This window comes from Diabrotica virgifera, chromosome 10 (assembly GCF_917563875.1).
Source record: "Diabrotica virgifera virgifera chromosome 10, PGI_DIABVI_V3a".
In the NCBI taxonomy this organism is placed as follows: Eukaryota; Metazoa; Arthropoda; class Insecta; order Coleoptera; family Chrysomelidae; genus Diabrotica; species Diabrotica virgifera.
The window spans coordinates 19,197,680-19,269,768 of record NC_065452.1 but is presented as its reverse complement, the minus strand read 5'-3'; the positions used below and the strand labels follow the sequence as shown (position 1 = coordinate 19,269,768).

Genomic DNA, 72,089 nt, shown 5'->3' with positions numbered 1-72,089 from the left:
TTTGTTAATGGAACTGGCCTTTAATGTCCATGCTTCCATTCCGCACAAGAGTACAGTTCAAACGTAACACTTTTTAGCATATAAATTACTGATAAAATATTTGTATTCATTTTTCTAATAATGACAAAAGTAATGACAAAAAAAATTATCTTCTTAAAATAATTTTGAATTCAATATATTTAGGTAGGTACCTGTAATGTGCTTCGAACTAATGAACGAGATCTCTATCAGCAGCCAGGTAGCAGGTATTATACGCTGTTTGAGGAAGCTTAGATAATAACATAATAAAGAACCAGCTTTCTTAAAATTCTTCCTCGAAAAAGTTACTTGCTCTTGATATTATGACTATATTATGTTCAAATAATAAATTGTAAAATTGGTGTATCAAAATAAATTTGCTTTTAATTAATTTTAGCAATTAATTTGATTTGGTAACTTCATTAGTGTTTCTGGGTTGAAATTTATCCAATAAAAATATTAGGCTTTCAAAAGCAAACCACTTCGAACCCCCTTTTTGTCTTTCTCGTCTAAATGATGCCAGAAGCTAATTCATTTTTTTAGTTCAGAGATATCACAACCCATTCCTATAGAAATATTAAAACAAGCATCAGTTTTTCTGTTTATTATTTTATATAGCTTCGATTTTGGGTTTCATAGGCATTTTCAATATTGCAAAATTATGTTTTCACGACTACACAATAAACAACCCTCTCAAACTAATGTTTGTAAATAAATTAAATCAGTACTTCTAAACGAATTCGTTCGCTACCGTCTATCCACTGTCCACATTGAACAACGATTTCCTTTGATGATTCGCTAACTTACCGACATCGGTTGAAACATGTGCGAATGCAAACGAATTAGTTCGGTCGTGCTCGATTCGCTGTACAAATACAATAAAGTTAACGAACGAATTCGTTCGTTCGTTCGTGTTCGCTTTGATTTAAATGCGCCTTAATACACACTCTTATTTCCTGCTTGTCGGTCCATTCTTCATTTATTTTGGTGCCGAGGTAGTTGTAATGCGTCAATCTTTCTAGATAGACGAAGCAACGAAGCATTAAACCTAGGAATTTTGTGCAGTAAGATGAATCGACATGCAACTTTTTGCATTCGATTAGAGAGTGCTAGGCAACTTTGTGAACTAAATTCATCTAGGGCAAAAAATTTTGTGCATAAGAAAATGCATTTTAAAAGTGCATCTCGAAGAGGTGAAAATGAAAATTTAGAACTCGGGCAATATTGATGAAAATGAGTTGAATTTTTATAATCGGCGGTTTTGGGGATCGCTGAGCACGAATTTCATATCGGCGATGGTCTCCAAGGTACCTGGTGCCCACGGTGGAACTCGTCGCCTAGAGTTTTACGTTATAATCAATAAAAATCAGTTAATTTCCATTACTCGGGGGGTTTTTGGGGTCGCCGGCCACGAATTTAGTGTTGGCGATGGTCTCCAAGATACCTGGTGCCCAGGGTGGAACTCGTCGCCTGGAGTTTTATGTTATAATCATTCAAAATCAGTCAATAACCATTACTCTGAGGGCTTTGGGGGTCGCTGAACAAGAGTTTCATGTGGTCGATGGTCTCCAAGATACCTGATGCCCAGGGTGGAGCTCGTCGTCTGGAGTATTATGTTATAATTATTCCAAATCATTTAATTAAAACTATTTCGCGGGGGTTTTGGAGGTCGCTGAGCACGAATTTCATGACGGCGATGGTCTCCTGTGTACCTGGTGCCCAGGATGGAACTCGTCGCCTGGAGTTTTATGTTATAATCATTCAAAATCAGTCAATAACCATTTCTCTGAGGACTTTGGGGGTCGCTGAACAATAATTTCATGTGTTCGATGGTCTCCAAGGTACCTGGTGCCCAAAGTGGAACTCGTCGTCTGGAGTTTTATGTTATAATTATTACAAATCATTTAAAACCATTACTCGGAGAGTTTTGGGGGACGCTGAACATGAATTTCATGACGGTGATGGTCTCATAGGTACCTGGTGCCCAGGGTGGAAATCGTTGCCTGGAGTTTTATGGTATAATCATACAAAATCAGTCAATAACCATTACTATGAAGGTTTTAGGGGTCGCTGGGCACCAATTTCATGTTGGCGATGGTCTTCAAGGTAGGTATACAATAATCTAAAAAATACGTGGTAAATTAAATGTTAGTGCACGTATTCATAATCAATTTATTTGTATAATATAATGAAAAAATTAATAAAAAAGTAAAAGAAAATAAAAAAATATATTTACTTACTTGAAGTTACACAAATTTCTCTCTTCCGCAATTTCGAAAACCAAAATTATAAAACAGCGCAGCTATAGACTGTAGGTAATGAAAATTCCTTTAATACCAATCTTAAACGGCTTGATATTATAATACATATTATTATTTATTCTGTAATTAACAAAACTAATAAGTATAAAATATATGACTTTTTCAAAACACCAGCATTAAAAACTTACTTTGCTTTAAATACGGTATCACTTTTTAGATGTTTTTTATAATTATTTAAAAATTTTTAAAAGAACAGAACTACATAAAAGTGTAGCTTGGAGGTATTCACATATATACTATGCTTTGTTTTTAAACCAGGAGCAGTAAAATAAAAAGACAGATTCAAACCCAAGAAAGTCAGTACAAAAATCACCATATACATCTTCTTTTTTGGTTGATCATATCGGCCTTCGACGGTAATCCATCAACATTATATTATACTAATAAGTCGCTAAAGAGTTCTAAAAACCACTGTTTTTTTTATATAAAAGCAGACTAGAAATCTAAAAATTAAAATAATACCGCAGAAAACACAAAAAATCGCTGATATAACTTAATTATCCTTGAAATGCTAATTATGTCAAAATTTCATAAATGTCATTTAACGACAACTGCTTTAAAAGCGACAAAATTTTAAAATAATTTTTAAATAGGTAATTTTTTAGGATATAATACAAAAGTGTTTTAAGAAAAATTATTAATGAAAAATATATTTAGCGACCCCCAAAACACCGAAGTAATGGATATTGACTGATTTTGAATGAATATAACATAAAACTGCAGGCGACGAATTCCACCCTAGGCACCAGGTACTTTGGAGACCATCGCCGATATGAAATTCGTATTCAGAGACCACAAAAACCCCCGAGTAATGGTTATTGACTGGTTTTGAATGGTTACAATATAAAACTCTAGGCGACGAGTTTCACCCTGGGCACCAGGTAACTTAGAGACCATCGCCGACATGAAATTCGTACTAAGCGACCCCCCAAAACCCCCAGATTAATGGTTCTTAACTGATTTTGAATAATTATGACATAAAACTCCAGGCGACGAGTTGCACCTTGGGAACAAGGTACCTTGGAGACCACCGCCAACAATAAATTGTGTTTAGCGACTCCAAAAAACCCCCGAGTAATGGTTATTGACTGATTTTGAATGGCTATAGCATAAAACGCTAGGAACGAGTTCCAACCCTTTGCACCAGGTACCTTGGGCACCATCACCGACATGAAATTCGTACTCAGGGACCCTCAAAACCACCATGGTAATAGTTTTTGACTAATTTTGAATAAATATAACTAAAAACTCCTGGCGACGAGTTCCACTTTAGGCGCCAGGTATCTTGGAGACCATCGCCGACATTAAATTCGTTGTCAGCGACCCCAAAAACCGCCGTGTAATGTATTATAACATAAAACTCCAGGCGACGTGTTCCACACTGGGCACCAGGTACCTTGGAGACCATCGCCGACATGAAATTCGTACTCAGCGGCCGCCAAAACCTCCAGCATAATAGTTTTTGGCTGATTTTGGATAATTATAACTAAAAACTCTAGGCGACGAGTTCCACCCTGGGCACCAGGTATCTTGGATGCCATCGCCAACATTAAAATCGTGGCCGGCGACCCCAAAAATCCCCCGACTAATGGATATTGACTGATTTTTAATGATTATAACATAAAACTCTAGGCGACGAGTTCCACCGTGGGCACCAGGTACCTTGGAGACCATCGCCGATACGAAATTCGTGCTCAGCGATCCCCAAAACCCACGAGTATAAAAATTCAACTCATTTCCGTCAATATTTCCCAAGTTCTAAATTTTTCATTTTCACCTCTTCGAGATGCACTTTTAAAATGCATTTTCTGATGCACAAAAATTTTTGCCCTAGATGAATTTAGTTCACAAAGTTGCCTGACACTCTCTCTAATCGAATGCCAAAAGTTCCATGACGATTCATCTTACTGCACAAAATTCCTAGGTTTTGGGCTTTTTAGTGCTTCGTTGCTTCGTCTAAGAGGGGTGGGTGGAGTTGATGTTCTGTTGTGCTTTTCTTGTTAATTATTATGCATTATTTATTATTTATTACAGCTAATTTACAATTACAATCTACTCAGTAGTGCAGGAGTATTGAGTAAATACAGGGCCCGGTTTAAGGGGGGCAGGCTGGGCAGCTGTCCGGGGCCCCCACATTCCGGGGGCCCCCACAAAGCTCCAAACGTAAAAAATCAGCACATTATTCACATAGAATAATTGATGTCAATCAATTAACTGTGATATTTCGTTACATGGAATGCTTCACTCCTGATGTTGAAAGCTTTCTCATATTTTTGTCAAATCACGGTCATAAAGCATAATATGATATATTTAGTTCTCTAATGACAATGACATTCTTGCAAATACATGATATCGATTTGAAAACCTGCAGAGAAGAGTCCTACGACAACACGTCAGTTATGAATGGGAAAATGCAATGGTGTTCAGACTAAAATTAGAGAACATAATATCTAGGTGTTGTGGATTCCGTGTGCCGCACACTTTCTAAATTTAGTTGCAAAAGCTGCAGCTGAGTGTTATCCTGCTGCCATAGCATTCCTTGATTTCTTAGAAGAACTGTACGAACTATATGTATTTTTACTTCTTCTACATGTAGATACAACTTGTTAATCGAATGTTTAAAATCTGCGTCTCTAAGAGAGAGCAACGCAAACCGTGGAAGAAATATTATTGTTCCTAAAAGTAAATACTACTAGATAGTCATCTAGACGTGATGCAGCATAAGCACTAGTTAAAGGTTATAATCAGATTAAATTTCCTTATCCAAAATTTGAGAAGACCATAAGTAACAATTTAAAACTCGTAGCGATGCAAGTGGTTTGTATAATCGAATGCGTTTACTGGAAACAAGAATATTTGCAATATTTTTAAATAAATCCAAGATCCAAATATTGACCTTAATTCAGGAGTGGCGGCAATATCACTTCATCAATTTATATTCCTTAATTGAATATTCGACTGACTTCACTGAATTATGGAACATCTCCAGAGAATGAAATGACAACATCAGAGAAATTTAGGACTCAAAATTTTACTATTCTACATCAGTTCAGTTCTTCTTTAAGTCAGAGACTTTCTGCATATGAATCCATTCATTTCAATTTTGGTTTTTAGATCATTTGGAAAATTTAACTCTCACTGAAGTTGAAACTCACTCACTGAAGCTTACCGACATATTTATAGCAACGATTTAGATGAAAACCTAGGTGTTACACTGGTACAATTTGTACGAATTTTTCAACTCATTTAAAGAGGAAATCGGCTCATCAAAAGTAAAAAACTTCAAATGTACCGACTGCTAAAAGAAAAAAATATGAACGATGCGTTTCCAAACGTTGAGATGACACTTCGTTTATGTTTAGTTGTGATGCTAATTAATTAATTTAATTGCATTGGAGAAATCATTCTCAAAACTTAAGTTAATTAAAAATCGACTTGGGTCTATGATGAGCCAGGAGCGTTTGAATCATCTCCCTATATAATGATCATTGAACATTATGTCTTAAAGCAACTAGAACTAGACATGCCCGACATAATCAAGGAATTTTCAATTAAAAAATCTCGAAAAGTACACGGACTTTAAACATACAAATGTTATTTTTAATATTTTACTGTCACAAGATACAGTTCTTGTATTTTTTATTATTTAAAAATATATTTATAAAAGTAAATCAAATACCATAGTTATAACAATAATGGTAGAAGGTAGGGCCCTACACTAATTCTGCCCAGGGGCCCCCACTGCCTTAAATCCGGCTCTGAATAAATATGATGAGTGACATGTGGCTTGTAGTGGGTTCCGTCCATTAACGGTTCTTCAAATTTTCACCTAATTCCCAAGATCTTCGGGCCAGGAGCTGTTTAGACCTCTAATAGGTAGTGGTGGTTGGTATAATTCTCTTATGATTTGGCAATTATTTGTGGAATTTCTTTCTTTGGCTTTGTTTGCCTAAAGGTCAATGACTTCTTATATGAATGGAATACCAAGATCGTTGTGTATTGTATGGTTGGAAACGTACCATGGAGCATTGGCTACTGTTCGAAGGGTTTTCTACTGAAAAGTTTGTAGAATCTTGGTATTGGAAGGTTTACTGCAACCCCAGAGCTCAATTCCGTAAGGTCAAATAGGCTTGAGGATGATCTTGTAAATCATTATTATTACTGAAGTTATCACATAACTTTAGTACAAAATATCTTTATGAGCAAAGGCTGAATAAATATCTTCAAGAAACAGAGGGTCTTACCGGAAAGGAGGCATACGAAAAAGTACTGCTCAGTATAAGAAAAGCAACTAAAGAAGCCTTGGAAATGAGACAAATAACAAAAAATAATAAATATTGGTGGAACTCTGAAATTGAAGAACTGGTTAGAGAAAAAGGAGCTATATCTAAAATGGATAAACACAAAACAAGATGAAGATCTCAGAAAATCTCAGAAAAACAAAGAAAAGAAAAAAGACACAAGACGAAAGATTATGCATGAAAAAAGAGAAACATGGGATAAAAAGTGCAAAGAAATATATATTTATATCGGAGGTAGAGAATGCAGCATGGAGATTCATTAACACTGTGAAAGTCGATAAAAATCCTACAACGCAATACAGCTAATACCAACAAAAAAATGGATAGATCATTATAAGAATTTATTTACCGAACAAACAACAGTACAAAGAACAAGCACAAAATTAAATAAATATTGAAGGCGAACAAGTACTAATTGATGTAGCAGTAGTGACTAAAGCAGTAAAACAGCTTAAAAATGGAAAATCCCCGGTTGCGGCGGAATATCAGCAGAATTTATAAAAAACGGAACGCAGAAATTGTTTAGATCTCTTGCATACATATTCACCAAGTACGTCAATGAAGAAAGCATCCCAGAGGAATGGAAAAGAGCTTTCATAACCTCGATATATAAAAAAGGTAACAAATTAGAGTACAATAACTACCGAGGGCTATCAGTAACGAGTACGGTGAGTTGGATATATGGAAGAATAATCAGAGATATGATCGAAGAAGAATGCAAAAACCAAAAAGAAGAAGAGCAGTGCGGGTTTCGAGCTGGTAGACTTGCACAGACAACGTGTTCTGCTTAAACCAAATTATAGAGAAGAAACTAGCACGGAATAGATCAACACACCTTACATTCATAGATTTAGAAAAAGCAGATGATAACATCCCTATCTCGAAACTATGGCATCTACTCCAGGAAACCTCAATCAATCATACAGTCATAAAAACAGAATATCGGAACCATTCAGAGTCAACGACAGGGGTGCTGCATATCAGCGACACTTTTTAAAATCTATATTGGTACAGCTCTCCACCAGTGGAAATCGAAATGCAAAGGAATGGGCATACAGGTGGACGATGATACTTGCTTGTATACCCTCCAATTTGCCGATGATCAAGTAAAATATGTGCGAATGACAGAGAATCTCGAGTGCATGACACGAAAATTGCATGAGGAATTTGAAAAATTGAGTCTGATAATGAACATGGAAAAGACGTTGTACCTCTACGTAGGAGACGAAACTACTGACCTACAACTGGAAAACAATAAAACGATCTGAAGAGTGTAGATAACTACCTGAGAATAAATTTTAACAAAGAAGGAACATATGAAGCAGAGATAAACTGTAGAATAAATAAAGCTAGAAAATTAATTAAATCTCTGAATAGAATATTATGGAGTACTTAAATAGGAAAACAAAGAAAATTGAGAATATAATGACACAATGATAAAAGCAGTAAAAACAGCTAGTAAAAGCAGTAATGATAAAAAGCACACTGCTGTACGGATCTGAAACATGTCGTCTTAAAGAATATCAAATAAGGAAAATAGAAGCCACAGAAATGGATGCATTAAGAAGAGCAGCTAGAAACACGAAACTAGATAGGGTTCGAAACAACACAATAAAGGAAGAAATGGGTCTAAAAGAAACTGTGACATTTCATAGAGATAAAACAGCTTACATGGTATGGGCATGTTCAAAGAATGCCAGAAGAAAGACTATATATCAAAGAAAGTAGCAAAATGGATACCACCGGAACACAGGAAACGAGGAAGACCAAAGAAATCGTGGATGGAAGGAGTTAGAAGATCAATGAGCGAACGAGGATTGAGAAAACGATTGTAATGATAGGATGCGGTGGCAATTGGGCATCGGACAACGTCACAGGACGTTCTAATCCGAATCTATATAAAATATATAAATAATTACCGGCCAGACCCGATTTCAGGACAAACTAATTTGGCCTAGGCCAAACTAGTTTGTCCTAAACGCGATAGGATAAACTAGTTTAGTCTAGGCCAGGGATCGGCAACCTTTTGAGTCGGAAGAGCCAGAAATTACAATTTACAAAATTTCAAAGTTTTTAAAGAGCCAAATTTTTTTTGTCAACAATAAATAGTACTCGCATAAATAAAGTTATTTGATAAAAAAAATTAATCTATTTATTCATAATATGTATATAGTGTTTTTCACATAATATGTATATATTTTCTTACATTTCATTTATTAAAGTGAAAAATTAAAACAAAAATATTCACTTACTACACTAACTTGTACTGCAATGACAAACAATTGAGCAAATAATCTCAATGGGAACGTTGGCTTTCAGTGGCGACGCGTGACTTTTTCGAAAGTGTTACCAAAACCAGATGTAAAAAAATCTTATTTAAAAAAATTATTTTGAACCTACCAAATATAAGTTTTTGTTTTAATCCTGTGGGATAAAATTAAACAAATCCCTATTGCCAAATTATATGTATGTAATTATGTATATTTTGTAATAGGTATAACAATAAATAATAAACAAACTAAATAGATTATTCTGCCATAAAATTAACATAAAAAAATTAACAAGTAGGAAATAAGAATATATATTTTGAAAACTATTGTTTATATTTTAAGCCTTCAATTTTCAATAATCCCATTTTTTTCTTCAAAATTATATATAAAAAAATATACAAGTATTTGATCGATTGATACACACTGTAATCTGTAATAGGTACTAAACGAACGTTACCAAACGAAAATATGGTTACAATGCTGATATACACAGCGTGTCAAGGCGCCGTCTCTAGAGCCGTCGCTCCTTCAAAATTTTCAGAAACGAGCTAGTCCCGAGCGACAGCGAGTATTCTCCTGTGTTAGCGAACGGCTCCACGGGCGAGAAATTGACGCTAGCAGTAGCCGTAAAACGAACTTAAGGTTCCACGGAACGGAATAGGAATAGCCGAACTGAACCGACTACGCACAAGTCCTGTAGTCGGTACAGTTCGGCTATTCCTATTCCGTTCCGCGGAACCTTAAGTTCGTTTTACGGCTACTGCTAGCGTCAATTTCTCGCCCGTGGAGCCGTAGGCTTACCATACCCAAATGTGGTAACAGCATATAATAACGTGCAACGGATTCACATAATCTCGCCAATATTTTCGTGCGTCTAGTTGGCTATTTACTGAATTAGGTAATAATAAATATATCTGTTACATAGTAAAAAATATAAATGGAATTATTTCATAGTGGTCATAAAATATTTATTTGCAAGATTTTTAACTGTTACCAATGGTAACAGTGGTTACATGGACGCTTCGCCAGTGTTGGCTTTGCATAGTTTTAAAAAGTTTGGATAAATCTGGCTCATATCTTGTTGTTTTAAGTTTCAAACACGACTCTAAACTTTCATTTGTTGGTTGGTTTTTTTGGTTACTTTTAATTATATTCATGCAACGGAACGCTTTCTCGCAAGAATATGTCGATCCAAAGATAATTAGCACTCCAAATGCCAACTTCTTTACCTCACTGTAACACTAGCAATCTGAAAGACTATTCCATGCGTCGAATATAAGTCCCTCAATCCGCGGCATTTCTTTCAAAGCTGTCCACTTTTATTACGTTACGTACATACATTTCTGGACCTCCTACTCTTCTAACTTGCTTTTCAATTCTGTACATTTTCCACTCCACAGATTTTTACTTTTTAAATCGATCAATTGCATTTCTAAAGATCCAGTATCAATGATTCCAAATGGCTCAACGTGGATTTCGTTACTATTTGTGTTGAGAGGATTTACTATGAATGCTAGAGTGGTTCTGTTGGTTTTGAATTGTTCAAATCTGCCAGCAAATTCATCTTTAATTTTTTTTGTAACTGTGCTGAAGTAATTTGTGTCAACAGTTGCACTGGTTTTATCGCGATATTTTGGTATTTATTTATTTTGATAAAATAAATAATATTTGCGTGTGGAACTAAAGAGCCGCATGCGGCTCGCGAGCCGCAGGTTGCCGACCCCCTGGTCTAGGCCAAACTAGTTTATCCTGATATTAATACGGACACTGCAGGATAAACTAGTACGGCCTGGTATAAACATTATAGTATACTTACAAAGCCAAAATAAATAGATAAACTGAATAAAATACTCTGTAATTGGATGTAAGATAATTATTTTTATAAACGATAATGACTCGTCGTTAAAACTAATGGAAAATTGGTAATACATACAATCATATTATAAAACACATCAATTATAAAAAAATATTATTTATTTTTCTATCGAGTGTTTTGGTGACACTTATAATCGCATAGTATCATTGCCTTCTTGCACTTGCATCTATTTGTGGGTCAGTTTTTGTTGCGAGCGGCAATTGGCAAGACCTTGTCCTGAACCAAGTGAATTTCTCGTAGCTTATTAACACATTCATGGACACGACTGCATATGCAGACACAGTGCCGGATTAACCAATAGGCAAAGTAGGCATTTGCCTAGGGGCCTCGGCCCCAAAGGGGGCCTCGCAGGGCCCAAAATCAAAAAATAATAATTAGATTTAAATAAAAATTATAAATCATATTATGTTAAAAAATTCAAATATCGCGCAGTACTATAAAATTGATGGTGGACGTATAAAATTACACTACAATTCATACTTTTGTTCATATAAAAAGCCTATTTTGAGAGAATAAGTCGCTAATGAATGCCGTTTGGTAGAAGGAACAGTACTGCCTATCAGTCTGCACGGTTTCTTAGAAAAGTAGTAAGAGCAAGAGCAACAAATAAGTTAGTGCTCACTCCCTACCCTCTCCTTCATTACCCATGCCTTTCGCTATATGCCAGGCAAATACAATGGTCTCCAGGTTCATTGATCTAAAATTAACAAACTTCTAATTTAAAAGCAATTTACATTTTTTGTGCCGCACACTCGCTTTAGTCGGTGCTAAAAGTTGCGTTGGACCCGTTGGAGCAATATCGTATTTTGAATTTGTTCAGTCCGTGTACAATGTTTTTTCAGCCTCTACCCATCGTTGGGAAGCTCCGATCAAATGCTTAAATGAAACACAACTACGTGATCCAATTGGTCACGATCTAAACCTTGTCCTTAAAAGAACAAGCAGCACTAAATGGACTGCAAGGGCTAATGCAACCAGAGCTTTGTCTAAAGGTTACAACGTCTTCAAATCTACTCTTCATACTCTTACTGAAAACCCTAATCAGAAAGCTGAAACAGTTCGTCAGGCTAAGTGTTTGTTGAAAGAAATGTCAAAACAGAAACATTTTTAGAACTCATCAACGCTGTCAGTAAATAATTACAGAGAGAAGAGATTGAACTTGAAACTGCAGTCAGCTTCTAAAATTACTTTTGGAGTTCTTAAAATCCCAAAGAGATAATTTTGCTTACTACGAGTAGAAAGTCTGCGATCTACAGTACTCTGAATATACCGACGAGAGTAAACAAACGTGAGCAAGAAAACTACATTTTGATGATGCTAAATTCCAATGAAGTTTTTCTACAGGTTGGAGAAAAGTTAGAGGTTGAAACGAATCTACCAATTTCGGATAAGCTGATTATATTGAGCAGAGTCGTCAGTTGACAGCGTACGAGTCAGTAACTCAGTATTTGGTATTTTGTGTGTTTTTCCAAAACTGAATGATACTCAGACAAAGGAGTGTGCTTCAAAACTACATGAAAGCTATACTGATTATATTGAACCTGAAATTTAAGATGAACTACTGCAGTTCAAATATTTTATAGTCCATCTTCAGGATTTATTCCTGCTTTATAGTTTTTTTGGGTTATTTTTATGAGAACAAATTCGAATCGAAGTTTCGAAATTTGTCAGTAGCTTATAAGATTTATATATATATATATATATATATATATATATATATATATATATATATATATATATATACGGGGTATCATATCGGCTGACGCCGCATCCCCACACCTAACCGCCATCTATTTCTATCCTGGGCGTCTTCCTCTTCCAAATCTCGGTGTTCCATGGCCTTCCTTATCGTGTCATTCCAGGATAGTCTTGGTCTTCCCCTTTTCTTCCTACCTGGGGGTTTCCATTTCAGGAGTTTCTTTGGCCATCGTTGGTCGTCCATTCTAAGTAAGTGACCGAACCATTTTAGGCTTCTCCTCTCGAGCCTGTCTACCGCTGTATCGTGTGCCTGCATCCTTCTTCTTATTTCTTCGTTACGTATTCTGTCCAATCGGGAGATTCCAGCACTTCTACGTATGTAGTCCATTTCCACAGCATTGATCCTTCTTCTGGACTCTGCTGTTAATGTCCAGACTTCGCTTCCATACATGAGTACCGATTCCACAAATGTCTTCCCTATTCTTAATTTTGTATTTCTGGATATATTTTTATCCCACCACACGGAATTCAAGCAACCTACTACCTTCCTACTTTGTTCAACTCGCCTTTGAATTTCTTTGTTGCCTAGGCCTTCTTTGGTTATTACAGCTCCCAGATATTTGAATTCTTCAACCTGTTTAATTGATGTATTCTCTGTTATTAGGATTTCAAATTGGGCGTCAGAATTCACGACTAGATATTCTGTTTTTTCTATATTTATATTTAAGCCCCATTTTTTGTAGGTTGAATACAGGCGAGTTAACATGAATTCCATGTCATACGAATCTTGTGCCAGTACTGCTTGATCGTCAGCAAAGTGGATGTTAAACAGGCAGTCATCTCCGATCATGATCCCCATTAGTCCACAACTTCTTTTCCATTCTTTTAAAGCGACTTCCAAGTATATGTTAAATAGCAACGGTGATAAGCTACACCCTTGCTTCAGTCCTTTTTCTATTTTTATTCCTTCAGATAGTTGTGTGCCAATCTTGACATATCCCACATTATCGCTGTACAATGATTTGATAATATGTATAATAGCCGGACTAACTTTCATTTCAACAAGGGCATGCCACAACTTGTTTCTCGGGACGGAGTCATATGCCTTTTCCAAGTCTATGAAGGCAATGTGGGTTTCTTCATTTACGCTCGTCCTTTTCTCTATAAGTTGTTGGATGACGAAAAGGTTGTCCACACATGATCGTCCCGCAGTAAAACCACTTTGATCTTCACTTATTCTCCCTCTTGTCTCTACGTCTAATCTGTTCTTTATTATTCTGCTAAATAGTCTACTAATAGTACTGTTAACACTAAGGCCTCTGTAATTAGACGGATTACTATGTTTCCCCTTTTTGTAGATGCTCGAAATGTAGGATATTTTCCATTCTCGAGGAAAATAATTAGTTGCAACACATCTATTCATTAACTTAGTTAAGCGTTCTATAAGCATTTTCCCTCCATATTTAATCATCTCTGTCATGATTCCTCCTGGGCCTGGAGCCCTGCCGTTTTTCATCGAATTAAGTGCTTTAACTAGTTCTGCCTCAGTTATTATAAGGCTATCTTCTTCTCTACGTACAACCTGTGTCGCCTGCTTTATAAATTCTTGTCGATCTTCACTAAATAAGGCCTGATAGTATTCTTTCCAGTCTTGAGTTCGGATTGTGGATGGGCGTCTATCTGTTTTATTAGTTTTCATCGTTCGTAATAGTCTCCAGGCTTCTGTCGATTGGGTGCCACCTAATTTGCTTTCTACTTCAGCACACTTCCTAGACCACATTTCATTCTTGCATTTCTTTATTTCATTTCGAACTTGCCTTTGGATGGTTTTGTATTTTATTCGATTTTCTTGTGTACTATTTGATAGCCAAGTATTATAAAGCTTGTTCTTTTCTTTTATTTTATCTTCTATTTCAGGACACATCCAGAGCGGATTGTATTTCGTTTTACTTTTTTGTCCAAAGGCTTCATTGGCGGCTTGATGTAACGCTGTTAACAAACTATTATATTCTTCTTCTACGTCGTCCACCACTTCACGATTCTCCAGCTGCTGTTGAAGTCTATTTTCATATAGCTTTTTAGTAGTCTCGTCTCTAGTGAGGTGAATATTGTATTGTGGGATATTTATATCATTACTTTTTCCTTGAGCATTGCAAGGGTGTTGTTGCCTAAAGAAAGGAAAAACTATTTCTGACCGTACTAAAAGATGATCAGACCCGCAATTAGCCCCTCTTCTTACCACTGTGTCTTTGACCACTTCCTTCGATACTTGTCTCGTAATAACAAAGTCAATTATAGACTTCTGATTAAGTGATGGCCGTGTCCACGTATATTGATGTATACGCTTATGTGGGAAGAATGTATTGCTAACCTTTAAATTGTACTGCTTACATACATTTATTATTCGTTCACCATTATCATTGAATGCTGGGTCTCCATATTGTCCCACAACATCGTCGTTATCTCTTCTACCTACTCTCCCGTTAAAGTCTCCCGCTAGATATAAAGACTGTTCATTTTTTACAGTATCCAATTGGTCGCATAATTCCTGGAAGAAATCGTTTTTTACTTGTATTGAAGCGTCATCGGTAGGCGCGTATATTGAGAAGATTACAATTTGCCTTCCAAATTTCTGTAACACGATTCGTAAAATTCGTTCATTTACATGTTGTATGTCAATAATGTGCCGAAACAAAGTCTTCCTAATCAGAATGGCTACTCCAGCGCTTGCTCTTTCTGACTTGGGAACCCCTGACCAAATATGTACGTAATCTTCAAGATTTTGATTTCCTTGTCCCTTCTTTTTAGTTTCCGTTAGGCAAATGCAGTCCATCTTATATCGTTTCGCTTCAGTCACTACTTCCTTGTATTTTGTGGATATTCCCTGGACATTCCAGGTTCCAATTCTCAATGTCCTTTGTCGTTGCGTGTGTCGATTACCATTAACATCAGATCGATTCCGAGGCTTCTCGTTAGGTTTTTTAGCAATAAAACTTTTTAAGAGTGTTAGAGAGCTAGTCTAACGCCTCAACCTCCATCCTGTAGGAACGGGATTTTCTGTCAGGGTTTTCTCCCTTAGTCCAGCTGCTCCTGCTTTTAGGCGCCGGAGACTCGCCTTTCACCCTCCCCCGTCAGCTACACGACATACATCCATTGCATGCCGTGCATTGCCCAGCGACCACGCGGCTCATGCCTTCTTGGACGTGGGGGTAGGGTTTATCGGTTAGTGTTTGCCACACTGTGGGCATTTCTCAGAGTTTTAGAGGGGTAGAGGCCTGGACATCCTCTACCCGCTCCGAGGCCCTCCCGACCATTTAGTCGCCCTATAAGATTTATCTTATGCTAATTATTACAAATGCAACAGACCAACGGTCATTTCCAAAATGAAAATTATTAAAAACTGTCACTGTTAGACAGTGGCACAAAATATACTAGCATTTCTCTCAATCAGTGGCGTGCTGGAACTTTTCAAGCGGCCCGGTGATTTTATAGAAAAGCGGCCTCCCATTATAATTTTACCTTCTATTATCAGGATGTTTTATTCGTTATTTATTAAATTAAAAAATATATAAATTATTTTTAAATCAAACATAAAACTTTGAATTCAATGATTTTTTTTTAAATTTGCTATTTATTTTTTTATTTAAGAATAAGCAATCTTACAAATAATAAGTAACACGTATGACAATATTGTATGCAGTATGCAGTAAGACAGAAACCATAATTTCCTGAATAAGTATAATATGAATTTGATGTAATTAAGATAAAAGTGCAATAAAATTTTGAGAATTTTTCAATTATGTATAAGTTGAATTTCAGTAAATCATATATACAAGAGAGTACAAATACAAGTACAGTGCAAATACTTTAATGTAACAATAATATTTAAAATTTTAATACCCTTACACCTAAAGGTAGAAAGGCTTAGGAGTAAGTAAGTAAGTAAAATGTTAATATGTACAACGCAATAATCTAAACATTTTTTTGCAATTATTTTATAAAATAATTTTTTTTTATTTAAACACAAAACCACATCAACCGCGCAGGGTTATTAGTGGATATAACAATACAAAGTATTACATTAATAGAGTTATACAATTTGATGTCTTTTAAATATGTTAACACTGATGAAACTTTTTTGATGAGGATTGTCTTGAGGTCATCGTCTGTAATTCTATGGGATCTTCTTTGGCTTAGCTTCTAGGTCTGTTCTTACAAAGATGGCTACTCCGCGACTTGCCTGTTGTGCTATTCTGTTTTTTTGGAAAACATTGGTAGTTTTGAAGATTAATATTGGATTGCTTAAAATGAGTTTCTTGAAGACATAAGATCTTAGGGCATGTTTCATTTATTAGAAGTTTTAATTGTTATAAATGGGTATAGAACCCATTGATATTCCACTGTAATATATAGGGGTTAGACATTTTCGAGTTCTGACTGAGAATGTGTTTCATCGGTCTCTTCTGTGGAAGAGAAATTATTGGGGCTTAGTTTCTTTCTTAATCGAGTTATATTATTTTTTAATTTTGAATTGTGGGTATAGGCGTGAACAAAATGAAGGATCTGAATTAATTCGGTTGTTTCGTTCGAATAGTTTTTTGAGGTTATTTTGGGATGTTTTGCGTTTAATGTGTTTTCGAGAAAGTCACATATTTCGTCGAAGTTAAGGACAAATGGTGGTGATCTGTTTGCGATTTTGTCTTTAATTGTCTCTAGGGAAAGTAAAAGTTCATCTCGAGAATTTCTTTTAGACGTTTTTGTTTTTTTCTTTGATTTCCTTATTACTGGAGAAGTGAAGATATGAGAATCGGTCTGTGTGGTATTTTCGTTGATTTCAGGAGACGATGAGATGAGCCTTTTTAGGTGTTTTGTGACGTTTGGAATAATTTTAGGTTGTGTTATTTCTAATGGAGTAAGATTGCTGATCTTGTTGGAAGTTGATGATGTTGGGATTTTTAAAGTGTTTGTTTCATTTGTATTATTTGTAGGTCTTGACATGTCGTCAGTTTCTATGGTAGATTCTAACTGGTTATTAGAGACCTGTACGTCTGGATCTTGGCCCAAAACTGGTCCTATTTATATTTCTTGGATATTTTATAGGTTATATTATTATTAATATAAATATAATATGATGTGGTTTTTGGTACTCACGTCAGGTTTTCGAGGTTTACATGGTGTTTCCACTATAACAATGTGGAGGAACTAACAAAATAATTTTAAATTTTGTTTTTATCATTTAAAAACTGATAAATTTCGCAGCGGTTTACAACGTGATGTATATTATTACTGTCAGGACCGTACTCCTATAAAATAATTATCTACTTAACTCTCGATCAATAATTTCCTTAGATGAAAGTAGATTTTTGAGCAAATTCGTCGATTATTTCATCATTTTAAGCTCATGCAAAGCTTTTTTCTCTATAGCCATTAGCATAAAAATGTTTCCAAGTGATCTTGTGTTAAAGTACTTCTTAACAAATTTTTTATGTATTTCAATGTTGAAAAGCTTCTTTCGCAAGATACTTGTGTCACTGAAAGAGTTAATAAATGTTTATATGCTATATTCAAATTTGGATAAGCACACTGATATAAGTTGTACTTATGCAAAACAGTGTAACAGCAAGCTATACCATCTTTTCACTTTTTAGTATCACACGGAGGTGAAGTTTTCACGATATCAACAACATTGTCATTTGTTACTTCATGTTCATTAAGACTTAAATCAATAATATCATCTCATCCCTTATATTTTCTGTCGACTGAACATATTCATCATTAACTCGATGTTGTATAATTTCAGTATTTTGCAAAATCCTATCTTTTACTACAATCCATTTATCAGCAAAATCCACGAGTTCTTCTCTAATTGCAGTCGCAGATATGGTAGGATAAAAATTTCTTAATGTTTCAGTAAATGATTTAAATGCCGTTAAAGATATACCATTTCCTATTTTATCAAAATTTGTCTTGATCAAATCGTTTTTCGATATTTCCAATAATTCGGTCAAAAATGTGTAAAACGTTTTTCCATTTTTTATTCTGCAGAGTACCTACATGTTTGAAGGAAATTGGAAAACCGTAAATATACCTGTATGTATGAAAATAAATATGATCTGTATTAATCTATTTATGTATATAGAGTCTTATTCATTTACTTAAATTGTATTTTACAATGATTAAAAAAATATTAGGTGAAAATTTTACTACCTATTTGACCGGCCTCAAGAGGCCGCGGCCTCTCGGTGATTGCACCGATTCATTTATATGGCCAGCACGCCACTGCCTCAATTATGGGTATTGAGAATGATGTGCTCGAAAATTTGGATGTAGAAGATATTTTAATTAGTTTTGTTTCTATGAAATTCAGAAAAATTGCTTTATAATATATAAGGCTTTGAAAACTCAAACTATATTTAATCCAAAATTATTTATAATTACATAGTTATGTAATAAGTAATGGCATATCATTCAACGAGCATGTGATGATAGGTATTACTCACGATGATGAAGTTTGCGACACGAGCCGAAGGCGAGTGTCGTTATTCATCAGAGTGAGTAATAGCCACTACATGTGAGTAGAATACTATGCTTTTTCTACGACCTTCTCTTTTTTTCATTATTAGAAAAATTAATAATTTCTTGACCATGTATTTCTTTTTTTTTTCTTTAAACAACACGTTTTACAAAATGAAACAAAAATTTTAAGTTCAAATCTACAAAATGTCCACTAATATTAATGTATCAAATATTGACGATATAGAACATGTGAATAGATTCACGTACCTAGGAATGGATCTGGTTGCAAGCAATGAAGAAGAACCGGAAATAAATAGAAGGCTTGTGCTGGCAAATAAAGCCTATTTTGCGATGGGCCACATATTCAAATCGCGAGACGTACACCGGAAAACAAAACTCCGGGTATATAAAACAATAATCAGGCCCATAGTAAGTTATGGCTGCGAAACATGGGTGGTGACACAAAAATCTGCCAATGCATTAGATGTGTTTGAAAGAAAAGTATTACGTAGGATACTGGGCCCAATAAGTGAAAATAACAACTGGCGAATTAGGTATAATAGAGAAATATACGAGCAATATAGCGAACCAACTCTAGCACAACACACTAAACTGCAGAGATTACGGTGGGCAGGGCACGTGGTCCGCATGCATGAGAGTAGAATCCCCAGAAAATTGCTGAATGCAAGAATGCAGGGAAGAAGACCTGTTGGAAGACCTAAAAAGAGATGGGAAGACGAAGTCGATGAGGATGCCAGGAACTTTCTGGGAACGCGTTCATGGAAAAGAACAGCGGTAAATCGAAATGATTGGAGAAGCTTATTGAAGGAGGCCAAGGCTCGATTTGGGCTGTAGTGCCATTGGATGGATGGATGGATCAAATAGATGCCGCTTGGAGATGGAGCGGTTATCAGGGGGTTTTGGAGGGAAAAGATAAACGTTTCTTGAGGGGCCCCTAGCTTGGGTTGCCTAGGGGCCTCGGCACTGTGCACACACTTACAAAGGGACGTGACTGTCTGCATATGAAGTCGTATCCGTGAATGTGTTAAATAATAAAAAATAAACCCAGAGTATAGTTTCTGAAGGACACCAAGTTTGGTGCCAACTTTGTAAAATCCTTCGTCATTTGTCTGAAGAATAACTCCAATGATGTTTCTGAGATCACCTTTGCCTGTTAGCGTCACTGTCTTCTTTTAGATTAACATTGCAATTATTGTCTATTATTTTCCTTAAGTTATCTTCATCCTGAATGTCATTTATGATTTTTTTCTGCAAAGATGAAGTCGAAAGTCCTAAGCCAAGGCTCTAAAATATTGTTATTAAATGTTATGCAGCTACCAGTGATTCAGTTGAATCAGAACAACGTTTTTTTCAAATACACCTGCAACAAAAACTGTTCCATAAACAAAAACAATGATACTCCGCAATTCTAAGTGTCACCAAAGCACTCCATGAAAAAACATAAAATTTTTTTAACGTGCTTAAAAAATCTTTAATTTTATTTTATACAGGGTGTTAGTAAATAAGTATGAAAAATTTTAAGGGCTAACTCTACATGAAAAATTAATACCAGTTTGCTCTATAAACATATGTCCGCAAATGCTTAGTTTCGGAGATACGGGGTGTTGAAATTTTTATTTCAAACTGCTAATTTATTTATTGCTCTAAGATCAGTTGAGCTGTGAAAATGAAATTTGGTGAGTTTTAGTAGGTAGTTATTACGAATTTTTTGACATACAATTTAGAATTTTGTATTCATCATTAGCGCGCTTACGGGCAATGGTCTGAATTTTTTTAAAGAAAAAAATAGTACGCCACTGAGATATTTCGAATTAAAAATTATTTTTAAATTCCACGTCTAATTTATGATAAAAAATCTTTCTTTCCTTTTTTTCATATGATGCACCGTTTTTATGCAGAAAAATAAAACATCTTGGCGCGTATTTTTCATTTCTTAATACATCATCAAGAACTATCCAATATAATAATACTAAACTAGAACAATAACAGAAAATATTACTAAGAAGATTTCAACTAGGTGCAAAGCTGCAAGAAATGTTTAAAATGATCTCCTTTACAGATAACAGAAGAATTTTATATTCATCATTGGCGCACGTACGGGTAATGGTCTGAATTATTTGAAGAAAAAAGTAGTACGCCACTGAGATATGTCAAACTAAAAATCATTTTTGAATTCCTCGTTCAATTTGTGACAAAAAATCTTTCTTTCCTTTTTTTCATACGAGGCGCCGTTTTTTACCAAAAAAATAAAACATCTTAACGCTTACCAAGTATTTGAGGTAGTTTCCATATGCATAGAAACTTAATTCAAATACTTTGTAAACGTTAAGATGTTTAATTTTTTGCATAAAAACGGCGCCGCATATGAAAAAAAGGCAAGAAAGATTTTTTGTCGTCAATTGAACGAGGAATTCAAAAATAATTCTTAGTTTGACATATCTCAGTGGCGTACTATTTTCTTCTTCAAAAAATTCAGACCATTACCCGTACGCACGCCAATGATGAATATAAAATTCTTCTGTTACCTGTAAAGGAGATCATTTTAAACATTTCTTGCAGCTTTGCACCTAGTTGAAATCTTCTTAGTAATATTTTCTGTTATTGTTCTAGTTTAGTATTATTATATTGGATAGTTCTTGATGATGTACTAAGAAATGAAAAATATCCGCCAAGATGTTTTATTTTTCTGCATAATAACGGTGCATCATATAAAAAAAGGCAAGAAAGGTTTTTTATCATAAATTAGACGTGGAATTTAAAAATAATTTCTAATTCGAAATATCTCAGTGGCGTACTATTTTTTTCTTTAAAAAAATTCAGACCATTGCCCGTAGCGCGCCAATAATGAATACAAAATTCTAAATTGTATGTCAAAAAATTCTTAATAACTACCTCCTAAAACTCACCAAATTTTATTTTTATAGCTCAACTGGTCTTAGAGCAATAAATAAATTAGCAGTTTGAAATAAAAATTTCAACACCCCGTATCTCCGAAACTAAGCATTTGCGGACATATGTTTATAGAGCAAACTGGTATTAATTTTTCATGTAAAATTAGCGCTTAAAGTATTTACATACTTATTTACTAACACCCTGTATAAAAGTCTCTAGCATTAAAACTCACTTTTAAGCGAGTTACGCTCAAAATAAAGTTGGCTCATTTTTTTGGTAAAAAAAAAATCGTGAAAATCTCCCCCTATTTAGCAACGTAAATAAAATTAATCGTTACTGCTTTACCATTTACTTTATATGTGTATTGTTTATACCATCTGTAAGGTTTACTGGTTGGGAGTGCTTAGTTTAAAAAAAAAATTGGTTTTATAGTAAAAAGAAATTTCCTAAAATATTGGAACATGCCGTTTTTTCAAAATAACTTAAAAGGTATTAGGGATACTAAAAATCTCAAGGAGTAAGAAATATATATAGGTTTTGCTTTTATAAATATGATAGATTCATTTTGCTTTTCTGTTAGACAAAAATTGGTTCAAATATGGCTGTTCATATTTTGCATACACTCGTGATTAGTGACTCGTCCAGGCCCTTTCAATCATGTAAAAAATACATAAGTAAAGTAAATTGTTTTTAAAGCGGTGACGATTAATTTCATTTGGGGTGCTAAGTAGGAGGAGATTTTCACGATTTTTTTTACCAAAAAAAAAGGAGTCAACTTGATTTTGAGCATAACCCTCTTAGTTTTGATGCAAAACTTTTTTAAACATAAAAATAAAGCTTTATGAAGTAAAAAAGTTTGAATTGGTTTTTCCCGAAAAGTGCTTCATTTCTTGGTTATTTCACGTTGAAATATTTGATTTTTAATTTGACAAATAAGATCGTATTTTTCATGAGCTACAACTTTGCATTTGCTGGGTCTATAGACTTTACGAGTTCACATTTTAAAATTTTTTTATATTATGCTACATTTTTGCTAAGAATATTTTTCTCGATCAAATACTTACTTTTTTCATTTGTGAAAATCGCCTGATATCGTGATTTTTTTGTCGAAAAATAAACATTTTAAATCGTAAATAACTCGAAAAGTAGTAACTAAGTTAAAATTCTATAGAACTAAAATTTCTTAGAATTAGTTCATTTATTCAACTCCGGACTTATTTTAAAGGCGCGGTTTTTCACCCCCTGTCACCTCCAGAGTAAAAGCAACCAACGGCACAAGCCGTCCAAATTTTTATGCAATTTGGAGTTGATCCTGAAAATTACACGGTATCGCCGTATTTCCAGTTCATTTACTGGACTACAAGGTGATTCTATAATCTGTATTTAATCCTACATAATAATAATAATCAGACGAAATTACAAAAAAAAATCGTAGATTAAGTCAATTATTTATTTTTTATTAAAATTATATTTTTCAGTGCCTTGTTTTTATAACATAGTTATAAAATTCACTGCAAGTCCTCTTGAAATTCGTTTTCGTGGGTGACAATCGAGTGTCCCGATCAGGTACAAATCGTTACGCGTCCCCAGACCCCTGAAAATCGGGACACCTGGTAACGCTAGCCGTCAGTGTCCGTAGTAATATCAGGATAAACTAGTTTGGCCTAGGCTAAACTAGTTGATCCTATCGCGTTTAGGATAAACTAGTTTGGCCTAGGCAAAACTAGTTTGTCCTGAACGCGTTAGGCTGTCCTGAACGCGTTAGGCCAAACTAGTTTGTCCTGAAATCGGGTTTGACCGGTAACATATTATACATCACATAACTTTTTCTGAAAAAATTTTAATGCCACCTCTCACCTCCAAATTTAGACGTTTTTTCACAGATCAACCCTGGTCTAGATTTTCATCCTATTTCGGGTATAAAACTTTTGTTAATAATAAAATGAAGTAAATATCATAATATGTACAAGCTTTTAAAAATGATAAGAAAGATTGACTAATGCATGTTTATTAGGGCAACGTTTATCTAACTGTTCAAGTGCCTTTAGTGTTGTGGGAACAGTCAAGACATGTGTATGCATGGCGCCAGCTCTTAGCTATGACCATGGGCACTTGGAAAAGGCATAAGAAACTAATTGATGCCACACATTTCGTTTTATTTTTTCAGTAGTTTGATTTATTGCTCCAGGAAATGCTAATAAGTGCACTAAAAAAATCGAGTAAAACGCATTTGAAATGATTAGAAATTTTGATATGAACGAGGATCTCTAATTCAGTTTTAGGACATAAAAAAGAAAAAGTATTCGTTGAAAATTGATGTTTTTCGAAAATCGTGCATACTTTGGCGTGTGTACAGTGTGTCGCATTTAAGATGAAAACATGAAGACAGCCCTATATTTCGGCTATCAAAATAAATACAGATTTGAAGTTTTGCACAGTCATACTTGCAAAAGTTCACATTTTTTAAGATACTCAACTGAAATTTAAATTTAAACGCGGCCTACTCCGAACCCATGAATAACCACAATTCATAAAAAAGGCAGCTTCCATAAATGCGACAATTTCTTATATCACATGCCAGTAAAATAATGCTACATATAATCAACGAGAGACTAAAAACATTCCTTTAAAGAGAAATTCCACAAGAGCAAACTGGATTTACCAAAGGTAGGGGTACTAGAGAACATCTGTTAAATATAAGACAGATAATCGAAAAATCTAGGGAATTCAATAATCCACTGTACATATGCTTTATAGATTATCGTAAGACGTTCGACAGGGTCAAGTGGAGACACTTATGGCAAATACTAAAAGAAGTGGGCGTACCCCAACACCTTATTTCGCTTATAACTGAACTATACGAACACACTACTGGATCAGTTAAAGTGCTTGACACACTTTCAAACGAATTTCATCCAGAACGGGGTGTCAGACAGGGATGTATACTATCGCCACAATTATTCAATATATATGGAGAGCATATTATGAGAAGAGCACTAAAGGATGGGAAAAATGCATCTCAATAAATGGTCATAAAATAAACAACCTACGTTTCGCAGATGACACAGCACTTCTTGCAAATAGTCAAGCAGAGCTGATTGATCTTATACGACTGGTTGAAAACGAAAGTCAAATATTTGGTCTGCAATTAAACATATCAAAGACAAAGATCATGATAGTGGATAGACTACATAACAATCATCCACATATAACCACAATTGATCGGTTTGAGGTTGTGAACTCATACTTATATCTGGGATCATTAATCACAAACACAGGGCCACTACAGGAGGAAATAAAACGTAGATGTGATCTAGCAAAAGATGTGATCTCGTCACAGCAAAAATGACCACAATATGGAAGGACTGTCAAATTTCAAGAGCGTTAAAGATGAGGTTGATCAACTGCTTAATATTCCCAATACTGACTTATGGATGTGAATCTTGGACCCTGAGAAATTCGGAAACAAGAAAGATAGACGCCACTGAAATGTTCTGTTGGAGACGAATGCTACGAATTCCTTGGACCGATCATAGAACAAATAATTCGATTTTAAGAGAGCTAAAAGTTAGCCAACGGCTCTTCAGTAAAGTCCATCTCCAACAATTAAAATACTTTGGACATGTTATGAGAGCCAACACAGAAAACATGGAAAGACTTATTATACAAGGAAAGGTGGAAGGCCGAAGATCACGAGGAAGATCCCCAACAAGATGGATCGATCAGATAACAGGAATATGCAAAAGACCTATGCATGAGTTAAAAGAAATGACCAGAGACAGAGATCTTTGGAGACGGACAATACACGACATCACGTCGACCACTACACTCCCTCGGGGGGTCAGGATTGAAGAGAGAGACTCAATTTTCGATATTTTGCTTCGCGTTAAGACGGGCTCAAACGACTCATGTACTTGGCAAGTACAAAATGATTCACCTACTTGGCAAGTATACGAGTTTGCGATTGCGAAGGCAAGCAGGGCGTTCACACGACGTGTTACATTTATAAGTATTACGCGAGCGTAAACATTTGGCTTGACAAATGTTTTCGCTCGCGTACCTACCTTGACAAATGAATCAGTGGTGTAATTACTAATAAATAGACCAGGGCATTTAGTAAAAAATAAATCGATTTTTAAATACAGCACCTAGAAAGTTACAACTTTTTTCATTGTGTTAATAGACCAGGGCGCATCTGTAAAAATATTAGTACATTTGGACGTTGAGAGATGACTCAAAATTTTTTGCAGAAATTGCTTGAAAATAAATCAAATAATAATATTTGAGTTATCCTCCCTCTCAAAACGGCCCGGAACATTGTTTAAATAATCAAAATGTCAAAAAATTAAGGAAAAATTCGATTTTTTTCTTCGTTTTTTGATTATAACTTTAAAAGTATTCATTTCCCAGAAAAGTTGTACTGACATAAAAGTTGTGTAATTAAATTTTCACTAGTAATACCACTAGAGGTCAAATTATTTCCGGAAATTTTTTTGAGATCATGAATATTTTGAAAATTTCCCGAGTCGCAGACGAGGGAAATTTTCTAAAAATATTCATGATCAAAAAAAAATTTCCGGATATTAATTTGAATTCGCGTGGTATTCGATAAGAAAATTCCACACCAAATTTGCATTTGAAAATCCAAAGCTGCATGAACAGATTAATAGCGCGCCATAGCTTTGTCAGCAATTATTTAGGCTTTCAAATTCGTAATTTCTACTCATTGTAGTTGCATGGGAATACCATTTCAAGATAGAAAATAGTATATTCTTCAATTTTACATAAGTTTTGAGTAACTACAAGTGATAGAAAATGAATCAAAACTAAATTATGTAAACAAATAAAAACCAGTCTGTCAAAAATGTTCTGTTATTGTAAACGTCAAAAAATTTCCACTATAATTCGCTGTTGGGTACCCCACGAGCAAAAAATTTCCGATAAAATACCTCCGTTGCCATGGTGATTTGTCAAAATAACGTATTTTGATTGGTTCAAAATTACAGGTGTGGAATTTTCTACAATATAGAATTGGTTACAAATTTAAAAAATAGTCACTTTTGTTGCAAAATAGCAATAATTGCGAAAAAACCATACAAAAACAAGTATTCGCATTTTACGTTTTTCAACCATTTATGCTACACTTAGGACCTTCATATTTCACCCACAAAAATTTCATGATACAGTTAAACAATACTATAAATTTCATTAAGATCGGTTCAATAAATTTTGCAAAATAAATTTTGCAATCCAGCTTTCGTAAAAAAATTCATTTTTTCAAAATGTTACAGGATTGAAAATAAAGCAGATAGCAAGTTAAACATTTTTTTGCTTATAGAAGTCTACTGTGCCTTTCATTTGGAATTTTGCAAAATTAAAATCGATTAACATCACGGCGTCAGGAAATTTTTAAATAAACATTAATTATTGGTACTACGCGCAGGACAGCGGATAGTTTGCTCTGATTGGGCATTCCAATGACCTTTAATAATGATTGATACATTTTAATTTTTATTAAATTTCGATATAAATAAATAAATTTGTTTATTGCAAAATAAAAACACATACTCTATCGTTTGAAATAGCAAACTCCTCTATACTTTTATTAGCAAAAACTTTCTTTGTTCATATATTTTAACTTAAAATATAAAAGCTTATTATTTTTAAACATATGCAATTGTTTAAACAATATTTCACAAACAATAATAAAATTAGTTTAACTTTTATGGAATTAAAATATTAAAATACAACAAAATATAGAGTAAGACAATAATATATTTTAGATAAAGATTGGAAGAAATTTTTGGTGGAAATCAACTTGTGTGTATCAAACACCGCTGTCCTGCGCGTAGCACCAAAAACTATTGTTTATTTAAAAAATTTCCTAACGCCGTGGTACTTAATCGATTTTAATTTTGCAAATTGCAAATGAAAGGTACAGTACACTTCTATAAGCAAAAAAAATTTCAACTTGCTATCTGCCTTATTTTTAGTTCTGTAACATTTTGAAAAAATGAATTTTTTTTGCGAAAGCTGGATTGCAAAATTTATTTTACAAAATCTATTGAACCGCTCTTAATGAAATTTACAGCGTTGTTTTATTGTATCATAAAGTTTTTCTGGGTGAAATATGAAGGTCCTATGTATAGCATAAATGGTTGAAAAACGTAAAATGCGAATACTTGTTTTTGTATGGTTTTTTTCGCAATTATTGCTATTTTGCAACTAGGGTGACTATTTTTTAAATTTTAACCAATTCTATATTGTAGGAAATTTAATTATACAACTTTTATATCAGTACAACTTTTCTCGGAAATGAATACTTTTAAAGTTATAATCAAAAAACGAAGAAAAAAAATCGAATTTTTCCTTAATTTTTTGACATTTTGATTATTTAAACAATGTTCCGGACTTTTTTGAGAGGGAGGATAACTCAAATATTATTATTTGATTTATTTTCAAGCAATTTCTGCAAAAAAGTTTGAGTCACCTCTCAACGTCCATCTCAAAACAGATGCGCCCTGGACTATAAGGATGATGCCAGGAAAAAAGTAACAATAGAAGAATGGGTGGAAATTCATAGTTACATTTTAAAGTGCATAATATGCATCCGAAAATACATAAACATGTCAAAATAAGTGTATTAAGGCCAGATTTTTTTACTTGGGGGTTTTTAGGGTCGCTGAGGACGAATACGCCATCAGAACCGACCATCGGAGCACCTGGTGTCCAGGTTCACTGCTAAGGCACGTCATCTGAAGTTTCGAGGGTTTTCCGCACGTCCGCACTAACTTGATGCATACAGATTACTCGGGGCTTCTTGGGGTCGCTGAACAAGAACACGCCATCAAAACTGACCACCCGGTGCACCTGGTGCCCAAAACCCTAAAACTCCAGAAGATAACATGCCTTAAGCGCTGGTTTCCTCGAAAGCGGCCCCGACAAACAGCGACCGTAGCACTGCGATGAATTACGTCAGATTACGGTGAAAAATTCAAGGTTCTTCACTGCGGCAATGGAATGTGCAAGCTCAGCAAGCGGTGGCTTCCAACGCATCCTTGGAAACCAACGCCACTATTTTGCATGGTACAGTTTTTTATGATGTCATTCATCGCAGTGTTACGATCGCAGGTTGCCGGCACCGCTTTCGAGGAAACCAGCGCTTTAGCAGTGATCTTGTGCACCAGGTGGTCGGGGGGCGGTTCTGATGGCGTATTCGTATTCAACATTCAACGACCCCAAAAACAGCCTAGTAATCTATTTGCATGCATTCAGTGCCGAAAACCTTCGAAACTCCAGAAGATGACGCACCTTAGAAGTGACCGCGGGAACAAGGGGCTCCGGCAGTTGGTTCTGATGAAGTATTCGTGTCAGTGGGCACCAGGTGCTCCGGAGGTCGGTTCTGGTGGCGTATTCGTGTTCATCGACTCCACAAACCTTCAAGTAAACTCAGTGCCGGTGCTAGGGTATAAGGCGCCCGCCTGCAATACTAGCTAAAGCGCCCTTCGGTTTAATTAGGTACCTATATTTAGATATTTTATCTTCTGGCAATGGTACAAAATGTAATTAGGATGTAAATATCTTATTTAATTCTTATTATCTAAAAAAATTATTTTCCGGATTAAAATTTTTAATTTTAAATTTTAAAATCCATAGCATTTTGAAAATGAGTGTTTGTCACACACTACGCATACTGGAGCCATGAATAAAATTCTATTGCATTGAAAAATTTGAAAGAAAATAATTTTTCTATGATTTTGTGTAACACCAGCAGAAAAAGGTGCTTATTTTGGCGCCCCCCAAACAGGGTCGCCCGCCGGCAATGCATCCCTTGCAGGCCCGTTATCGCCGGGCCTGAGTAAACTAATTGCGTCTATTTAGTACCGATAGCCCTCGAATCTCTAGATGACGTGCTTTAGCAGTGACCCTTGGCACCAGGTGCTTCGGTTCGGGGGGTGGGTTCTGATGGCGTAGTCATGTTCAGCGACCCCAAAAACCCCCGAATAACAAAAGTTGGTCCTTAATATGCTTAATTTGACATGTTTATGCACTTTTAATGCATGTTATGCACTTTAAAATGCAATTATTAATTATGCATTACCACCCATTTTTCTATTGTAGACTTTTTTCCTGACATGATCCTGAACACAATGCAAAAACTTGTATTTAAGTCTCTAGGAGGTGTATTTAAAAATCGATTTATTCCGGGGTTTTTAGTGCTAAATGCACTGATCTAAATAAACAGTCACAGTATATATTTTTTTTTCAAAAATTAAATGAAAATTGAAAGAAAATGTGTAGGAATAAGCAGGATTAATAGAGTTTGCTCCAGTTTTAGCTGAATATTGTAGGCTTGGTCTGTGTCTTCTAATTGAAAGAGATGGTTCATTAGCTTCTATGTACATCTACATACAGTCTTTCTACAGGACTGGTTCTGTAGGCTCCAAGTGCAGGTCTTAATGCGGTATTTTGTATGATGTCCAATCGCTTTAATAAACCATCTTTAGCTGAACTGTAGACTATTGAACCATAATCTATCTTGCTACGCATCTGTGTTTTATAATATACAGTGTGTCAATTTGAAAAGTTGCCACCCCCTATAATTTGGTCCCTATAGAAAATCTAAAAATATGCAAAAATATGTCAAATTTATTTGGAGGGGGACATTTTGTAGACCAGTTTTCAACTAAATTACATCAACCCTATAGCGGGGGCGGACACAACCCCCAAAATCTTTAATGGAAAGGGGGGTTGAGTGATACCTCATTTTGAAGGTCATTAAATTACCTTTTAAAATATACCACATCCCTTATATTTCTTTTCTGTACTTTTGGAAAAATCTTGGACTCAATACTCTAAAAAATGTTGGAGTTCTGAACTCGATACTTAATATATTTACGGTTTTACTTGATTTTTCCAAAAATATTTAAAAAAACACTCTAAATCAGGGGTGGGCAAATACTTTTAAGCGCGGGCCAAAATGAAATTTTTAAAATGTCTCCCGGGCCGGAGACCTACCATACCCAGCCCAGTTCGCTGCGCACACGCTAATGTTTTTGGTGGAGGTTTTTCTCTGCCCAAGAAATTTTTTTGACAAAAATACTATAAGTATCATTTTAAAGCATTTGGACAAATACATTTGACTGTTAATAATAGATAATACTAATAATAAATTGTCATAGTTGGGTGTGGGTGTACATGCGAACAATTTGTTTCCAGTCAAATTACGAAATTTTGAATGTGGTCCATTATATTAAGCCATAACAAGGATCCAGATAAAAAATTAAATTCAGAAATTCAAGATAAGCCTTTATTAAGTTAACGAAATTTCTGAGTAACCAAAGATTCAATCTGCAAATCTGATATCGAACGGTAAAACGTTATGTCAAGTCAACCATCATCGACGAAATTCAACGAAGACAACTGATCTGGTATGGTCATGTAGAAAGAATGGACGACGACAGGCTGCCAAAACAAATTTTAAAATTGACGCCGAGGGAAAGAAGAGAGCAGGGCCGAAACAATCCTAGCTCTGTGGCATTCAGAAGGTAATGTCAAAAAGGAACCTTCACCCTGGCGAACGCAACGACGGACGGACGAAGCTGGAAACTGGGAACCGGAAGGCTGAGAAACCTATAAAAAACCGGGATAATAATAAAAATGGTATGTCCACTCTATTCTCGTTTATTGGATTGTTAATGCTGACTTAATGAGAAAGCTGGAAGCTTTTGAGATGTGGCTTTTTAGGAGAATTTTGAAAATAGCATGGACCGATCATATTACATATTATGAACGAAATGGTGTTGCACAGAATGGAAAGGAACAGAGAACTTTTGACCATCATTAAAAGGAGAAAGACAGCAAGGAGAAAGGGCACATACTTAGAAATGATAAGTTCGTTGTTGTAAGTTCTTGCAGCAGCTGATAACGACAAATACCCTGGCCGAATAATATTCGCGCCTGGACCGGGTTAAACACAGATGCTTTTAAGAAAAGCATCTGAGAAGAAAAGAAGAGATTCATTTCATTGAACACTACGAACACTAATACTGTTGATTTCCAACGCTTTTTAAATGCATTCCTTTTTTTCGAATCCTAAGAAAACTAATAAATAGTTTTGAAAAATTTAAACGCAGAATGAAAGATTACATTATTACCGAGGGCCGAAAAGCCCTTAGAATAAACAAACAGTTTCTTTTGAATGAGATATTTGAAATTAAAAAACACATTAAATTTTCTCTTTTTTCACCCTTGTGACTTATTAAAAGAAACATAGAAATTTTCAGGGACTTTCGGCCCTCGGCAATAATGTAATATTTCCTTCAGTGTTTAAAATTTTCAAAAATACTTATTACTTTTTAAATTGCATTTAAAAAGCATTGCGCCTATGCTCTTAAAAAAATTGCTTGCGGGATTTCTCAACGGGCCGGATAAAATAAGCAAAAGGGCCAGATACGGCCCGCGGGCCGGCTTTTGCCCACCCCTGCTCTAAATACTTCAACATCCCAAAAAAAATTCAATTTGGAGTTCAATATTCCAAAAAAAATTTTGGAGTTCTGAACTCGATATTTAATATCTGTACGGTTTCACTTGATTTTTCCAAAATTGCTGAAGAGAAATATAATGTATGTGGTATTTTTAAAAAGGTAATCGAACGATCTTTAAAATGAGGTATCACTCAACCCCCCTTTCCATTAAATATTTTGGGGGTTGTGTCCACCCCCCTCTAGAGGGTTGATGTAATTTGGTTGAAAACTGGTCTACAAAATGTCCCTCTCACAAATAAATTTGACGTGTTTTTGTATATTTTTAGATTTTCTATAGGGACCAAATTATAGGGGTGGAAACTTTTTAAATTGACACCCTATATATATTTAGTAACTGTGTGGTATCAGCTTTCCAATTATGTTTGGTTCATATTTTGCATGCAAGATTTTTAAGTTGTTGAATGTGGGTTTTCCAAGTGAGTTTTGTATCTAATATAATTCCCAAAAATCGATGTTCTACATACTGCAAATTTTGATTATACATTGATCATTTTGGCCAACGTATTTGTTTGTTGCTTGAAAAACATATTGCTTTGTTTTGTTTGTAGAAAAACGAAGACCTGTTCTCTCTGACAACTTTTCTACAGATTTGATGGACTCTTGTAGAATAGTTGCAGCTATGTGGTTATTTTTATTCCTTACATAAAGAACAAGGTCATCTACATATAAACCAATTTGAACAGGAGTATTACTGTTATCTACTACTTCATTGATTGCAATCAAGAAAAGTGTTACACTAGGGGCCGGTTGTTCGAACGCTAATTAAAAATGGCATCAACTGATCATTATCAAATATTTCATTACCGTCACCAACCGACAGTTACTGTCAATGTCAACTTTGTTTGGGTTGCTGAAAACATAATTGATTAGGTACAATTATGAGATTTATTAATCAATTATGTTAATAATTGTTATGTTAATTAATAATTAATTAATCAATTAATTATGTTAATTATCATAATGATAATTAACATAATTGATTACAATCAACTGATTGACGTACGAATGAGGGGTGTTGTTATTTGATGGTTGTTAAGGAGACTTAATTATAATCAACTTCTTGATTAGCGTTCGAACAACCGGCCCTAAGTGTTGATCCTTGGGGAGTTTCGTTATCTTCGGTATACGAACTTGAAAAATGAGTGTTAAGTTTAGCTCCAAAATTTCTGTTATAAACAAAATTTTTATTAAAAACTAGAAGATTTCCGTCCACACCCCATTGTTTTAATTTTGTTAGGACATCATACTTCCACACAGTATCGTAGACTTTTACTATATCAAAGAAGACCGCCAGTACTTGACGATTACTTACAAATGCCTCGTGTATGACAGATTCTAGTTTAATCAAGTTGTTCGTTGTACACCTGTTTTTCCTAAATCCGCTTTGTTGTTTGCATATTAAATTATTGGATTCCAGGAAGTATTGCAGACGTTTGTTAAATAGTTTTTCTATTAGCTTGCATAAGGTAATCTTTATTTTTGTCTATCTTTTAAGTTTGTTTCTTAGCAGATGTAGCTACGATATCCGTGACATTTCTTTCTTTGCAATCTGGGAAGGCACAGATCGAGGTACCTGGTTGAATTGGAGAGAAGAGGATATGGGACTACTGATGAGGGGCAAAAAAGCCCTGAAACCGGTATAGGCTCTTCCTGCACTGTCCGATTTAACTAGAGTATAATGCTGCTACATTTTCAGGTTGCAAAGAAATTGAAAATGTTTATTAATTTTTAATCTTTATTTTATTAGGTTTTAAAAAACCTAATGCTTTCCAAGTTTTAGGGAAATAGTAGATTTATTTTGTTGTTTGTTTGGGATTAGTCAGTTTAAAAATTTGTTGCTTATTTATTATATTGCAGAATTTACATTTTGTCTACCATTGGAAATTTAATTTAATCGACTATATACATATAAAACTACAAAATAATTGATGAACTAATACAAAACGTAGGTTTCGTAGTTGATTAAAACGAAACGTGATAGATTAGAAATCTGATTTCAGAGTCCACAGGGGGTTGTTGTTGCTTAGACCCCAATGGTGATGGAAGCGTTAGGGATTTATATAAAACGCTGGAAACATACTTCGGATGTTCAGAAACGAATCATGGATAGAATCATTCGTGTCTTCTGCGCTGTAATCCTCATCAGCCATATCTGTTTTGAAGTTATTTTAGCAAATCAAAAGGTATGTATTTTTCACATTTTTTTAAGTCTATATTCTTCTTACGCATGTTATATTAGATTTGAAGAAGTGTAGAACTGTTATTTTATTAAGTTTTACTTTTATATTGCAAAATTTACTACTATCTGTTCCGTTTTGCCTTCCTGTCACACTTCTTCTCTACTACGTGTTAAAACCATTGTACCTGTTTTGTCATAATTATTTCTATTATTTTCGTAATCTTTTTGTTATTAGTGCAAGGGTCACAATACATAAATGATAATTGAATCGTTTATTTAAGAAATTAGTCAAGTGCAATGATATATAAATGTCAGTTGAAGTTGACGGGTTTCTGAAAAAAAAAACGATTCAATTATAGATTTATCTTTAATATTTGTAATTTAATTCTTGAATCTTCTTCTTCTTCTTCCTTCTTGTATGTAGGCTTTAAAGCCTGTTTCTTCTTCAGTATTAGCCTCTTAAACTGTTTAAATTATCGCACCATCTTTTCTTGGTCTGTCAATACTTCTTCGTCCATTTGGTGACTTATCTCGTGCTATTCGTACTATCCTATCCTCTGCCATTCTACTAATGTGTTCGTTCCACTCCTGTTTCCGTTTTATCACCCATCCATTTATGTCTTCTACATTGCCTGCTCTTCTTATGTTTTCGCTTCTCTCCCTATATAACAGATTTTCCCTGATATTCGTCGAAGTATTTTCATCTGTTGTTTCTAGTAGTCGTCTTGTTTTAGATGTATATAGGTCTTGTCTCCGCCGTACACACATAGGCGTAACCAGGGGGGTTTTGTGGGTTATAACCCCCCCTTGAGCTCTATACGCTTAACACCATAGCCCTCAGAGACCTTCCAGTAGTTGTAACCCCCCTTAGTATCATCCTGGTTACGCCTATGCGTACACATACCCAAACTTATATGGAATCATCTGATATTTCTTACTATTCCGTGCGAATTAAAAAAAAACGAACACACGAAGTCAAACAATATTTATTTTAAAGCAATTTAATAACAAATACATAACAATTAAATAAAACAATAAAGTATTTAACAAACAAATTGAAAGTAGTTGTTTTAAAGTCAATAGCATACAAAATTTCAATGTAAAAGGAATAATGTTTAACTTGTTTTTATTTATTTTTTTTTGTATTTTGTGGTAGTTAGTGTTATCACCTCTAGTCCTTATGCAAGCTTCAGTTTGCGTGGTCACGCTCCTTATCAAATTATCAACATTTTGTTGTGGTAGGTGGCTCCATCCTTTAAAAGCTGCTTGTACTAGCCGTGCGATGTTTTGTGGATTATCCTGGCGAGCTCTAATTTTTCTTTTAAGCATACCCCACAAATACTCTATAGGATTAAGCTCGGGTGAGCAAGCAGGCCACTCCAAACAAGGGATACCTTCTGCTTCAATGATGTCTGTAGTTACTCTAATAGTATGTAGAGGTCCATGGTCCATTATCATGCAATAAAATTAAATTTTCTCCTATTGCACCTCTCCAGAACCTGACTACAGGTTATCAACATACCTGTGAGCAGTTAAAGTTGATTGGATGAAAATTAAAGTAGTTTTTTTACGGACCACAATTCCTCTCCAGAACATTACACTTCCGCTTGGGAACAGATCCGACAGTTTTCGTTCTTGCTTATCTTCCTCGACCTCTAAGTACACGATTTCGTGGATCATCTGATTTTCCATCTGATTACATTAAATCCTGACTGTTTATGAAAATAGCCCATTTTGTCAATTCCTAATGTTCCAGTTTTGGTGGTGAAGACACCAATTTAGGCGATCAATATTGTGCTGCCTGGATAAATCGGGAACCCATAACTGTCTCCTGCTCTATACTTCTTGATACGAACTCTTCTTCTTATCGTTTCAACTGAAACAGTTACACCTGTAGCTTCCAAAAGCTGCCTTTGGAGCTGCAGGTGAGAAATGGTTGGGTGTCTTCCAGCTGATTGGACAATTAAACGATCGTGGAGAGTCGTTATTACCTTTGGCGACTTTCCCTTGCTTTATTTTTGAGCTTTCCTAGTTCCTGTTACCTAGCATATGTTTTGGACAGAACGTCCTATATTACGCCTAGCTCTGCAGCTATGTCCATCTGAGAACATTCCTTTCTCCACAAGACCAATAATCTTTCCTCGTTGTATAACCCCACATGAGGCATATTTTCGTTTTTGGACGCAAAAGTTAGTTTATTTATTTTCGTTCAACTTGCAACTCAAGCAAATAATCTATACCGATTGTCTTATATATTTGTTTATTTTCAATAAAAACCTTTAATCTTCTCAACAATAACAAGTTTTTTCAAAAGAAATAAATATTGCTTTGAAATACATGGTGATTCCATATAAGTTTGGGTGTGTGTATATGTCAATATAGGTCTAATTGCTGCTTTATAGATTCTTGATTTTGCATCTTGTCTTAGGTGTTTGCTCTTCCAGATTGTGTCATTAAGAGATCCCGCCGCTTTACTTGCTTTTATAGGCTTTGTTGTCGTACTTCTTCTTCAACATCTACGTACGTAGTTATATCTATTCCTAGATATCTAAACCTTGCTTCTTGCTTTATTTTCCCATAAATTTCGATTTTACATCGTAGTGGGTATTTAGACGTTGTCATACATTTGATTTCTTCTGCTGATATTATCATATTGTATTTATTGGCTGTTGTAGTGAAGATGTGTGTTAATCTTTGGAGATCGTGTGGACCTTTGTCGATTCTTGAGTCTCAATCAAATATTCGTCCAATGATTTTACTCGCCTTTTTTGGTTTATAGTTTGCTTCTGCTTAATTTTTTGTACTCCTATCTTTCTCTCCCTACTGCCTTCCCTCCTTACGGAGTATTGGGCACTTTTGCGTTTCTTTGCCAAAAGTGAAAGATGACTGATTGGCTGGATCAGTGCATCTTCTTCTATTTTATTCCTTCGAAATTTCCTCTAAAAGTTTTTTCCATTCATGTATATTTCTATCTCTCTCTGTACCTCTCTCCATATCAGGCCAATTATTTCATGATCTCTTGTTACAGGTCTTCTCCAGCTATTATCCGGTCTCCCTCTTCTTCTTTGGTTGGTATTTGAGTGCCTATCTGCTTACATTATTTTGGCCTTTCCTTAGTATATGTCCAATCCATTTCCTTCTTTAATATTATTGTTGCTATGTTCGGTTAGGAGACAAATGTCGTCTGAGAATTCAAAGTCGTCAAACTGGTTAGGCAAGTTCCATCTAACACCTGTAGGCGAATTCTATAATTTTCGTTATTATCGCGAAAGCTAAGCTAAACGATAGCGAAGTTGATTTATGTTCATATTCTATAAGGTTAGTTTTCGCTTTCGCTTCGTTATCATAGCGGCATACGATAATGTACGAGTTTAAACGACGTATGAATAAATAATTACGGCAACATTGCAAATATACGTGCAGGGAGTAAAAAAAAGAAGAAATAAAGAAAGAAGAAGAGTAACTAGCAGTTATATGACGTATTTATATAACCTTATTGCCTTATAATCACAAGTTTGATTGAATTATTTCCTTGAACAACTATATTTTTATTATATTTTAATAAAAATGTTGTCAGTGCAATTTGTTCTATATTATGGAAAACTCGCGAAGAAACCATCTACGGTTAACGCGAGAGGAAAGCGGGTTCCTTCGAGAGAGAAGTGACCCATTTGGTGTAACAGATAATATAAGGTTTATTGATATTTTTCGCTTAAGCAAAGAACTAGTTCGATTCCTTTTTGATGAGCTACAGGAACTTACGGAAGATATGGTGTAAGAGCATCACGAATTCATTATCAACAAAAAACACAGAATTCTTGTGGAATCAACAACAACGAACAACCCGCTTAGCGCTTGCGCTTGTGTACCACGTGAAAATGATCGACCAATCACTATCGAAAGCGAAACGAAACGCAAGCCAAAAGTTATCGCTTTCGCTTTGTAATCGGCTTCGTGATCTGCTTCTCCGGTTCTTCCCGAATTAGCTTACAGAATAGCAAACCGTCGGATAACGAACGTAATTGTTTCGCGTTGATCTTATAGAATCGGTCCACTGTATTTTTATAGCTTACCTTCTCTATGATCCAATCCGTTATGATTAGGAATAGTGTCGGAGACAGTCCGTATTCTTGTTTAATTCTACTTTGTATAGCTATCTTCTACCATTTCTCCTGCATGTTCCAGTCTGGCTCGTATCCCTTGTAGAACAATCTGATGAGGTTGATGTATTTCATCGGTAGTCCATATAGTTTCAGAATCTTTCACATTTGCTCTCTGTTAATACTATCAAAGGCCTTTTTGAAGTCAATAAACATTATATTTATATTTCTTTGCCATTCGCTAGCTTGTTCTAAGATAATTCTTAGAGTACCAATGTGGTCGATAGTGGAGCGTTTAGCGGGAACGCTTGGTTACTTCTTAGATTCTTGTCTCGCTCTGGCTTCATTTTGTTCAATATGATCTTGGACATTATTGTGGATGTGGCACTCAGCTGTGTTATTGGTGGCCAATTGTAGCATCTACACTTAGATGCAAAGAAACGCAACGGAGAAAATTTTAGTCAAATTTCAAAATTCAGTTTTTTTTATTTTTAGCCCTATTTTGATGATTTTTTAACACACTGTGTGAAAATTTATAAATTTAAATTTGGTATTGTGAGTTCTTCAATAAAATTCTGTATTTGACTTAGTATACGGGGTTAATCGAAAGGTAGTTTTTTATCCTAACTTTGAAACATCCTGTGGAATAATTCCATTAGCGGATTTTCGTAAAACCTTATTTTGCGGTTGCAACCATGTCTTCTAAGTATTATGTTTTTTGTTTGATGTGAAAATATGGATTGGTTCATTTTTAGGAGCGAAATGACTTTGCCACCCACAATTTACGACTTTTCCTATTATTACCATTATCTTCTTCTTCTTCTTTAAGTACCGTGCCCAAATTTTTAGGCGTAGGTAGCTTCCATAACAATTTGCCGATATCGTTCTCGATCTTGTGCGGCATGTAACAATTGATCTGCTGATAAGCCAGTCCATTGACGAAGGTTTCGGAGCCATGAATATTTCTTTCGACCAATTCCTCTTTTTCCGCCGATCTTTCCATTGAGTATTAACTGCAGCATCCTGTATCTGCTACCTCTCATTATATGCCCCAGATATTCAAGTTTTCTCTTTTTTATCATCTTCATTAAGTCACCTTCGCCTTGACCTACTCTGTTTAAGACTTCTCTGTTTGAAATGCGTTGAACCCAAGATATTCTGAGCATTCTTACCATTATCTGTTGTATTAATTTGTAATACGACGATGGGGGCTTTGGTGACTGATATCGAAGGAATTTCATATCGACATCCCAGAAGCACTGTATTTAAATAATGATTAAAAGCAACGACATGATCTTGGTTTTAATGAACAATGATAACAATAAGAAAACATAAAAAAACAACTTAAATGTAACTTAACCTAAGTACGCAAATAACAAAGAAAAACTGCTAAAAAATAACTTAATACTGTGTATTGCCTCCCCTAGCCTCTACAACTGCCTGTACACGTCGGCTCATGCTGTCTGTGAGGTTGCGAATATCATCCTGCTGGATGTTTTGCCATTCCTCTTCTAGAGCCAAGCGAAGTTCGTTAATTGAGGCTGGTGCGACTTCGCGATCTCTAATATTTCTACCAAGCATGTCCCAAACGTGCTCTATTGGGTTCAGATCTGGTGAACACGCTGGCTAGTTGATTTTATTAATACCAACTTCCTCTAAATATTGCTTGACACACATTGCAGAGTGGGGTCGCGCACTATCTTGCATTAATAAAAAATCATCGCCGATATATTGAGAAAAGGGTACTACGTGATTCGCTAAAATTTCCTCAATATACCGGTGTGCAGTCAACGAACCCTCAATAAATACCAATTCTGTGTGCGCCTCTCGGGATATTCCTGCCCCCATACCATCACCGAACCCCCTCCATGGCTAACTCTCCAGTTCGACGCCATACTCGTTCTCTCCCATCTGATGAGTAAAGAAAGTATCTCAACTCATGCGTAAAAAGAACATTGCTCCATTGTCCTAAATTCCATGTAAATGTTCTCTGGAAAATTGTAGTCTAGCCACTCTGTGCCGTGGAAGTAATTTGGGCCTAGTTGCTGGTCTGCAACTTTCAGACCATAATTTTCAACCAGAACAACGGCTTTCGCACAATCTTCGACACTAAGAACCATGAACAATCATAGGTAAACAAAATGTAAGTGTCAGTATGACATAATGATAACAGTCACCAAAGCCATCTCGTCGTATTACAAAATAACTCCAAAATAATCATTCTTAAAAAAGTCCTAAATTGTGGGTGGCAAATTCATTTGGCTCTAAAAAATGAACAAAGGGATATTTTGACATGAAACAAAAAGCACAATGCTTAGGAGACATGGTTGCAACCTAAAAATAAGGTTTTACGAAAATTCGCAAACGGAATTTTTCCACAGGATGTTTCAAAGTTAGGATAAAAAAACCACGTTTTAATTAACCCCGTATAATAAGTCAAATATAAAATTTAACAAAAAACTGCCTATACCAAATTAAAATTTATAAATTTGTACACAGTGTGCTAAAAAAATCATCAAAATAGGGCTAAAAATAATAAAATTGAAATACTTTGAATTTGACCAAAATTTTCTCCGTTGCGTTTTTTTTGCATCTAAGTGTATGTACTTAGATCGTCCTTTTCGGTATCTTAATGATTACACTCTCGTTCCATTCCTTTGCTAGCTCCTGCTCGGCCCATATCTCGTTGAAGAGTTTGTGTAACATGTTATGTAATGTTATGTAGGTTGTGACTTCTAGCGGCTTTGCCATATTTAGTTATTTCAGTGTGTTTTGTATTTCTTCTTTCGTAATTTCATCTATTCTAATGCTTAACTCCAGTATTTCATTTTCTTCTCTACATTTTTTGTTGCCTCGTGTTTGGAATATAATTCTCTGAAGTGTTCTTTCCATTTTTGTAGAATTTCATGTTCTGCTTCGTATTTCCTTGTTTATATTTGATTTTTTACTACTTTTTAGTGTTTTCCCTGTCAAATTTTGTACGATGGTATATTGTGTTCTCAGGTCGATTACTTGGACATTGGACTGCTCTTTCTGACATTTTCAGCAAATAATTTACGTAAATTATGTAATTACGTACCTATTTTCTTTCTAGCGCTTTTCCTTCTTAGGTTGCTTCCTTTTGTAACATTTCTTCTTTAATTTTCTTTCTTTCTTCTATTAGTTGTAATCTGCCTTGGGTTATCCAGTTTATGTTTTCTCCATTTCTCTTTTTCCATCCCAATCGTTTCGTTTGCAGTTTTTGACATTATGTCCTTAAAAGTCTTCCCATATTTCTTCCACTGTTTCCTCATTTTGAGGCGTTGCTGCTCGGTTTATTTTCAGTCTTTCTGTGAATTCGATTCTTGTTTTTTTTTTGTTAAAAGCTTCTACATTGTATCTTCTTCTTCTGTTTACTTTCCGCTTTTGTCTTTGACTAATTTTATCTTTATTTTGGCCCTGACTATCATGTGGTCTGATCCCACATCTGCTCCTAGTAGGCGCCTAACGTAGCCAATTATTTTCCATTTTGACTGGATCAGTACATGGTCGATTTGATTTCTATATCTTCTTCCTGGAGACCTCCATGTTTCCTTGCTTGTGTATCTTTTTGTGCTTAAACATACTTCCATCTCTAGAATCATTACTTTCGTCATTTCTCTTTTAAACTCTCAGCTGATTTTTGCTTTTTGGTTTCATAGTTTTCTTCTATTTAATTTGTTGTACTCCTATCGTTTATTGATGTTAATATTATATCGTCGGCGTTCAATAGGATGTTTCTTTTGCATTTTTGCCTCATTGTAAAAACATACTCGTAGACTACAGTTCGTACTATCTACTTTTAAAATCCTTTTAAGAAATTAATTATAAAAGTTTACAGTAGTCAGTAAAGATAGTATTGATCTTTTTCCTCTTCTTCTTCTGCTTCTTCTTTTATATAGGCAATACTGCCTGTTTTTCTTCAACGGTGCCTTTCATTCTGCCCCTAAGTTGTCATTCCATCTTTTCTTTGGACGTCCTATACTTCTCCTGCCTAACGGTGACTTTTCCCGGATATTCTTACTATCCTTGATTCAGACATCCTGCTTATGTGCTCATTCCACTCTTCTTTTCTGTTCTTTACCCAGGTATTTATATTGTCTACCCCACATAAGCGTCTGATTTCCTCACTTCTTACCCTATCCTGTAGTCCTTTTTCAGCAATCCTTCTTACGATCTTTATTTCGTTGGTTTCCAGATGTCTTCGTGTTTTGCTTGTATCTGGTCTTGTTTCGGCCGTGTAAGATCTTTTTCCTCAATATAACAAAATACTTTGAACAGTTCAAGTGCATTGCTTGTCCCCTGTGTGTGTGTTTCACCGAATATGCTCTTATCTTCTTTTTCTTCAGATGCAAATCCACTAATGGATATTAGTGATCACATTTTCCATTAACTCTCTGTTTCGCTATATGTATCAGAAATTGTATGTAGTTAATTCCTGTCAATTGCCTTCTGTTTCGGAACCAGGACATTTTCTTGGGCCTCTTTTGTCCCATTCCTCTCTTGCCTTCAATTTTACCCTCGATTATAAGTTGGAGGTATTTGGTATTTTTCATTTCGCATGATGTGATCCAGACACGCTGTTTTCCCTTTCCCGATGGTTTCGAAACGCTGGAGTTCTCGGCCGATTCCTCCAAGGACAAGCCACATTTCCAAATTTTCTAATCTGTTTATATCCCTCCTTCCGAGTTTTCAGCACTCTACGCCATATAGCAGCACCGACCATACGCAGCACTTAGTAAACCTTAGTCTCAGTTGAAGATCGAACTCTGACCAGGTCAGTACCTTCTTGAATTTTACGAAAGCTTGTCGAGCTTGCTTCAAAAAGCCACGCTCCCAGGTATTTAAATTTGATTACTGTTTCAAAGGACTTGGCAATCAGTGTTATGGTGAAGTTTCCAAGTGCATCCAAGCTTCTGGAGATGATCATGAATTTGGTCTTTTTGGTATTAATCTCTAATCCCATTCGCTTACTGTATTCTCCAATTATGGTGACAAGTTGTTGTCACCATCATCGGCATATCAGTTGTTGATCAATACTCCATTCACTTTGATTTCCATTTCTGCATCTTCCAAAGACTCTTGAAATATGGCTTCCGGATAAATGTTAAATAAAATAGCGGAAGCACACATTTCTGTCGAACAGCGCTTCCCATATGTATGGGCCTGGATATAGAATTGTTTATTTTTAATTGTTCCGTTTGATACCAGTACAAGTTTTCAATGCATCTTAGGTCTTTTTGGTCTATATCAAGTTTCTTGAGGATCTGCATTAACTTGTGGTGTTGGACACGATCAAACGCTTTTTCGTAATCTAAAAAGCATAGGAACATGTCCTTCCTTTGATCATAACAATTTTGGACCAGCACCTGTGTTGCTACTATTGCTTCTCTTGTTCCTAAACCTTGCCTAAACCCGAACTGAGAATTACTGATGTCCCAATCACAGTTTTTGTATAATCTTTGATGTAGTATTTTTAAAAATATCCTTAATTGTGACTCATCAGGCTAAGGAGTCTGTGATCCTCACATCTTTTTGCATTGACTTTCTTGGGTAAGGTAATAAAGGTAGAGCGTAACCACTGTTGAGGATAGCAACCAGTTTCATAAATGTTCTTATAAACTTGGATATTTCCCTCCACTTTTTCCTTTGGAACCGGAAGTTATTTGGAAGTTATTTCTTCTTTGGACTTCCTCTTGTTTTTTCCCATTTCTCCTCTCTTCAGTATTGTTTTTTGGTTCTCAGGCATTCGTGTAATGTGACCAATCCATCTAGCTCTATAAGCTCTTATTTTCTTTTCATACGTCCTCATTATTTCTTTATTTGTTTGTTTTCTCCAAATATTTTTTGCCGTCTTTATTCCTCCGAAGATTTTTCTGAGTACATATCACCGCATCATTAGCGTACCCTATACACTGTTCCTTGTTATTAAAAATAGTCCAGTTTGTGCTCATTTTTGATTTTCTTACGATTTATTCAAATACTAGGTTGAATAAATTTATTGATAGCGAATACCCTTACTTTAAATCTCTATTTACTGTGAACTGCCTTGAAGAGCTTTCTTCCATTGTTACTTTATTTGTCGTGTTCCTGAACTCATCGTCATTATCACTATGTAGTCTTAAAAGGTACTTATAAGGTCTGGTATTTCTAATGTTCTCATGGCCTCATATAGCTTCCTTCCGTTTATGAAGTCGTATGCTTGTTTAAAATCGATAAATAACAAAGAATATAATCCCAAGTTTTGTTCGTAGCTTACTTACTTACTTAAGCCGTCCTCTTATACCTTACCTCTAGGTAAGTGGAGAAATCAGACGTCTCCATGCCTTTGGGTCAGTAGCTAGTCTCTCTGCTTCTCTCCACCCAATATTTCCTTTTGCGCAAGCCTTTCCAATATCCGCGTTCCATATTCTTGCTGGGCTGCCTCTTCGTCGTTTGTTGTCGGATGCAGCTTTCCATACCCTCTTTGCAGTTCTACCTTCACTCATTCTCGCCATATGTCCGAACCACGATAACTGCTTCGTTTCAAGTCTGTAAGGTCATTCCTATACCGCACCTTTCACGTATTACTTCTATTCTTATACGATCACGTCTGGTCACCCCGAATACCGCTCGTAAATATCGCATTTCGCATGCTTGAATTTTGCTGTCTATGTTGTCGTTCACTGTCCACGTTTCACTACCGTAGAGTAGCACCGGCTCGTATACAGTCATTTTTGTTTTCAGGCTGACCTCCTTTTCCTAATAAAACTTTTATTTATAAACCTAGTTATAAGTTATAGGTCTAGTTAGACTCAAAAATAGGAGTGATTTACACGGGGTCAAAGGTCACCAAATATAGTTTTAGAAACGGTAAGTTTTATCATAAAATTAGTTCTAACAAAAATGTAGATTAGATAATTATCTATAAAAAATATTTTAATACTTTTTTTCGTAAGAGCCACCGTTTTTGAGACACAACGATTCAAAGAGTTAAAAGAATTCTAATCGTCATAATATTATGTATTAGTACACCACGTATATACATCACTGAAGCTGTAATACAAGTAAACATAATATTCTATCGGTAAACTTAACTTATATTACACGTAATAATGTAAGATATTATAAATATGATAATGTTTCTACTATACAGCTTGCGGTCTACCGAGGGATGCAATGTATAAGCTGTATTATATTTTATATTACAGTGCCAACAAAAAAATAATTACAAAGTGAATGTAACGCGAAAATAATAAGAATTTTTATTACAATTTTACGGCTTATTCCCAACAAAAATAGTAAGTTGTTATGACAATTATAATATTATCTTATAATAATTCTTCTTAATTATGCGTCTTATTCAATTTGTAAAGATGGGTTTTGTCGGAAGAAACAGGTTTTATCGGTACGTCGGCTAATCTAATCACCTAAACTATTGTTTTCTCAGAAGGGTTTGCACATAATAATGAAAGCCAACTTTCTAGGCAAAATGTTTATTGCTAAGTACTAATAAACATTTCAATATACCATAAACTTTACGCAAATTTAGTTTGTTTATTATTATGCAAATTACACCGTTATCTTCCTGGGTGGCGAAATCCTTCAGGTAGATGACACCCTCGAGGTATTAATTAGTCTTGAGTATTACTCCGGAGTGAAAATGCGTGTTAAACCTAATTATATTACTTGAATGTGCTGAAGTTTAAAAAAAAACTAATTCAACTCCAGAAGAAGTTATTTCCAACGGAATTAGCTTTCTTCTCTCTATTTATGGAGCGCCTAAAAACTACGTGCTTAGATAAGTTTCGATATGCATTTTTCTTTAAAAATACTCGAAATAAAAAACAAGTGCAATTATCTTGTCTTCCTCCAACCTCAACGGCTGCTCATCAACATCCTTTTCGGGTATATTACCAAGTTCAACTCTTGCTTGGTTATCAGCTAGATCCAAAAGACTGGGGATGGAAATTAGTCGACAGTTCATTAGAACCAATTCAAACTTTCCTCCCACCTGCGCCGGAAAAACTCCTGAACACAATTTTTTGCAACTGTAAAAAGGGATGTAGCGCTAAATGATGTGGTTGCAAACAAGTTGGACTGTTTTGGTCGGTAAATAGCATGCACTAATTGTCAAAACCGGTCGTGCTCCAATGTTGAATCACCAACAATTGAGCCGGACATTTTGACCGGATGCGGTAAAAACGCATCCGTTTCCAACGCAACCGGACCGACCTGTCACACTATGCGTTTAGTCTGGTGCAGTTTGTAAGCGCGTACCGATGACTCAAAACACATCCGTTTCCAACTCAACCGGACCGATCTGTCACACTATGATTATGCGGTCAAAACGCATAATCTGACATCGGCCTAAGTATACAACCTCAAAGGTGGTGTGGAAACGTGTGCACATATTATGACGATTACAACTTTTTGAATAGTTGTATCTCAAAAACGGTGACTCATAAGAAGGAAAGGAATAAGACATTTTTTATAGATAATTATCTAATCTACATTTTTTGTTATAACTAATTTTATGATAAAACTTACCGTTTCGCTGAAAATCGCTAAAAACTATATTTGGTGACCTTTGACCCCGCGTAAATTTTTTACCTCCAGTCGGATTTATGAGGACTTTTTAGATTTCATTTATGATGGTATTTTGAACAATCTTGTCAATTTTCAGCTTGATGGTAATTTTTGTAACCTCGGATGTGTAAGTTGACCGGAGTATTTAGTGCATAGTATAATTTTGTTGCACTCGTTACTCTGCTGTTTATTTCTGGCTCTATATTTCCTTGTCCATTCATTGTTCTTCCTAGATACTCTAGTATCTACTCTGTTGGTAGCTACAGTCCTCTATAGCAAAGTCCTCTACTTTGTTGGTAGCTATCATTTTGAATTACTTTTAACATACTTATATACATATATTATTATTTGATCGTAGTTGTTCTTCCTGGTATAAACCCTCCCTGGTGTACTCCGATCACTTTGTTGTCATATTTTATTAATCTTTTCGTAGTAATTTTTGCAAGTACTTTATAGACTAGTTCTAATAGTGCTATAAATCTAAAGTTTTCGCACTCCATTTTGTCGCCTTCTTAAAGATAGAGCAAATAAGTAGAGATGCATCAAGTCAAACTAGTTTGATTTTACTCAACAAACTTGACTTGACTTGAAAATCAACTTTTTGTATAAAAAAGTTTGACTTGACTTGATTTCGATATCTTTAGGTTTGACTTGAATTTAAACATCTTCAAACAGTTTGAAAAGTTTGAATATTACGCAACGTGTTTATTTTCAATTTTAAATGAGACCGCCTACCCCTTTATTTGTTCAGTGGCGGATCAACGGGGGTGGGGGAACGGTAGGGGAAATTCCCCCGTCCCAAAAAGGTCCAAAAATTTTTTTTTACAAATTTCAATAAACAGAAATGTATTGGCTGATACGATATTTAAACCGCAGACAGACAAATAAAACCCAATAAACGCGCCAGTTAGGATAATTATTAAGAAAGCTTAATGCATATTGATACATTAATTTTTTTTAAATTTAAACCCAACATTTGTAGCCTGTATCCGAAAAAAATTTAAATTGTAGATATAAAACCATATAGACCTGGATCCCGCGTACCAAAAAAAGTTGATTAATAGCAAGCTGAAAATTTGTTAATAATAGCTTAACGGTGTCTAGTCAGACAAACTTTGATGTATGGGAACACTGGAACAGAAGAAGTTTTAATTGTGGAAAAGGTTAAAAATTTGGAACGTCAGACTACATAAACGTTCCATGTATTTTGTCGGACAGAACTTCCAATTGATTTGTTACCATTTCATTAAACTCTCATGCAAAAATCAGACTGGTGTTTATCACCAACTAGGCATTTTAATCAGTGGAACACGAAGAACATGTCAAATGACAGGAATCATGTTGGTTAGCAATAGCAGTCTGATTTTTGCATGAGAGTTTAATGAAAGGGTAACAAATCAATTGGATGTTCTGACCGACAAAATACATGGGACGTTTTCGTAATCTGACGTTCCAAATTTTTAAACTGTTCCACAATTAAAACTTCCCATGTTCCAGTGTTCCCGTACATCAAAGTTTGTCCGACTAGACACCGTTAAGCTATTAACAAATTTTCAGCTTGCTTTTAATCAACTTTTTTTTTGGTACGCGGGATCCAGGTCTAATAACCCTATGGTTAGTTTTGAATTTTAAAGAAATACCAACGAATATACAACAATACTAACTTTTGTATTGTGGTACATATTTTCGAGGGAACTAGCAGCTTGGTACCACATGTTTTTTCGAACTGGCCCTAAGATAAATAAATGCCTTTTTTAATAAAAGAAAGTCATAAAAATTCCAAATCATTTTATTTTGAGCTGTCCATTGAAAAACCAAATAGTCTTATTTTATTGTAACCCTTAAGGGCATAGGCGTAACATGTCGCTTATCAAAATGTTCAATGTGTTTTTTTTCAAATCCTGAGAAAACTAATAAGAATTTAAAAAAAATTTAGACGCAGCATGAAAGATTACATTATTTCTGAGGGACGAACATCCCTGAAAACTTCTATAATGGTTATTTTAATAAGTTACAGGGGTGAACATAAAAAGGAAAATTTAGTGTTACATATTATTAGTTGCAAATATTTCATTCAAAAGAAACTTTTTATTTATTCTAAGAGACTTTCCATTTGGCCCTCGGTAATAACGTCATTCTGCGTTTAAATTTTTCAAAAATACTTATTAGTTTTCTCAGGATTCGAAAAAAATAAATATCTACATTTAAAAGTTTTAAATTAAAACACATTGAAAATGTTGACTTTTATGTGGCACTCATTGTATTATTAATTTTCTTATCTTAATTGGCAACTAACATGTCTATCTCGACAAAAAAGTATATCTACGAAATAAATTATTTTTCAAACTCTTTCAAACTAGTTTGACAAACAGTTTGAATTTTCAAACCTGTACGATTGACCAGTTTGACTTGCCTTGAAATATTTGTCAGAAGGATTGACTTGAAATTAAGTCAAACTCAAGTCAAGTTCAAACATTCAAGTCACACTTGTGCAACTCTGCAAATAAGAGCTGTATTTCATTCAAACTGTTTATGTCAAGCATAATGTCCTTTCTTTTAGTTTTTTGCCGCCTTCCTTAAAAATATCAGCTGGGATACCACTTTATCATGTCCTTTTGTTATTTTTTAGGTCTTTAATTATTTCTTTGACTTCATTCAAAGTTGGTTCCTCGAACATCCCTTCTTCATCACCTTCCAAATTCTCATGTACCTCTATATTTCATTCACAATAAAGATGCCCTAGAAATAAACAAATCAAGACACGCTGAATGTTACGAGGTGAACTCTCAAATCATAATTTACAATGTATATACATTGTAAATCCCAAATCATGATTTACAAAGTTTGTACATTGTAAATCATGACTCGGGAGTGCTCCTCGTAACATAATACAACGTGTCTTGGATTCTTTAACTTTTTATTTTACTTGTTTTCTCCAGTTGGTCCATTCTGTCTTGTAATTGTTTCGCGTCGTTTTTCTATTTTCTGTTTTCTTCCTTTATCTCCTTTAGTTGTTTATTACTTTCCATGTGTTCTTTCCTTATTTGTTTTATTTCATTCATTGTTTCTTCATGTTTGTTCATTAATTGTTGCATCATTTTAATCGTGGCATCATCTTTCTCTTCCTTTCTCTCCATGTCCTTTTAGAAGGTGTTGGCATTTTCATTTTACGTCATCCCAGTATTCATCCCGGTCTCTTCTTTTGCATATCGTTTCTTCGTCTGGATGTATTTCGCTTTCTGAGTGTTCTGGCTGGTCATTTAGTGAGAATCATCATCACGTAGCGCTACAACCCTGGGTGGGTCCTGGCTGACTGTACAACTTTCTTCCAATTTGTTCGGTCTTCCATCAACCTAGAGTCAAATGAAATGTTCATTTTCCGGAGATCTGCTTGGATGTTATCTCTCCATCGCATTCTGGGACGTCCGAGTGGTCTTTTGCCTGTAGGAATCTCCTCCCATATCAGTCTTATAAATCTCTCGTTATGAAGTCTGTGCACGTGACTGCCCATCTTAGTCGCTGTGATTTAATTTCCTGGACAATATCGGGGTCATTGTAGAGTGTTTTTAATTTTTATATTGGTTCTGATCCTATACTGGTTTGTGGTGATGTCGTGGTTAGGTCCGAAAAATTTTTTAAGTATTTTTCGTTCAAAACGTCTGAGCTTTTCTTCGTTTGCTTTGGTCATGGTCCACGTTTCGCATCCATATGTTAATACAGGTCTGACGATGGATTTATAGATTTTGATCTTTGAACTAAGATTTTTTGATTTTATAAGCTTATCAAGTGCGAATAGACAGCGATTTGCCGATTGGATTCTGTCTTTTATTTCTTTAGTAACATCGTTGTCAGCTGTGATTACGGCCCCCGGATACTTAAAACGTTGTACTCTTTCGAAATTGAAAGTGTTGACCGGCACATTTTGTCCTACCCTGTCTCTTCGTGTCGTTCTATTTATACACATATATTTCGCCTTTTCTTTATTAATCTTCAGCCCTACTTCACTTGTTGCTCCTTCCACCTTGTTGAAAATGTCTTTTATAAATAGGATGGAGTCTCAAACCAGATAAATGTCATCAGCATATGTTAGTAACAGCTTGGGACCTTGAACCGATAGCATTTCTGTTTTTATTTCGGCCGACCATATGGCTTTCTTTAGTACAAGGTTAAAAAAAGTAGTGGAGATAACGCATCATCCTGTTTGAGTCCAGTGTTGATTTCAAAGTTGCCAGACAGTTTATTATTTACACGTACTTGAGATATTCCACCCTCCATACAGACTTAGGTCATACGAATGAGTTTCTTTGGTGTTGAAAACTTCGCCATGGCATTCCATACTTGACTTCTTTCTACGCTATCATATGCCTGCCGAAAGTCTATGAAGAGATTGTGTATGGGTCTGTTATACCCCCATCCCTCTTCTAGAAGCTGTCTCAGCGTGAATAGTTGATCTCTTGTTGATTTATTTGCCCTAAAACCGGCTTGATATTCTCCTAGTACATTTTAAGCATAAGGGGTTGGGTTAGTCTACTTAGAATAATGTTTGATAATATTTTATATGTCGTGTTTAGGAGTGAAATTCCCCTATAATTCTCGCATTTTGTTTTGTCCCCTTTTTGTGGATGGGCACTATGATGTTTTCCTTCCACCTTGCTGGTATCCTTTCTTCTAACCATATATGCGATATTAACTTGTGAATTTGGCGATGTAGTAGTGCGTCTCCCACATATTTCAGAAATTCTGCTAATATCTCGTCCGTACCGCGTGATTTTTCAGCTTATTTAAGGTCTTTTGGGTTTCTTCAAAAGAGGGATTTTTGACAGGCATGTCCCCTGTGATATAGCTCTCTTCTTTGTGCTGTTCTTCCTATATGATGTTTAGAAGGTCCATGAAATACCCTTTCCATTCTTTTGTTAGTTCTTTACCGTCGATTATCATATGGCCTTGATTGTCTCTCAGTGTAGGGATAGAATTGTTTCTATGTCCTCTTTTCGAGAGTTCGGTTCTATTTTAATGAGAATGGATGATGATAAATTGCCAAGAAGAGCTTTAGATGTTAAAATTCAGGGCATAATTCCAAAAAGGGACAACGTACTGAGCATCAAAACTTGGCCCAGATCGGCGCAAGACCACCCTTATTGGAGGCAGAAATTATAGGAGGCCACAGCTCAATTTGCGCCATAGCATCATTGAAAGACGAGGTATTCTTAATTGTTCAGTGAGTTTCAATGTCTTCTATTTCAACCATACTTTAATAGTTCGTTTAGAATTTTATAGGATCCGTAATTGTCTGTAAAGTTTCTGGACTTGTTTTTAACATGACTAAGAATAATTCCTTACCATATATTTGGACTGTTTCATGATCCACTTTATCATTCTACTGATTTTCATATCAATGTTCAAAATAATACTGTTTGTTTTGATATTATACATTTTTTTCTAAATTGTTTCAGTTTGAACCAGCTATAGAAGCAAAACTTAAAGAAGAAGACGAAAGCAAAATACCATCCATTTGGTTTAGCCCACGCCTAGGCAGAAAGAAGCGTAACTTGAAGGATGAAGGGTACAGACCAACTGAACAGGAGCAACAAGAACTTTTGGAAGCTTTTGAAGACTCTCCGTTGGCGTTAGTGGCAATAAACGGCAATGACAGATTAATCTGTAAGAATGTACAAGGTAAGTCATTGCACAAATGAGTTTATCTTCTTCTTCTTTATGTGCCGTCTCCCAATCGTTCGCTCACTGACTTATATAGTGGCACATTTTCAAAAAATGGTGTTCTGTAATAACCACTACTTAAAAATCACGAAATTTCACTTTATAGTTGAATGAAACCGGCATAAACGTAGTTTGCATAGAATCCCGTAGATAGAGTTATACCACGTGTATATTTCCTTCTATTTCGCTCGAGCGGCAGCACTATACCGGCAGCATCTAAACATTCCGTATATGTATTTGGAACCTAGGAGTTTTCTACTGGTTCGTTGCAGCACGCGGTCATATTTTTACTAATAGGCGGCGAGGTCCCAAACGCATATACGGAATGTTATTCGGTTCCAAATTCATATACGGAATGTTAAATATTCGTACACCGAAAAAGATAAGTTTTTATTAGAGTCTGTTAAAAGGAGATTAATTTTAAAATACTTGTTACTGTATTATTAAATAAAAATAAAACAATTATAGTATTTGGAATGTTATTTGGTGCGAAATTCATATACGGTATGTTAAATATTCGTAGAACAAAAAGACGATTTTTATTAAAGCCAATTAAAATGAGACTGGTTTTTAATAGTATATTATGAAGCGAGTATAAGGGATACGAAACGAGCCGCCTAGCGGCGAGTTTCGTATAGAGTACGAGCTTCATAATGATAATTAAATGCAAGTTGTTTACACGATTTTTTCTATGATCATTCACAAAAAAATATATTCAAATTTATTAATTTTTTAACGCAAACAAATTAAGTAGTTTGTCAGCCTGACAGTTTGTTTACATATTGAGAACTGTCAAAGAGTATGTATTTGATTCGCCATTGGTTACTGCGCGTGTGCCACCTTTATCGCGAATGTCATATCGCGATTCTATTGGTTAAAAATCTGTATCCTAATGAAAATATGTATCATAATGAAGTTCATTATCATATCACTATCCCCTGTCGTACGCCTCTGGTAGTAGCTAGAAACGTTTGTTTATCATAATTTAGTAGGGTGTATAGTAGTCGCACTTTCTGTCAAGTATTAAAAGGATACGTTGAATACTTTTAAAATGCTGAGCAAAAATAGTTTTTAAATTTTTAGATAAAACACCCTGTAACTCAGTAAGAAACCACATTTTATTTAAGTGGTTTAGGTTAAATCTTCGTATTTTGTGCTAAGGTTTCTCCAGTTACTATATGGACCATTATTAATGAAACACCCTGTTTAGTATTATAGTATATCTTTAATGCGAATAAAAACATGATTAAAATATTAAAAAATAAAAACATTTGTTTTATAAACACTTTGTGTCACTACTTACTACCACCTTTGCCAAACATAGATACTATAAAAACTTGAATTCAATACTGGCATATTCATATCAAAGTTCTAGAAATTCATACAATGGAAAAAATGTAATATTTGTAACCCTTCATTATCAAGTATTTGGTTTCTTCTGTCGACCTCTTATTCATAAATGGTAATTTTGAATAGTATTTTATGATGTCATGAAACTTCAGAGTCAATTATCTCATAAGTTCATTTTTGCGGTTGTGCCACTATAGAAATCAGTGAGCGGTATGTTGGATATCATCATCACCATCTCTATCTTTACTCTATCCAGGGCCGCCGCTACCATGTGTGCAAAGTGTGCATCGCACACGGGCGGCCGATTTTAGAGACGACCAAAAGCAGGCCACTGATAATAATACTTTTTTTAAAACGAAAATAAATTCAGAAAATTAAATAGTAATGATTCAGATATTTCTATAAACTCTAATATTCCAAACAATCTAAACAAAAATGCCAGAAAATGTTATTTATTATATGAACTGCCCTTTTGCAGCTGTAGTCATAAAGTAGTTCCGGGAATGCTTTTTAGTTCAAAGTGGCTGGCGGATTTTGGACTTTAAGATATTTTTATCTACGTGGCCCATATGCGATTTTTTCAAATTCTGAACATTTATGATTTGTTAAGAGAGTACGATACGACAATAGGATACTTTCCGATAATTTAGATAAGTGCCTGTTACGTTGCTCTCATTGAGTAATAAAAAAGTCTTTTTTATTACCAGATGGTTTAAAACATCTTTTTTATTACTCGACGGTTGCTGTTATGATATTGTTCCTTTATGCTTATGTATTGTTGATGATTTTAGACACGCTTTTCTTTTGCACACTCTATTTCTAGGCCTGGGTCCCGCGTACCAAAAAAAAGCTGATTAATAGCAAGCTGAAAACTTGTTAATAGCTTAACGGTGTCTAGTCGGGTAAACTTTGATGTACCTCAACACTAGAACAGGGGAAGTTTTAATTGTGGAACAATTTAAAAATTTGGAACGTCAGATTACAAAAACGTCCCATGTATTTTGTCGAACAGAGCATCCAATTGATTTGTTACCCTTTCATTAAACTTTCATGCAAAAATCAGACTGATATTACTAACCAACATGTTTCCTGTCATTTGACATGTTCTTCGTGTTCCACTCATTAAAATGCCCAGTTGGTGATAAACACCAGTCTGATTTCTGCATGAGAGTTTAATGAAATGGTAACATATCAATTGAAAGTTATGTCCGACAAAATACATGGAACGTTTTCGTAGTCTGACGTTCCAAATTTTTAACCTGTTCCACAATTAAAACTTCCCCTGTTCCAGTGTTCCCATACATCAAAGTTTGTCCGAATAGACACCGTTAAGCTATTAACAATTTTTCAGCTTGCTATTAATCAACTTTTTTTGGTACGCGGGATCCAGGCCTATATATTTAAAGCGTCGAGATCAGAGCAATTATTCATAATATACGCGTTATGGTGTCCTGCATATTTCTTTAAATACTAGTACCTACGTTGAAACGACTAAAGTATTGGAAGGGGGCGGCAAATATTAAGTTGCACACGGGCGGCCAACACTTTAGCGGCGGCCCTGACTCTATCTACCGGTGCTCTGAGGAGTTCTATTGAACAGCATTCCTTAAATTATTCCACCATGACACTCTCCTTCTTCCTATACTCCTCCTCGTCTAATCTTCCCCGCATTATCATTCTTAGTATTTCATATCACTGTCCCTTCATTACGTGTCCTAGATATTATAACTTTCTTATTTTTATTGTGTTTACTATTTCGTATTCTTTAAAGATTTCTAGCAATACTTCCATGTTCGGGACGAGTTGAATTCACTCCCAAAATATGAATATTACCTGATTCCGTAAAAGGTAATGTTTTAATTCGCTCCCAGGTGATTTTAAGCCGCCATTAGTAAAAATAATTATTATTCCTTAAACTCTGGACACTGTTGACAAATTATTCGTTTAAAAGTAAAAGTCTTATTGAACGTTCTTGCAGATCTACATCTAATTGGGATGATTTTTAAAAATGCAGCTTTCTGATAATTCAAGCAAACAAGTTTCATTGTTATGTTCTTTTTGATATTTGGTCACTAAGTTTCATTGAATACATTAGAGGAAAGATATAAATTATTTTATTTTTATTTTAAGAAATTCTGAAAAAAATTTTATATAAAAATTTAAATAAATAATAAAATCATGATATAAAAATTTTAAAAATTCGGTCTTAAAATAAAATTGATTTATGAAAATTGCCTTTACACGTAAAATTACTATTTAATAATTAAATTCTACATTTATCAGGAATTTTTTTATAAATTAAAAATTGATAAGACGGTTATTTTGTAGTTCCTTCAAATCTATAAAGTTTTTTCTAAAAATCACTTTTCTATCGTACATTTTCACAACGGTATCTATACTTTGAAGTTTGATATAAGTATCTAATTGAAAATCTCGAAGAACATGAATCAACTCGTTAAAATTTGGATGTGTATTGTAAAATGAAGCATTATAGCGAGAGTGAAAAGACTCACATGCATTTTTTGTCCTTTGTAAAAACGAAGAATTTTCAGCCCAAATGTGAGGAAATGTTGACGTTTCTTCAATATAGGTTTCAACTAAATAGTCACTAAACTTAACCACTCTTTCATCTTCTGGCTGAATTGCAACAAGATCTATGGCAAACCCCAGCGTCCTCTGCTTTAAGAAAGAGTAAACCAAATAATATATGAGTAAGATATTTAGTTATATCTGTTTCTACACCGTTTTTTAACTGATATTCGATATCAACTGGGTTTTCGCAAACAACTTGGTATTCGCAAACAACTCGGTTTTTCCGAGATATTTTCAACTGCTTTAATTTTCACTAAATTAGATACTTAAAGTTTGTCAGTTAAGAACATTTTTATTTTATGGATAAAAGTACTATTTGGCAACAATGTTTAAATTTCAGAAAAATAATATCCTTTAATCATCCTTTTTGTAAAATCGCTCGGGAGTGAATTCGAATAGTGTCGGGAATGAACTCGACTAATAAAATAACTACCTGCTCAAGACGGGAGTGAACTTAAAGGTGCCCCCGGTGTTCGTTTTCTTCTGCGTCCATGCTATTCTAAGCATCCTCCTGTAACACCACCTTTTAAATGAGTGTAACTTATTTATGTGTTCTTGCTTCAATGTCCAGCAATCCAGCTTTTAAGTCCATATTGCAGTATCAGAAACACGTAGCATATCAAAGCTCTTACTCTCAGTTCTAATCTAAGGTATTTGTTGCAGAGAATTGTTTTCCATTTTACAAAGGCATTTCTTTCTATTTCTATCCTGGCCCTTATTTCTGTTGTTTTATAATTATTGTCTGAAATCCAGGTTCCTATACTATACAATCACAATAAAGATGCACTAGAAATGAACAAACCAAGACACGTTGAATGTTATGAGGAGGGCTCCCAAATCATAATTTACAATGTATAATGTACACACAAACGTATATGGAATCACCATGTATTTCAACGCAATATTTATTTCTTTTGAAAAAACTTGTTATTGTTGCGAAAAATAAAGGTTATTGAAAATAAAGAAATCAATAAGGCAATCAGATAGAACAGCTCGGTACGGTATAAGGTTATTTGCTTGAGTTGCAAATTGAACGAAAATAAATAAACTAACTTTTGCGTCCAAAAACGAAAATATGCCTCATGTGGGGTTATAGAAGTCTGTGAGAACATACCCCGGAGCTGACATAAATTCAGACCATAATCCACTAGTAGGCGTAATGAAGATAAAATTAAAAAAGATCCAAAAACAAACAAATATATCACGATTCGATGTCTCAAAGATAAAAGAAGAACCTATACGTCAGAGTTTAAAACAAGAAATAAATGATAACTTAAAGAAAATCAAACAAGACGTGATAAAGAAAACAGATGTTAATGACAAATGGAACATGATACAAGAAACGTTAGTAGAGGCAGGAAAGAAAATATTACAGACAAAAATAAGAAAAAAACAGAGATGGATGACTTCAGAAATCCTAGAGTTAATGGAGGAAAGAAGAAAACATAAAGGCAGGAATAAGGCAAAATACAAAGAAATACAGAGGTTAATAATAAAGAAAATAAAAGAGGCCAAATCCACCTGGCTGACAAATCAATGCAATGAAATAGAGGAATATTCTAAAAAACATGATAGCTTTAATATGCATAAGAAAATAAAGGAAATCTCAAATACACAGCGAAAAAAGAAAGATGGCCTTCTTAAAGACATAAATGGAAAAATTATTATAGAAGTCAAAGAGAAATTAAAAAAGTGGAAGGCGTACATAACAGATCTGTTTGAGGATAATAGACAAGAACCGGAAGAAATCGATAGCGAAACGGGACCAGAGATCATAATGGAGGAAATCGAACAAGCAATACGAAACGCAAAAAACGGAAAAACTGTAGGTCCAGACGAAATACCTGCAGAATTACTGAAATGTCTAGACGATGAAACTCTACCTGTACTACTGGATCTGTTTAATGAAGTATATAAAACCGGAAAAATACCTCAGGAATGGTTGGTGTCCACCTTTGTAACAATACCTAAAGCAATATATGCCAAAGATTGTTCAGACTATAGGACAATATCACTAATAAGCCATACCCTCAAAATATTTCTAAAGGTGATTCATGGAAGATTATACAGAAAGCTAGAAAATGATATGGATGATACCCAATTTGGGTTCCGCAAAGGACTTGGAACAAGAGAGGCATTGTTTGCATTTAATGTCCTCTCTCAAAGATGCTTAGATATGAACCTAGATATTTATTCCTGTTTCATCGACTTCGAAAAAGCGTTCGACAGAGTCCGACATGAGAAACTAATAGAATTATTACTACAGGTGAAAAACAGAGATATAGACAGACGAGACTTACGAATTATCATTAATCTGTATTGGAATCAAAAGGCCAATATAAAGATAGACGAACAAGAGTCCGAGAATATTGATATAAAGAGCGGGGTAAGACAGGGTTGTGTACTGTCGCCGCTACTGTTTAACGTGTACAGTGAAGCCATATTTCAGGAAGCGATAGCGGAACTAAGTGATGGAATCTCTATAAACGGAAGAACAGTAAATAGGGGAAGGGAGGGCAAGACGGAAGGCTTAACTTTATAATGTGTAAAAAAATAAAACAACGTAATATAAAACTTTCATTTTAATCATTCTTGAAAGAGACCTTATACAATTACAAAAGTCAGCCATTAAATATTATTAATAATCAGTAGAATTTTTTTTATGAGTAATTAAAAAATAATGTCAAAAATTCCATCTTGCCCTTACCCTGAGGGCAGGATGGAAAGCTTGTTCGGGCAAGATGGAACGTAGAGGAAAGTACTACATTTTACAGTTTACACACATAAAACTGCCATCTTCTGTGTCGGTAAACAATTCATGTTCCCAACCATTACATACAGGACATTGTACCCAGTCATCTGTGGGCGGTTCCACATAACGTTCACCACAGACACAGAACACATCATTTTGTGAAGACTGTTCTAAATGTTGTACAATATTTTTAACTTTTTCTGTTTTTGTCCCTTTTCCTTTACCTTTTCTTTTATTCTTGCAGGTTCCTATTTCCTTGCTTTTATTTTTGACCAAGCTTCCCATTAGGATATTATCTTCCAACTTGCCCTAAGTTGCAATTTTCCATCTTGCCCATATGCCCCTTTCCAATAATATTATCAGTATTTTAAAAATGCTTTATTATTTCTCTTATTTAAATATCAATTCAGATAACCTGTACCTAATAGATACTTTGTATAAATGCATAATAATAATATTATACACCTTGTTTAAATAATCGTATCACAAAAATTCAATAATTGCGTAATATTTAACTGCGAAAATAAGAAGGAAGCGTGTACACTCATTAGCTGACCTGAACTGACTGAGCCGTCGTTTGTAAATGGAAGAGGTTCGCCTGCATCTGTGTGAGTGTGGATCCGGGTGCTTCATTGCGCAGTTCGGGTTTTATAGGTAATTTCCATCTTGCCCTATCCTTCCATCTTGCCCTCCTTTCCCCTAACATAAGATTCACTGTTGACACCGTTATAATGGCAGACACCCTTGAGTCGCTACAAGAATTGTTAAATAGAATTAACGATTATTGCATTCGATATGGACTCAAAATAAACAAGAAAAAACTAAATTTATGATTGTCTCAAAAACACAACATGGAAATGAAAGGTTAATACTAGAGCAAACCCAAATAGAAAAAGTAAAGACATATAAATATCTGGGAACCTGGGTTGATGACAAAAATGACCTAAGCAAAGAAATTAAAGTCCGAATTGAAACTGCAAGGCAAGCATTTATAAAAATAAAGACACTGCTTACAAACAAAGACCTTCAGTTGCCTCTCAAATTGAGGGCTCTAAGATGCTACATATTTTCTATATTACTATACGGAATGGAAGCTTGGACATTGAAAAGGCAACATATAAGAAAAATAGTAGCGTTCGAAATGTAGTGTTACAGAAGAATGTTGAAAATTCAGTGGGTTCAAAGGATTACTAATGTTGAAATGCTACGACGTTTAAATAAGGAGTTAGAAATTATGAACAGTATAAAAACAAGAAAACTAGAATATTTGGGTCACATTACCAGAGGAGAGAAATATGAGCTGCTGATAGTAATTATGCAAGGAAGGATCCAAGGAAAAAGAAGCATAGGAAGAAGACGCATCTCCTGGCTGAGGAACCTTAGAGAATGGTTTAACTGTAGTTCATTACAACTGTTCAGAGCAGCAGCCAACAAAGTGACCATAGCCATTATGATATCCAACCTCCGCTAGGAGATGGAACTTTAAGAAGAAAAGGGGTTATAGAACTTACAACGGGGAAACATTCGTCTTGTGGAGCAAGTAATGTTCTCAGAGGGACATAGATGCAGAGCTAGGTGTAACACAGGGCGTTCTGTCTAAAACCTATGCTAGGTAACAGGAACTAGGAAAGCTCTAATATAAAGCAAGAGAAAGTCGCCAAAAAGTAATAACGGCTCGCCACGATCGTTTAATTGTCCAATCAGCTGGAAGACACCCAACCATTTCTCACCTGCAACTCCAAAGGCAGCTTTTGGAAGCTACAGGTGTAACTCTTTTAGTGAAAACGATAAGAAGAAGAGTTTATGCCAAGAAGTATACATCAGGAGACAGTTATGGGTTCCCGAGTTATCCAGGCAGCACAAGGTTGATCGCCTAAATTGATGTCTTCACCACCAAAACTGGAACATTGGAAATTGGAAAAGTGTGCTATTTTCAAACAAAAGTAAGATGTGTAAAATCAGATGATTAACGAATTCGTGTACTTAGAGGGCGAGGAAGACAAGCAAGAACGAAAACTGTCAGATCTGTTCACAACTATAAAAGGGGAAGTGTAATGTTTTGGAGAGGAATTGTGATCCGTAAAAAAACTCTTTTAATTTTCATCCAATCAACTTGAACTGCTCACAGAACCTGTAGTTAGGCTCTGGAGAGGTGCAACAGGAAATAATTTAATTTTCATGCATGATAATAGACCTCCAACTGCACATAGCATTAGAGTGACTAGAGACATCATTGAAGCAAAAGTTATCCCTTGTTTGGAGTGGCCTGCTTGCTCACCCGAGAGTATTTGTGGGATATGCTTAAAAGAAAAATTAGAGCTCGCCGGGATAATCCACAAAACACCGCACGGCTAGTACAAGCTGCACTTGAAGAATGGAGCAACCTACCACAACAAAATGTTGATAGTTTGAAGCTTGCATAATGACTAGAGGTGATAACGCTGACTACCAAAAAAAAAACAAAAGAAATAATTAAAAACAATTTAAACATTATTCGTTTAACATTGAAATTTTTTATGCTATTGACTTTAAAACAACTAGTTTCAATTTGTTTTTTAAATACTTTATCGCTTTATTTAAATGTTATGTATTTGTTATTAAATTGCTTTAAAATAAATGTTGTTTGACTTCGTGTGTTCCTTTTTTTAAATTCGCACGAAATAATAAGAAATGTCAGATGATTCCATATAAGTTTGGTTGTGTGTAGAGTAAGGTCGGGCAGAAGTACGCATTTAATGTTAAATAAATTGTAATTGTTGTAAAATTGATACTGATTAGCCGATACACTCAATTAGTAAAAGCTACTGGCTTATTGCACCATTTAAGTATTAAGGGAATCATTCAATGTTTTATTATTCACTTAAAAAATTAAACATTATTCAGCTGTAAAATCGTACTTTTGCCCCACTAGTGGAGCAAAAATACGCGTAATGTGGGGTAAAAGATCGCAGTCAAATCAAATTTAAAATACGTCTTTATTGCAGCTTGTTTTATTAAAAATAAGCAAATTTGACACTAAAAACAGTTAAAAAATTAAAATATCGAAAATAGTTAGACACAGTGGTCGCATTTAAATACCCCTACTCCTTCGTATGGTGAACAGTCTTCATGCCACCACTCACCACAGTAGTTACATTGCACCCAGTCGTCCTCTGGAGTTTAAAAAAATGTTTCTTCACAACCAGGACATGTTACGTCATCTTCAGAATTTTGTAAAGCTTTCTTGATTTCATTTTTTCTTTCAAATGATGTTTTATTCAAGACTTTACCTTTGCCCTTTATATTGCTGTCACTAGCAGATTTAGCTTTTACATGATCATCTTTTTGTTTTGCAGCAAAAACGTTTCGTTTACCCTTGTTTTTGTGTTCTTCCTTTTTTTTTATTCCTTCTTCTAGTTCGTCTTTTACCGGAGTACTGGTCAAAATCATGGATTTCTTTCCTCTGCTCTTCCTCAAAGTTGTGCCTTTTTTCTTTGGAAGTGGTAGAATTTGAATAGGAGAAACATATGCCACTGCAGCTGTTTCTAATTTAGAAGGTCCTGCAATATTTTGTCTGTTGCTGTTGGACAAAGATGTTTCTGTTTCTAATTCCTCTAATCTGAAAGACTCCGAGCTTTCTCGTCTTGGAGAAGGTTTTGGGATGTCGGGCCTGATAATAATAGATGAAGTCGATTCACTTGTAAGTCCTTTTGATGTAGAAGGTCTTGCTACATCCGGTCTGATGTTACTAGCTTGGGCGATATCTTCTCGCCCAAAAGAGTTAGAATTTTCCTGCTGAGACTATTCAGCCGACTATTGCCCTCAAATATTTCTTGCTGATCTGTTACAGTGGAAGGTAAGTAATCCTCTTCCGTGAATATCGACGTATTCAGAGGACAAATTCCGCAAGTCTTGAAACTGCTTACCGCTTTCCCAACTGTGGCCGTTTTTTTATATGCTTCGGAAAATAATGAGGCAACTTGGTATTGAGTTATAGTTCTTCCAGGATTATTCAATAACCATTGCTCGCAAGCCTGAGAATACAAGTCTTTTAAAGGTTTAAAAAAGCAGCGATCTAATCGTTGAGTTTTTTTACTACTATGCGGAGGTAAAGACAGCATATGGATATTATTCTCGCGAGCGAATAAAACTGCGTCGAGAGAAGTATGCGACGAATGGTTATCCAAAATCAACAACGCCAGGTCAGCTACTGTGGCTTTAACATGTGTTTGAAAATGACTAAACTACTCCAGAAACAAATCACTGTTAATGTTTCCCGAATCTGATGTTAAAAGAATAGAGTCAGGAGGTGCACCATCGATGAGTTCTTGTTTTCGTCTTTTCCTTGGAAAAATAACTGCTGGTGGTATGTAAGACCCTGAGGCAGACATACAACAAACTACGGTTACAGTTTGGCCTCTGTCGGCTGAGACTATCTTTCCAACTAGTTTCTGTCCTTTGATGGATACAACTTTGGGCGTTTTATTTGGAACTGTGGAGAGACCGCTCTCATCCATATTGAATATCCTTGAACTTGAAAACTTATATTTTTGAATTAGTAATTTTAGGTTATCAAAATATAAGTCGATTTGCACTTTGTTAAAGCCCATTGCTCTGACTACACTCGTTTTCGATGGTGTTCTTAATGAAAGCCTATGTCGTTTTAGGAAACTGTATGCCCAATCTTTCCCTGTCATTTTCTTTTCTTTTGAAAACACGTGAGCGATCCCATTCTGGTCAGCGTATTGAAAAGCCAATTTTCTCAAGCTTCTTAGTGTAAGGCCATAAAACACTTTTTCCAAATTTTTTGCATGTTCAGCTAACTCGTTTTCTTGATCGGGATTAAATACAGGCTTAAATCGACCTAGCTGATTAACGCCACAGTCTAACTTCAAGCGTTTTCTAAGCGCACCCTCTGAAAATCCCAGCTGGCTAGCAACCTGACGTTTAGATAATCCGGTTTGAAGTAACTGCTTAGCTCTGGTGAAAATTTCGGGAGTAATGGGAGTTCGTTCAGATTTCCGTTTATAGTTCCTGTAATAACAAGAAACATCTAAATTAGTTAGTTAAAACATTGGAGTTCAATCTAGATTGTGTAATCAACTTTTCTAAATGGGAAATAAGCCACAATTTAATTAAAAAAATGATTTTATTTTTATTTGGACAACGACGTAAGTTTTGTAGTTAAATCGTGGCTTATTTCCCATTTAGAATAGTTGATTACAAAAATGCCACAAGGAAATAGCTTCAAAACAACATTAGATATTGTGTGGGGCAAAAGTTCGTAGCGTACTCTTGCCCCAGAACTAGAAGGGTACTTTTGCCCCAAACGGCATTTGAATTTGGCGCCATACATTGAATAGAAATACTTAACCACGGCGATCTACTTTCAACGACAATTTGAAGGTTAAACATTGTTATTTATGATGTAGGTACTGATTCTTCGATAATTACGATTTAAAACAAATTACACTTAAAAATATGTTGAATGAAAACAATATCAATAACATGGTTGGAATAACTTACCTCATTTTTAAACGTATTTTTGGCACAATCACTATGCAATTGTTTATGTAGTTTCACAGTGTGTCAAGCTACCCACGTCTCGACAAAGGTCACTCTACGTCTGCGTATTAGTTAGAAATGGCTGATGCGTACTTTTTCCCGCCACGTACTTTTGCCCCACCTAACTCTATATACATTGTAAATCCCAAATCATGATTTACAAAGTTTATACATTGTAAATCATGATTCGGGGGTGCTCCTCGTAATATTCAACGTGTCTCGGTTTGTTTATTTCTAGTGCATCTTTATTGTGAGTTTAGTATAGGTATTTGTATTTATCAACCCTTTGGTATATTTGTTTTCTTAGTTCTTATCATGTATTTGGTCTTTTTTATATTCGTTTAATACGTATTTTTCACAGAAACAGTTTAATTTGTTCAGTAGTAATAGGAGTTGTTCAGCAGAGCTTACCATGCATTGCAATAAGTTTATGAGTTTAGAAAATATTCTAAAAAATATAGTCGTATATACACTTAGGTAAATAAAATTGTAATAAAATACTGAAACGGTATTATAATAGAATAGAATAAAAACATGCTTGATTGTCACTGAAAATTTTACAATTTTATGGACAAAGCTTTAGAGTCATAAAATAACAGATACTATTTACTGAAATTATATAAATCGTCAATATTACAAAATAAAAGATAATGAAAGTAAAACAAAAACAATATATTGCAAAATTTAAATAAATTACAAATTGAACATACTACAAATAAAGTAGGTACAACATTAGGAACTGAATAGGTTTAAGCTGTTGCTTATGTCACCCAAATACATACCGGGTGGTGAATTGGAACACGGGCCATAGGAAACTCAATGTAAAAATCTAAACTGTTGAATTCCTGCTTCCCTAATTATTTTACATCAAAAGTCATAAGAAACTATTTGTAGAGAATTGAAATCTGTATTGAAAACAACTGTTAATATTGTTCTACGAACAATAATTATTCAAAATTTTGTAAAAATATAATACAATTTTCAGAGAAATACGCCAAAGTTACGCCACACACAGTGCAATAATGTGTATAAGATTGCATTCGGTGACAATGAATTTATTATTTTAACAATTTGAACTGTCAATTTCTTTATTTATTTTATCATTTATTGTTTAAAACACAATAAAGTTGATCAGATACCCTCAGTTGAGGAGAAAGTATTAATAATAAAGATATTTTCTTCAGTCAATAATGTGCTCACTGTCAGTTAAATAGTAACGTGTGGCCTAACATGCCCACACATACCTACTGCGGTAAATACATTATATTCTTCAAAATTTTGGAATGTGTTTAAATCGTAGAACGATTGTAACTTCTGTTTTAATACAGATTTCAATCCTCTACAAATAACTTCTCATGACTTTTGATGTAACATAATTAGGGAAGCAGGAATTCAACAGTTTAAAATTTTACATTGAGTTTCCTATGGCCCGTTTTCCGATTCACCACCCTGTATACATAAAAACACTTAGTTACTTGTACCGGGTATCCCAATAAGAATGGCTCTCGGCCATGTCTCAGGAACCGTTTATAGTAGAGCTTTGAAATAAAAAATTTTATAACAAAAGTTGCCTCAGGAAAAGCCTGGAAATTATTTTCATAATTGTGGGTCCACCGCTAGAGGGCGTAATTGAATATCAAAAATAAAAAAATCTAAATTTTACAAAATTTTCCTAATCCGATAGCACTGGAAATCCGATTATTGTATTCTTCATCAAATTCTGCGCATATTTGATTTAACAAGTTTAACTCTACCTTTGCAAATAAGAGGTGGGGGTGAGTGGGAACCTTGTTATGAAAAAATGGCTGTAAGTCCGGTTCTGCTAAATCAAATTTTGAAAACTGGGTCTTGTTGAAGACAGATCTTTTTTTTCAATGTAAGCGTGATAATTTTGAACCATCCTAATAAGTAATAAGCCAGCTGCGAGGCGTTATTTAATTTTTTTCAGAAATCTAGTTTTCTTTGGAAAATATTAAATACAAGTATGCATTTTTAATCATACTTTATAAAATAAGATTAAATTAGAAATAGAATAGCGAAAACCACATGTCGATACCTGTGTAAATTTTATACATAACTGTTACTATCACCGGTAAACTAAGTTAATGAAAAGTAGTGTGCTGTGGAAAAAAACAAAATAACATTTTCCAGATGTCAACGTATAAAAATATAATTAATTAAAACAACAATATAAAGAGAAACAATACTATTAAAATTAAATATAACACAGAACAAAAAGAACTACTTAGTGACGACCTAAATATTCAAATTGTTGCCCATCATACACCACTCTAGAATACATTATCCAGAGAATACTAAACGCCATTCAAAGCATATCGAGAGCAGAAATTGAGACTGCTGTTCAATCTACTCTTGAAAGAGTAAATGTTTGCAACGAAAATGATGGGCAAAAATTTGAACGTTTATGTCATCACTAAATAGTTGTTTTTTTTTGTAATAGGGCTTTTCAACGCTTCTCATTTATTTCGAGCCTCTGTCATATGCCGTATAATCCGTGTATAATATTAATATACGAGATATGAACGAGGCTCCAAACAAATGAGAAGCGTTGAAAAGACCTAATATACGTTGACAGCTGGAAAATGTTTCTTTGTTGTTTCCATAGCACACTACTTTTAATGACTTTCGTTTACCGGTGACAGTAACAGTTATGTTTTTAAATTTACACGTTTTGTAAGATATCTCGAGATAGAAAAAAGGTATTAACATGCGGTTTTCGCTATTCTGTTGCTAATTTTGTCTAATTTTGTAATATGGTATTAAAAATGCATGTTTGTATTTAATATTTTCCAAGGAACACTAGATTTCTGAAAAAAATTAAATAACGCCTTCTAGCTGGAATATTACTCAGTAAGTTGGTTCGAAATCATAACTTTTACATTGACGAAAAAGATCTGTCTTCAACAAGACCAAGTTTGCAAAATTTGATTAAGCAGAACCGGACTCACAGCCAGTTTTTCATAACAAGGTTCCCACTCACCCCCACCTCTTATTTCCAAAGGTAGACCTAAACTTGTCAAATCAAATATGCGTAGAATTTTATGAAGAATACGACGATCGGATTTTCAGTGCCCCTTCATTAGAAAAATTTTGTAAAATTTAGATTTTTTAATTTTTGATATTCAATTACGCCCTCTAGCGGTGGTCGCACAATTATGAAATTAATTTCCAGGCTTTTCCTGAGGCAACTTTTGTTATAAAATTTTTTATTTCAAAGCTCTACTATAAACGGTTCCTGAGATATGGCCGAGAGCCATTCTTATTGGGACACCCGGTACATAGAGGTACTAGTACTGTAACTTCTTAGTCGTTGTTCATTAAGAAACTCTTCTCTTCTACTGAATAATATGGTCTTTTAGATTAGACTTTTGTCATTTTACGGAATTTGGGGAAAGAAAAAAAGAAACTCAAAATATCTAACAAGCTAGACATATATCTCTTATTAAGGTCTTTATCAACTTCCGGTATAACCGGAAGCAACAAATAGATGAAAATATTTTCATTAAATAGTTCACTCTTCAAAATCGCTTCATTCAAATTTCCAGGATTCAGTTACCTTTAATTCTCGATTGGCCTTTTATCTGCCTCATCCTATAAATCAACTACAAGATTTATTAAAGATACCTTGATTTAACTTTATTATAACACATATTTGCATACGTCTTCTACTGTACGTACTAATTTTCATTTTCAGGGAAACGGAGCAGTTTCATTCCAAGGCTAGGAAGGAACGTTGAAGAAGATCTCTCATCCAATGACAAATGGCTTGAGACAGAAAATTCTGCTGAGTATGTGATTCAGCGATCACCACCATTTGCTCCGAGGCTGGGGAGAAGATTCAATCCTTACTTCCCAAGATTAGGAAGAGAAGTTTAATATATACTTATCAACAACAAAATATTTTAAAGAAACTACACAATAAACATTATTCTGATTTTGTTCATACGTTACTTTACCTTTATCAGATAGTTTGTAGTTTACCCAAGCACTTCTTCTCCACTGGGCACACTGGACGCGTGCCCAGGGCCCCGCGATCGATTGGGGCTCCCTAGGCTCTACTCAATTACTAAATGATAACCGAATCTGTTATCTAAGCACCGAAAAAAATATACGTGAAATATACAGTGATGAGTGCGCTAATAACCAGCAAAATAACGTAAAATACGGAATACATAAGGTAAGGTCGTAAGGTGCCCAAATACCGTCCCCTGTTTATCGTCCTATTAGCCTTCTGCCTTTACCCTCTAAAGTGTTTGAGAGGCTTCTCCTGAAAAGAATAGACACTGTCATTACAGAAAAAAACCTAATACCTCATTACCAATTCGGATTTCGACAACAACATGGCACAATCGAACAGGTCCATAGGGTAGTCAGAACCGCAAGAGATGCACTCTAGAACAAGAAATATTGTACAGCAGCCATCCTGGATGTCTCCCAAGCCTTCGACAAGGTATGGCATAAAGGTCTAATATCAAAACTTAATAGACAATTGCCTCATCCAATCTGCATGCTCCTACAATCATACCTCACCGGCAGATCGTATCAGATAAAACTAGGGGAGGCCCTCATTACTCTACATCCCATCCACTCTGGCGTACCCTAAGGAAGTGTCCTTGGACCCACACTGTACCTCCTGTTCACAGCAGATATACCAACTTCAGATACTTACTAAGTCAACAGAACTTACTAAGTCAATACTTTTCGAATTATTTGCGAGTGAATGTGTTCATTTTTAACCAAAAAAAAAATGTTTTTGGACGGTTTTTCGGAGATAACTCAAAAAGTAAGTATTTTAGCGAAAAAAATATTCTTAGTGTAGCTTATAAAAATTGAAAAAAATGGTGTATGCGTGAGATCCGCAGACCCAGTAGAAGCAGAGTTGCAGCTAATGAAATGTAGATTCTTCTTCGTCAAATTCCAAATCGAATATTTCAATGTGAAATAACCAAAAAACGGAGCACTTTTCGGGGAAAATTCATTACAACTTTTTTAAAGTGTTTAAAAATGTTTATTTCTGTTTTAAAAAAAAACTTCTAACATTAAAAGTAAGTGAGTTACGCTCAAAATATTGTTGGTCCCTTTTATTTTTTGGTACAAAAAAATGGCGAAAATCACCCCTTATTAGCTTCTCAAATAAAATTAATCGTTACCGCTTTACAAGTTACTTTACTTATGTATTGTTTATATTATCTATAAGTTTCATTGGCTCAAAGTGCTGTTTTGAAAAAAATTTGATTTAAAGTAAAACATTTTTTTTAATTTTGAAAAAAATCGTAATTGTTTATGGAATTAACTTTTCGGAAAACAATTCGGAATACCAAAAATCTCAAAGAGTAATAAAATGTACGTTTTGCTTTTCTGAATATTTTTGATTTTTTGTTTTCTTGTTAGACAAAAATTGGTTATGCTATGGCTGTTCAAAATTTGCCTAAACTCGTGATTAGTTACTCGTTCAAGCCATTTTAACTACAGCTTTTTCAAAATGAAGCACTTTGAACCGATGAAACTTACAGATCATATAAATAATACATAGATAAAGTAACTTGTGAAGTGGTAATGTTAAAATTTATATGTGATGCTAATTAGGGGGTGATTTTCGCGATTTTTTTACCAAAAAATAAAAGACACCAACAATATTTTGAGAGTAATTCACTTACTTTTAATATTACAAGTTTTTTTTTTAAACAAAAATAAACCTTTTTTAAACACTTTAAAAAAGTTAAAATGAATTATCCCCTAAAAGTGCTCCGTTTATGGGTTATTTCACATTGAAATATTCGATTTGGAATTTGACGAAGAAGAACTTACTTTTCATTAGCTGGAACTCTGCTTCTACTGGGTCTACAGACCTCATGTATACACCATTTTTTTCAATTTTTTATGGGCTATATTTTTGCTAGGAATATTTTTTCGCTAAAATACTTACTTTTTGAGTTATCTCCGAAAAACCGTCCAAAAACATGTTTTATTTTGTTAAACATGAACATATTCACTCGCAAATAACTCGAAAAGTATTGACTTAGTGAAAAAACTCTATAGAAGCAAAAGTTGTTTAGAATTAGTCATTTCATGTAATTCCGGTCTTATTTTGAATGTATTTTTTTCATCTTCGAGAGGGGGTATTCCCCTCCATTTTTGTAAAATGGAATACATATAAGTTACTATTTATGTCTTTTATGTAGTTTGGGTTTAACTTTTTATGTCTTTTGATTGGTGTTTCATAGGAAGTTCTCCCCCCCTCCCTAAAGCAAATGTCTAGATCCGCCACTGAGCAATATAATGTAAATTTATAGGTTTCCATCGCTAAATTTTCCACCTCTACTAGTTCAATCTCCTTTTATTTCACAACGGCTTATGTTTTCCGTCTTTTACGTTATTTTGCTGGTTATTAGTGCACTCATCACTGTATATATTTTAGGTACTAAATACTATGCAGTTGGATAGAGTGATAGAGCTGTATAACTGCATACTATTATGACAGCTGTCATGGCTACCACAAAGATTATCGTATTGGACACGAGTTGATACGAATATCACCTAACTAAACTATAAATAAATATGATAAATATAGATATACAAAAATAAATTAGCAAAATATTTTTCCATTAGCGTTGACAGTACACCCTATTTGTCACATGTTGACCAGCAAACTTTTATAATTCGATACGTAAAAGGCCGTGATCCTGTTGAAAGGTTTCTGAAAATTATACCTAGATATTAACCCTCCGTTAGTCGCTAGGATAAACGGAGCATCAAGAGTCGCTACGGTGTCATAAACCGACAATTT

General features: G+C 34.8%; 1 protein-coding gene across 1 annotated transcript; it reads left to right on the top strand.

Moving 5' to 3' along the window:
- The first annotated feature begins 34,465 nt into the window (after nt 1-34,465).
- On the top strand, nt 34,466-69,245 carry LOC126878708 (PBAN-type neuropeptides-like). Its single transcript, XM_050641572.1, has 3 exons — nt 34,466-34,643; nt 52,779-53,001; nt 68,997-69,245. The coding sequence occupies exons 1-3, from the start codon at nt 34,494-34,496 to the stop codon at nt 69,176-69,178; spliced, it is 555 nt and encodes a 184-aa protein (XP_050497529.1). The 5' UTR covers nt 34,466-34,493; the 3' UTR covers nt 69,179-69,245.
- The last annotated feature ends 2,844 nt before the right edge of the window (nt 69,246-72,089 follow it).

Bases quoted from the DNA above. Each gene is read 5' to 3' on its own strand.
- LOC126878708 (XM_050641572.1), top strand. From the start codon at position 34,494: ATGGTGATGGAAGCGTTAGGGATTTATATAAAACGCTGGAAACATACT. The intron at 34,644-52,778 runs GTATGTATTTTT...AAATTGTTTCAG, and splicing joins TTATTTTAGCAAATCAAAAG to TTTGAACCAGCTATAGAAGC. The intron at 53,002-68,996 runs GTAAGTCATTGC...TTTCATTTTCAG, and splicing joins AATCTGTAAGAATGTACAAG to GGAAACGGAGCAGTTTCATT.